We start from the raw sequence: 72,089 nt of genomic DNA on the forward strand, positions 1-72,089 counted from the left end.
GCACCCTGGACAGTGACTATTTACTGACGTCTCCTAGCAACACTCCCGTAATTCCGTGAGCCCCATTGACTTCCTCAGTCTGGCTGTAGACCTAGAAATACATAGGTCCAGCCAGAATGAAGAAATGTCATGTTAAAAAAGCAAGACGCATCCGCAGCACACATAACATGTGCATGACAGCTGCGGACTTCATTGCAGAATTTAGAGTCTCCATTGAAGTCAATGGAGAAATTCCGCCATGAGTCCGCAACCAGTCCGCCACTGCTCCGCAACAGACAGAGCATGCTGCGGACACCAAATTCCGCTTCGCAGCCTATGCTCCGCAGCGGAATTTTACTCAACGTCTAAACGAACACTTCTAAATTAAAGTGGAAGTCAATGGAGAAACGGCTCCGCTGCGGATTAACGCTGCGGAGTGTCCGCAGCGGAATTCAAGTGAAATTCTGCCACGTGTGAACCCAGCCTAAGGCAGCGTACAACTGAATGATCACTATAATTATTATTGTTCAATTGAATAAAAAGAACTCCAGTGATGATCTGGGCTTCAGCACACCATTGCTTCAAGCGTTTTCTTGTTTGTCGGCTGATTGCTGCCCTGTATACACAAGGCAATGATCAGGAACAAGCTTTCATACTAGTGCTCGTTCGTCCGATCATTGGCCGGTATGAAAGGGCCTTAAAGGCTATGTACACCTTTGAAATTGTTGTTGTTTTTTTTCCAAATAAAAAATGTTGTGATTAGTGCAACTTTGTAATTAGATTTTATTAAAAAATATTTTTACTTTTTGAGATACAGCTGCTTTGTATTCTGCATACAGGACAGCTGTATCTAGCGTTGAGACCAGTATCTGTCGGTTCAGTGACAGTGCGTCCTGTGTGTCTCTGAGCTGTTGATAACTTAGATGTGATCGATTACAGGTGGATCCCGACACACAGGACCCGCTGTCACTGAACCTGTCAGACCCGCGGACCAGACGGATACAGGTTTCAGAGCAAGATACAGCTGCAGGATACCAAAAAGCTGTAACTCAAAAGGTTAAAATAGTTTTTAATAAAAAGGGATTACAAAGTTGCACCAACTTTTTTCAAAGGTGTACATAGCCTTTAAAGCAGCAATTGTGTTCCAGTGGGAGAGATTTATTATAACTAGTACAAGGGATTCCACCTCTCATTTTTCAGAGGTCTTTCGAAGCAGCAACCCGACTGGTTTTCTTTGGGCAGCTGCTAAACTTTTCATGTATATAATTTTTTTTTAAATATCCCCCACTATATTTCATTTCCCTACATTGCATCCCTATTCAGACAAAAAACTGGGTCATGTTTCAGATTCATTATCAAAAAACAACAATAAAAAAGAGCTGATATTGTCATTGATACAACTCATCAAGCTGAGATGCTGCGTTATCTGTAGTTTTACATTGGACTGCAGGTAATTCAATGATTCTAAACACATTTCTAGTTAGGTTGTGTGGTACAGTAAATGCAGCCATGGCTACATATTAACACAATTCATTCAAATTCATTTAATTCAGTCAAATATCAGCTTTATTTGTATAAAAATATAAAGACACTCAAAAACAGCAATAATACAAAACATATCCATATCCAGCACTGTGACTATGAGAGCAGAATAATCTAGATTTAGTAAGAGGGTTTCCAGCTTTGGTGACCTAGAGCCATTTATTCATCAGATTGGCCACCATGTAATATTAAAATGCCGCTGCAGGGGAAACGTTTCGCTGGTTACGGTTTCTGTAAAATCAGCAGTTCGGCTGGGGTGCCGCCGGTAGCCGGATCACAGGGACCTTGCTAATAATAAGGGATTGTCTAAAGAGAACAGGTCTATTAAAGTGCATTTCTTTATCTTTAAACCATATTCATTTAAAGAGTTTGTATAAGATTAGAAAAACATGGCTGCTTTCTTCCAAAAACAGTAACTCTTTCTACGGGCTGTATCTAATATTTTCGTTTTGTCCCATTTAAGTCAATGTACAGGAGTGGTGCTGTTGCTGGAAGAAAGCAGCCATTTTTCTCTGATCTTATACAACCCTTTAAGTGGTTCCATAAACTGCACTACAGACATCGGGGCTACTCAGAGTCTAAAGATCCTCGCTGATACAGTGTATATAGAACACAACAAAATGTTTGTTTTTAGAAGCACATGGGGAAGTTTAATGAATGAGATCCCATTATTATAATAGGTATGGGACCACATTCATGCCCGAAGAGCACCCGTGTCTGACTTGACAATAAGGGGCAGAGGCCAATTTTGAAAGTCATCATAAAATTCTGAATCCCTTAGGGGTCATTCAGACGAGCGTATTTTACGTCCGTGTGAGGTCAGTTAAATAACAGACAGCACACTGACCAATGCAATTCAATGAAGCTATTCAACATCTGTGTTTTTTCACGGAGCATGTATCCGTTGCGTGGTCCCTTTTTGGGGACCACGTCGACCCATGGAAGTCTATGGGTGAGTGAAAAACACGGACAGCACACGGACGACATCCGTGTGCTGTCCGTGTGTCACGCATCAGTGGCTAAAGTAATGCTGGGAAAAAAGATAATACCAGGAAGTGTTTTGCCGGGCAGAAACACGGATGTGAAAAACTGATGCCACAAGGAAAGCACACCGACGCCACACAGACGTGAAATGCATGAAATACGGTCCGTTTTTTTGAGGACGCAAAATGGACACACTTGTCTGTATGAGGCCTTAGAAGCAAATTGACATTTTTAACACAGTAAAGCCTTAAAAATTCTCAGTCCACAGCTGATAGACACAAAGTTAAAGTTATTGAATACTCAGAAATTACCCTTTTTCTGATTAGAATATATAGAAAGAATAGAGTGCATACAGATTATAAACCATTTCATATATTAACATACGAAGATCAAATATTATATATCAAATATAATTTATAACAAAATATAATATATTAATACACCATTGTATAAAAGAAGGAAATATTATATACTGCAGCAAATTATTTCTTTGATTTCCTCTCCACTGAATCTGAAATTGTGATATAAAGTACATTATTTTGCTACTTTACTTGTTTGATTCTGGCTAATAGAAGTTGAAATGAATCTCGTTGTTCAGTAATATTACTTTTTCTATTCCTGGGGGGAGGAGGGGTAAATATTATTATTTATGATATCATTTACAGTAAATTTGATTAAACTGCATAATATAACTTTTATTATTTACTATTACTTATTATTCTGCCTCTAGTGCTTTGTATCTGCTGCTCCTACCTCTTGCTATACTTTCCTGATACTGCATTTTAGGAGATTGAAGCTGCTGCCCCCTAAGGACCAGCTCACACAGAGATTTTTGACGCTTATTTTGATGCGGAAACTATGCCAGAATCAGAGAGTAAAAAAAATATCTGAAACCGCCTCCCATTGAGTTTTTAGCAACTCACGGTAAAAAAAACGTTATGCTCTTTCTTGCTGCGGTTACGCTTCTGACCTCCAATTGAAATCAATGAGAGGCAGAGAAAGCGTTTTTTGACCGCGGCATTCAATGGCCACAGGGAAAAGACGCCACAAAGATTTTTGCGCCAAGAATTTGCAGGCAGGTCAAATTCCTGAAGTAATTTAGAAGCAGATTTTTCTGCCTGCAAAGAAACTCAGTGTGAACAGGGCTTAAGATTGATAGGCACCTGAGACAAATAAAGTAGGCCACACCTTAAGGCTGGATTCACATATGCACGTTTACTCACGTTTTCTGTGATTTTTTTCATGGCGTTTATTTCCATCTTTTTTTTTTTTTTTTGCCCAATAACGTTGTGGACAGATGTTGATTGGAAAATATGAGAAAGCCGACAAACACAGTGTTTTCGTTTGTGGCGTTTTATGTATCATTTATAGGGTCAGTGCTGTTTTTTCAAAACGCAGCATGGGCTAGGTATGGTGTTTTTTTATGGCGTTTTTTTCTATAGGCTTAAAAATAGTCCGGAAATACGTATGTGAAAAATTACACTAAATGAAAGAAGGCAACAAAAGCACATGTAAAAAAAGCAATTAAAAAGCTTGACACGCGGAGCGTTTTTTACAAACGTTTTAAAATACTAAAATTAAAATGAAATCTGCATGAAGGAGACCTAAGGCTGGAATACAAAAAAAGGATTGGATATAGAATAGAGGAGAAGTATCAGTCTTTTCTTTAAACTTTTTCTTCTTTTTGGATCCACTCCTTGCTGCGGCACAAAAAACGTAATCACAAACTAACACGAAAACTCCATGTGTGATTTCAGACTAAGGCCAGGATCACACACAAAGTTTTGATGCAGTTTTTGTGGCAGATTTTGGATCCGTTTTTGTTATCTGAAGCCATAAATGGATCCAAAAGGAGGAAAAGTATAAATAAAATACTGATGCATCTCTTTTCTTTTGTGTCCACTTATGTGTTTGGCTAAGAAAAACGGAGCCAAAAACTGCTACAAAAACGGCAAAACTGCGTGTGTGTGATCCTGGCCTGCAGAGGATTTCTGGTTTTCTGTAAATAAAGCTTTATCACTACGTAAATGAGCATTGCCTGGACTGGTTACAGTTGTATCCTCTTCTTATCTGGGAGCAGGACAGAATATGTACGGTTTGCGGTCTGTGAATGCGAACAACAGTGTTCTCATTCACTGACAGCAAAGAAATTGTGAGGAATTGAAAGACAAAGTACTGTATATTAGAAAGTTGTTGTACTTTTCATTTTTACAGTGATTAATCTTTATTTACATAAACTGGTAACCCCTTTAAGTCATGTATGACTTAAAATGTTCTAGCACATTCTGCAGCCTTTCCTTCTTGGTGTCCTCCTTCCACATACATAACATACATTTCAGTGCATTTATGAGTACAGTATATGATCCCCTTAGCAGGCGACCTTCCCTCAGGGCTTCCTAGAGGCACAGGCCTACTATGAGAGACACCGAGAGCGAGAGCTTAAAGCCAGGAACACACACATTTTTTATGCAGTTTTGGGCTCCGTTTTTTTAGCCAAACACAGGAGTGGACACAAAAGAAAAAAGATACATTAGTCTTTTCTTTATACCCTTAGGCCCCATGCACACGAACGTGCTTTTGTGGCCGCAATTTCCCCGAAAATCCACTGGAGAATTGCGGCCCCATTCATTTCTATGGGCCCATGCACACGGCCGTGGTTTCCACTGTCTGTGCATGGCCTAGGAGCTTGGACCGCAGAAAGAATGGACATGTCTTTTAACGGCCGTGTTCTGTGGTCCAGGCTCATAGAATATAATGGACGCGGCCATGTGCACGGCCCGTGATTTGCGGGCGGCTCGCAGGTGACACTCCGCGGCTGGCCGACCCGAAAATCACGGCCATGCAAATGGCTACGGTTGTGTGCATGAGGCCTTACTTCCTTTTCGATCTACTTCTGGCTTTGGTTAAAAAAAACTGAGCCAAAAACTGCCACAAAAACTGCATCAAAACTACATGTGTGATCCTGGCCTAACCAAAGTAGCAATACACACATACTCTATCGTCAACTTCAGATTTGGTTGTCTGTTGCAGGTCTTCCTGGCACAGTAGTGATTTTCAGTAGTTAAAGAGGACATGTCACCAAAAAGGCTAAATTGCAGCAATGTGTGGATCCCTACCTTTTCCCCTGATTCCAGCACCATTTTTTTTAAACACTCAATGGGCCTCCGGTCCTCCACAATCAGAACCGGAACAGTAATCAGAGACATGTCCTCTTTAAGATTGTTTTAGGTTTATGCGGCAATATGTTGTTGCTTTGTAGAATATTAATAACCACACAAATAGGCCATACTTACTGATACAGTAACATGTAGCAGTGTGGCTTGTCTGCATCCTGCTGAGAACTGGTGTTTAAACTTGCCCTTGTATCAGTCAGTATGGCCCTTTTCTGTGATTTTAAGTCAATTTAATTCCATTTTCAGTGATTTGCATAGAAATATTGCACAAGAGAACCAAATTATGCATTGTGAGTTCACATTGCTACAGATTTGAAACTTTGATGGTCTTCTATGTTACCAGCCCTTTGCACTTGCGGAGCTCCAGATACTGGTTCCATGCGAGCCTGTGGATTCGGTACTTTGACGCAAAGCAGGCTGAGGTTTCTTTAGACTGTGGTCCACGTTATCAGTGATTTCTTCCAACGATGAAAATTCAGAGTCACTGTCATCCCATGACTAGAAGATACATCAACACAATGTCATTTGCCAATCAATTAAAGACGCAATGTAAGATTATCAATAGTAAAGTAGCAGCTCAGAATCCAGCGGTATTGTGAATGCAGCTCTAAACTATAATACAGGCTGTAACTCAGAATCAGCACAATATAAGTAATGTAATGATTTACAAATATATTTAACTTGTTATGTAGACTTTAAATTCTATAAACTGGTATTCACATGTAAACCCCTAATCATATGCAATGCAATTCTCTAAATTCAACATCTTAGGGGCTGTTCACATCCGCGTTAGAGTCTCTGTCAGAGGCCTCCGTCAAAGATCTGGCAGGAATTACTGAAAACAATAGCACAGCAGCCTGCTCTATTGTTTGCGGTAAAACAACAGACACCCCGACGGAAAGATGACAGAACCCATTAAAGTCAATGGGTGGTTTCCGTGTTGCAACAGAAACGTTGCGTCAAGCATTCCCTTGTTCTGCTCCTCTGATGGAGCAGAACAACGGAATGCCCAGACGCAGATGTGAACAGGGCCTAGAGGGATCTGTTGCTAGTGGGCAGGTCGGACTTCACCACACACCTGATATAATGCAATTGTCCAGCAATGTAACAAAACAGATTAAAATGACATATATAGCATAAACCTAGGCTACAGCAGAAATCTTAAAAAGCTAATTGTTCCATTGTTTTACCTGAGATTTTCTTATTTCAGATGCATTTGTGGACTTTAAAGTAGAGGGGATAGTTTCTATTCCACCAAAGGGTTTCTCCCGTTTCTTTGATAGCTGCCTCTCTAGACTTCCAGCCATAGACTGGACCTGTGATCCTAAATGTGAATGGCAGAATATGCATCTAATAACAGTAGACCAAACTTGTTTACAACACGTCATAGTAGAAACCACATAATGAACACATTTTCATGTGCAACAAGCAGTGGCATATATAAAAGAGGGTAAGGGGCATAGAGAAAAGCCCCCCCATAAAGACCTGGTGTTTGATTCCGCCTCCATGCTCTTTTCCTAACCTTTAGGCCAATTCCTCAATGCAGTTTCCTTGAAGTAGGGAATCCTGCACAGGTGTTTGCCACCCAATAGAGAAGTGCACGGGACCAAACAGGGCTGGGCCCTATCTCAACACGTGCCCATAGTAGCTGTAGGTGCTGACTTTATGGTACGTACGTTAATGCACATGTTCAGTAAAACAATGATAGAGAGCCTACATATAAGACAGCTATTGGATGAATGTTCGCTTAGCACACAGCTATTTATACGAAACCCCCCCCCCCATAAACATGCATGCTATGATCGGACAAGTGCGTATGTTTATTTCAGTAGAAAGAGGGAGATAAGCCACTAACAGATACCTATGGAGAACCAAAGGATATTGAAATCCAGCTAAAATAATCCTTCTTTCCCCTGACAGCAGAGGACAATCGGACTGTCCCCATACACGTTAGATCATTAGCCAACAACAAATGTTTTTTTGCAATTATAATTTATTAAAATTATTTTGTAAAACCAATACTATTTATAAGCCGTGCATTTTGCAAGATTCTCTAACCTTGGTTTGCTGTGGCTTTTGTAAAGCTGACAACTCTGGGGCTAGGTTTTCCAGGTGAGATATCTGAATCATCTGACCAGTCATCATCACTAATATCTTCAACTTCCTTCTGCACCATTGAAGTGGTCTTAGAGTTTGGATTGGTCCTGGGTGTAGGAATAGGGAAGGGTGAACGGTCCAACATTGATGTGTCTTCTTCTGAGGTGAATGGAGGTGTCCTGGTGGGAAAGAAATAAAGGACTTTTCAAAAACAGTTGGCTCAAGTCTCATTGTTCACAGTATTGAAATCATCAAAAGTGGGGTATTGCTGACATACTGTTTTTGTTAGAACACAGTCATGTTAAACTAATTCATAATTGGCGTCTGTGGGATTTGGTACAAAACTAGACGTACAAACATTTAAATAAATCTCTTAGTCTTTAAAACTTAGCAAGTTGTTCTCAACATTAAATTGAAATTCCTTCTTGTTAAAAAGATTATCTCAAGGCGACCCACTGCTGGGGCCCCCAGCAATTAGTTGTAACCTGTGGGGGGAGTCTCACAGAAAGTGTTCAATTCCCCTGCGGCGCCTCCACAGGAGATATTAAGCATTACACAGTTTCCATTCAAATCAATAGGCTGCCTGTGTATTGCATGGAAGTGGCAGGTCCTCTAAAGCATGGTCTCCCAAACTGTGGGTCGCAAGCCACTGACCGATGTCCTGGTTCCAACTGTATCTGCATCCTCCAGATGCAGATACAGTTGAAATCAATGCTGGAGCAAGGAGACGGCGGCTCCTTGCTCCAGCATTCACTTTGCCGTGAGCCCTGAGCCGTAAGCGGCTCAGAGCACACAGGCACAATGTAATGACGTAATCACGCCTTTCTGCGCTGGGCAACACACTGCACAGATTGAAAGAGAGGAAGGATCTCCACCACCCGTCGTAGGAATGGGCATACGTGAATATGTATTTATATATATTTTTTAAGGCGCTATTGGGGCTGTGTGGAACCGGCTATGGGGGCATTATAATGCGTGGGGGCAGCTGTAGGGAATTACACTGTGAGGTGGCAGCTATGGAGGACATTATACTGCGTGGGTCCAGCTGTGTGGCATTATACTGTGAAGTGGCTACTATGGGGGCATTATACTGCATGGGGCAGCTGTGGGGCATTATACTGTGAGGTGGCAGTTATGGGGATATTATACTGTGTAGGAACAGCTATGGGGCATTTTACTGCTTGGGGCAGCTATGGGGTCATTATACTTTAGGGAGGGCAGCTATAGGAGCATTATACTTTGTGGAGACAGCTATAGGGACATTATACTGTGTGGGAGGCAGCTATGGGGTCAATATACGGTGTAGAGGGCACTAATGGGTCATTATACTGTGTGGGGGCAACTATAGGGGCATTATACTGTCTTGGGGCAGCTATATGGGGCATTATAATGTGTGGAGGCAGCTATAGGGCATTATACTGTGTGAGGGGCAGCTATAGGGGCATTATCCTATGGGGCAGCTATATAGCATTAAACTACGTGTGTGGAAGCTATAGGGGTATTATCCTGAGGGGGCATTATACAGTGTGGGGGCAGCTATAGGGCCATTATACTGTGTGAGGGCAGCTATAGGAGTATTATACTATGTGGGGCAGCTATAGGGGCATTATCCTGTGGGGGCAGCTATGGGGCATTATATTGTGTGGGTGCAGATATATGGTGTGGTTGCAGCTATGGGGTCAATATACTGTGTAGAGGGCACTAATGGGTCATTATACTGTGTGGGGGCAACTTTAGGGGCATTATAATGTGTGGAGGCAGCTATAGGGGCATTATACTGTGTGTGTGGCAGCTATAGGGGTATTATCCTGAGGGGGCAGCTATGGGGGCATTATACTGTGTGGGGGGGCACTAAGGGATCATTATACTGTGTGGGGGCAGCCATAGGGACATTATACAGTGTGGGGCAGCTATAGGGCCATTATACTGTGTGAGGGCAGCTATAGGAGTATTATACTGTGTGGGGCAGCTATGGGGGCATTATCCTGTGGGGCAGCTATTGAGCATTATATTGTGTGGGTGCAGCTATAGGGGCATTATCCTGTGGGGGTCACCTAAAGGACATTAAACTGTGTGTAGGTCAGCTATAGGGGCAGTATCTTGTGAGGGCAGCTATGGGGCCATTATATTGTGTGGGGGGCACTAAGGGGTCAATATACTGTGTGTGGGTAGCTATAGGAACATTATACTGTGTGGGGCCGCTATAGGGGTATTATATCATGTGGGGGTAGCTATAGCGGCATTATACTGTGTGGGGTCAGTTTTGGGAGCATTATACTGTGTGGGGCAGATATGGAGGACATTATACTGCTTGGGGGCAGTTGTGGGGAATTATACTGTGAAGTGGCTGCTATGGGGGCATTATACTGCATGGGGCAGCTGTGGTGCATTATACTGTGAGGTGGTAGTTATGGGGATATTATACTGTGTAGGGACAGCTATGGGGCATTTTACTGTTTGGGGGCAGCTATGGGGCATTATACTGTGTGGGGGCATTATCCTGTGGGAGGCAGCTATGGGATCAATATACTGCGTGGGGGCAGCATAAGAGCATTATACTGTGTTGGGGCAGCTATAGGGGCATTATCTTATGGGGCAGTTATATGGCATTAAACTGTGTGTGGGGCAGCTATAGGGGTATTATCCTGAGGGGGCAGCTATAGGGGCATTATACTGTGTGGGGGGCACTAAGGGGTCATTATACTGTGTGGGGGCAGCCATAGGGGCATTATACAGTGTGGGGGCAGCTATAGGGCAATTATACTGTGTGAGGGCAGCTATGTGAGTATTATACTGTGTGAGGGCAGCTATAGGGGAATTATCCTGTTGTGGCAGCTATGGGGCATTATACTGTGTCGGTGGCGATATAGGGGTGAATATCCTGTGGGGGCACCTATAGGGCATTAAATTGTGTGTGGGTCAGCTATAGGGGTATTATCCGGAGGGGGCAGCTATGGGGGCATTATACTGTGTGGGGGCACTAAGCGGTCATTATACTGCGTGGGGGCACTAAGGGGTCATTATACTGTGTGGGGGCAGCTATAGGGGCATTATACTGTGTGAGGGCAGCAATAGGGGCATTATACTTTGTGTGGACAGCCATAGGGGCATTATACTGTGTGGGGGCAGCTATGGAAGTATTATACTGTGTGGAGGCAGCTATAGGGGCATTATACTGTGTGGAGGGCAGCTATAGGGGCATTATCCTGTGGGGGCACTAAGGTGTTATACTGTGTGGTGGCAGCTTTACGGGCATTATACTGTGTAGTGATGCACTATAGGGGCATTATACTGTGTGGGGTCAGTTATAAGGGAATTATACTGTGTGGGACACTAAGGGTTCATTATAGTGTGTGGGGACAGCTATGGGGGCATTATACTGTGTAGGGAGGCACTATATGGGGTATTATCCTGTGTGGTGAGGCACTATAGGACATTATGTGTGGGCATCTATAGGGGCATTCTACCGTGTGGGGAAAACTAAGGAGTCATTATACTGTGTGGAAGGCCCACCCAGATGTGTTTCACCCCCCTGTTTTAAACCCCTAGCTGCGCCTCTGTTGGCCACTAATGGATGCTTCGGGTCACATGACCCACCATCAACAGCCATAGTCGGGCCTCAGAATGCACGGCAGCAGGATACCTTGGCCCGCCCCATCCCACGCCCACACAATTGTCAATGTTTTCAATGTTACAGGGACTTATTTTTCGAATGGAGCGAAGTACCGGCATCTAACTACGAATGATGTTGACATACATCAAGCGAAATGGGGCTAAATACTGTAGTGGGGGTCCCAAACAAAAGTCTCGGACAAACGTGGGTCCCGGCCTCAGAAAGTTTGGCAACTACTGCTCTAAAGTGAAAAAAAGAAGATGAGGCAGCACTACCAAATATTTGGATAGAGATCCTTTTATTCCACGTGTGTGCAACGTTTCAGCTCAGTGTGAGCCTTTCTCAAGCATGCAAATATTTGGTAGTGTTGCTTCATCTTCTTTTTGTCCTGATTGAGGGGTCACTCTTGGACTGTGCACCCGCTTTAGAAAAATTATCCTGTGCTGCTGATTTGCATCCATCTACTGCTCTAAAGTGAAAGATGCTCTTTGTAGCTTTGCTCTGCTCTGGCTAATAGATGAGAAACCTAAACAGAGAATAAAAGAATGCTAGGAAGAGAACTCAAGTGAATGAGGGAGGAAGTAGCTATCTTCTCTTCCTATTTCGACATAATAAAAATGAATTTAGCTGGCAGCTTGGGACATGAGTTTATGAAAAAAAAAACGGAGAGATCCATATATACTGTATCTACATTTGTCAATAGGCACATTTAAAATATAAGGACGTGTCCTGCAAACACGTTGGCTTCTTCAGGGAAAATGGGACACTGTCTACTACTAGAGTGCTGGGTCTATTTGAGACTTTTGAGTGTGACCTCATCTGAATATGCATTTTCTCATTGGTTTACCATGTGAATTGAGGCATTTCCTAGGGACATGAAAGCGTCAAAGACGTTTCCAGTGAGCATGCTCCTACACCTAATTTTTCCAGGGCATCTCAGCTTAAGAGGTGTGTGACTATCACATACTATATGTGGATGTGCATACTCAAGAACTGAACAGTTCTTGTAACTAGGGTAAGTATAGTATGATATAAATGATTGAATAACATATAAAGTTATCCTATTATAAAGTCCCTAGGGTAGAAATGGGAAGAAAAGAAGGTAAAGTGGTGAATGAGAGGAGTTTTGTGCATTTTGGCAATTGTAAATATATATGGTAGTCAATACCAACCCCATTCTTCTTATAAAGTAATAAAGTAACTAGTATAGAAAAACCGTTACACGGGTTTGCTAGCAAAAGGAATGCAGTGGTTTGTTAATATATATACAAATGCTCCCCATAGCTGCCCCACACCGTATAATGCCCCCCATAGCTGCCCCCCTCATTGTATAATGCCCCCCATAGCTTCCCCCACACAGTATAATGCCCCCCCATATCAGCTCCTCCCAAAGTATAATGCCCCTCATAGCTGCCCCTACAGTATAATGCACCTCATAGCTGCCCCCAAAGTATAATGCCCCTCATAGCTGTTCCACACAGTATAATGGCCCCCATAGCTTCCCCACACAGTGTAATGCCCCCCATAGCATCCCCCACAGTATAATGCCCTCCATAGCTGCCCCCACACAGCATAATGCTCCCCATAGCTGCCCTCACACAGCATAATGCCCCCTCTGTCCCATACACAGTATAATGCCCCCCATACACAGTATAATGCCCCCCGATACACAGTATAATGCCCTCCAATACACAGTATAATGCCCTCCCATAAACAGTATAATGCCCTCCCATACACAGTATAATGCCCCCTCCCTCCCATACACAGTATAATGCCCCTCCTCCCTCCCATACACAGTATAATGCTCCTCCTCCCTCCTATACACCGTATAATGCCCCCATATGTACGGACCAAATAGAAAAAAAATAACATACATACTTACCTATCCCCATTCCCATGACGAGTGGAGGATCCTTTGCCCCCTCTGCTCTGTGCTCAGTGTGCTGTGAGCGGCTCGGTGAAGCCAGGCGCGATGTAGTGACGTCATCACGCCTGTCTGCACCAAGTCACTCACCTCGCACAGACTGGAGGAGGAAAAGGATCCTCCACACGGCGGGGGAACGGGGATAGGTAAGTATGTATGTTATGGGAGGGAGGGGGGCATTATACTGTGTATGTGGGGGGGGGCATTATAGCTATGCCACTAATCACTCACATCTCCTTCCTCAGTCTTGTGGTTGTGGGTGGAGCTAACTGGAGGTTTGGGCTGTGGGAGGACCTCTATGTGGGCAGAGCTGTATGTGAGCTTCGGACACGTCCTTCTCGGTTATATAATAGATGTGTCATATAGAAGAATGGAGAGATAGGATTTTTAAGATTGTATGATACAACCTTTGACACCAACCCAGAACAGTTCTTGTTCAAATCATGTGTACAGTATGGTATGAGTAATGTCCATTGTAGCAGAAAATACAATCCCACTGTCTCTGAAAGTTTGGATATAATAAATGGAGGTATAGCAGACTCAGCTCACCTTGCCTGTGGGGTAACATTGATCGCCTTGCGTATATTCTGGCCAGCTGTACCTTTTGGGAGAGGTTTTGAGGATTCAACGATTCTCACATTGCTAACTTGTTCAGTGGACCCAGAAGATGTGGCAAAACGTGGACTCCTTGGGCTCTGAACTAACAACACAAAAGGACAATGGGATAATAAATTAGCATGCAATATATATGAATACTGTATGGACAAATGAGAAGTATTCGTGGCATTAAATGGTCTCCTTTTAATAACAATCCCTTTATATACTAAAAAGTGTAAGAGCCCCATTGTATTTCACATAGCCCCTCTCCTTAGTATATAAAAAACACCAGTACACATAAGACCTGAGTTATATAATGATATTGACCCTTATGATATTTTTTTAGATTTAAAAATAAAAAAATAAAAAAAATAAAAGGACCTTGAGTTATATAATAATTAAAATTCCTAAGTATGTCGATTTCCCACTGACTACAGACTGCAGAACAACTGTAATACTGTATGTAGTGAACTACGAAGCCAGATTCAACAGACTGCCATAAAATTGCTAATGTCTACCGCCAGAGAGGGTGTGCAGCCACTTGTTTAGATACAACTGCTGAAACATAGGATATATACTAATACAAGTATATTAAGAAACTTCTATTAAACAAATGTCCTAAAATTTAGCAGAGCAAAATAAAAATTCTTTCATTAAACATGTAAATAATCACATAAAGAATTAACTATTTCAATGTTTTCGGTATCATACATAGTAAGTTAGAAAATTTTAAAAAAGCACAAGTCCGTCCAGTTTAACCTATTATCCCAGTGTAAGGCCTCATGCACGCGGCCGTGCCCGTAACCGCGGCCCGCGATTACGGGCACGGCCGAAGCACGCATTTTCGGCCCGTTCTCCCAAACAAAGTATGGGAGCACGGCCCGTAAAATGCAAAAGATAGGACATGGATACGGAAAGGTGTCTGCAATTACGGAGAATTGTTACGGTCGTGTGCATGGGGCCTAAATCCAAATTAAGATAAAAACAAAAAAACAACCCTGTAAAGCAGTGGCCATTACACTAATGTCTTCGTGTCACTATCTATGGGTAACAGTTGCTATTTCTTTACTTCAGCATTGGCGGCTTAACACTACTGAATTAAATCACAGCTATGACCAGTGACTGCAGCTTATCTGCATGGTCTAATGGCTGTCTAATATGGTCTGTAATCCATCTGTCTCATCAGCATCTTTGCGTCCACGACAAAATTACCAGTAAGCAGATTATGGTGAGCTGATATCCACGACAACAAGAAAATAATTATTATAAACTACAAGTAGACTTTCCCTAGTCTCCCAAGTCTGCTGGGAACCTTCAGTTCCTCCTTGTCCTTTGTACCACACATTTAAGCCCTAACTACCTCCTGCTGCCTCTACCTTCAAAACATTTCTCGAATCTGCTCTTTTTTTAACTTCAAGCCAACAACTGCTTGTACATGACCTCATCATATCCAGCCTTGACTACTGCAACTTCCTCCTCTTTACAGGGCCGCCATAAGGGCATTAATGGCGGTACTGCCGTCAGGGGCCAGGACATACATTTTTTAAAAAGGGGCCCGCTCTCTGCCGTGGCCTACTGCCTCCCTGCCATTCAGCGCCTTTTAATGACGCTAATGACACAAGGGGCGCGAAGATGTCATCGGCGCCGCTTGCGTCCTTCAACCCCAGCAGACCTGCTCAGAAGAGAGCAGGCCTGCATTGCAAGAGGACTGCATGGAACGGGATCAGGTGAGTATGTAAAGTTGTTTTTTTTTCCTGTTAAAAGTGTGATTGGCTCCATCTACAGGGGGGGGGGGGGTTATATGTGGGGCAGTATCTACAGGGGGGCTATATGTAAGGTACTATCTGCAGGGGGGCTATATGTGGGACACTATCTACAGGGGGCTATATGTGGGACACTATCTACAGGGGGAGCTATATGTGGGGTACTATCTACAGGGGAATCTATGCGGGCCACTATCTATAGGGGATCTATGTAGGGCACTATTTACAGGGGGCCATATGTGGGACACTATATACAGGGGGAGCTATATGTGGGGTACTATCTACAGGGGAATCTATGTGGGCCACTATAGGAGATCTATGTAGGGTGCTGTTTACAGGGGGCTCTATGGGGGCATTATCTACAGGGGGCTCTATGGGGACACTATCTTCAGGGGGCTCTAAGGGGGCACTATCTATAGGGGCTCTATGGGGGCACTATCTATAGGGGCTCTATGGGGGCACTGTGTGTGGGACATAGTTTATGGTGCTATTATAATCAGGGACACAGTGTATGGTGCTATTATAATTAGGGACACAGTGTATGGTGCTATTATAATCAGGGCCACAGAGTATGGCACTATTATAATTAAAGGTGCAGTGTATAGTGCTATTATATTTAGAGGCGTAGTGTGAGGCACCATGAGAATTTTCTCTTCGTTTATAGGTGCAGAAATGTGTGAAAAATGAGAAAATTAGGACATCGTAGCGGCTAACCGCAGAAATTAGTTGTGGCCGGGAGAAGTCCTTATAGAGGTCTGAACGAGATGGAGAAGAAAAGAACAACTAGAATCTCAGAAGACGTCACCTGTGAGTCACTTAATGTAAACGTCTATTCTGCCTCCAATCAGTACTGTAGTTACTCTATAATCTGCAGAGAGATGATGGGTGGTATGCTTTTTTTTGTGAAATCGCAACTCCCAGCATATCCTTACCATTGTTTGGGTCATGCTTGGAGATGTAGTTATACGCCCTAGAAACCTATACGGCAGGGGTTGCACTAAATTGAAATGTATTTGTGCTGGTGCTGTATTTATGTACTGAGTTTTGTTTTGGTGCTGTATATATGTAGTGAGCTTTGTTCTGGTACTGTATAAATGTAGTGAGCTTTGTTCTGGTACTGTATATATGTACTGAGCTTGGTTATGGTGCTGTATTTATATACTGAGCTTTGTTCTGGTGCTGTATATATGTACTGAGCTTTGTTCTGGTGCTGTATATATGTACTGAGCTTGGTTGTGGTGCTGTATTTATGTACTGAGATTTGTTCTGGTGCTGTATATATGTAGAAAGCTTTGTTCTGGTGCTGTATTTATGTAGAGAGCTTTGTTCCAGTACTGTATATATGTACTGAGCTTTGTTCTGGTGCTGTATATATGCACTGAGCTTTGTGCTGGTACTGTATATATATATATCAGAGCTTAGTTCTGGATCTGTAATTATATAGGATATGTTTATAATACCAAAATTGCAGGGCAGATGGAATTGTTTTTAATCCATTGTATATGTAATAAGAACCTGTCAGGTAGTTTCAACCCCTTGAACCGCCACCATGCGGTAATACATGACCTGACAATATGTCCAAACATTCCCCTGTATGTTTTTTTCAGATGAAGTAAAATCTATAAAATCAACTTTTAAAACGGCGCACAGTATATCTACTCAATAAAGGGTCAAGGGGCGGTGTCGCTATCCTGAAGAGTCACATAGTCCTGCCTCCAAAGCCACCTTTCTATGCTTGATTGACATCTCCTGGCTGTTATACATCACTACCAGTCTCCTCCAACTTTCTTGGAGGCGCCATTGCCTTGTACTACTTGGGAATGCACCGTGCAGCGAGGTGTACTCTGCCGGGCTTCATCGCTGCACCGCGCATGCCAAGGGAGTACAAGGCAACAGTGTATCCGCAAGAGGGAGGAGGCTGTTAGTGATGTAGAACAGTCAGGGGATGTCAATCAAGATCTGTGAGGCGCCATTTCAATTTTCGCCTCAAGCAGCAGAAAAGCTAGAATGTGCCCTGTTCCTTTGCTCACAGCAGTGGGGGCCCTTATGATTTCACTTTGGTGAAAAGATCAGGTCCCATCATGGAGCCGCGGCCCGTTCTTTACACCAAAGACAAACCACAAGGGCCCGCTGTAGAGAAAGTTGTTTACATAATGCCCGCTCATCCTCCTCTACAGTGGAAGCGTGTGGGGAGGAGACAAGGAGGAGAGACTTCATTAAAAGTGCGGCAGTTGGAGTTTTGAGACCGGAACACTCGGAAAAGTGAAGCAAGAGTAGCAGTCTTCTGACACAGTGAGTGATTCTCTGTGTCAGGCTGCTGCTGCCCGGAGACTCCTCAAATAATCTCCTCCTGCCCTCATAGAAAGCAAATATCTTACCTATGTCTGTATCAGTTATTCTTAACACTGCAGCACAGCACTGTATCACTAGCAGCTCTTACTGACGGCTCTTATCTCCTGTGCTGTGTAACGTGACAAGAAACCTGTCTTCTCCCTCTGGTTACATAGGTGGCCATCTTCAAGGGGGGTGTGGCACTGGCTATATGGGTGCTGTGTGTGGCACTGGCACTAGGGGCAGCTAAGGGGGCATTATACTGTATGAGGGCAGCTAAGGCAGTATTATACTGTATGGGCCAGCTAAGGGGGCATTATACTGTATGGTGGCAGCTAAAGGGGCATTATACTGTATGGGGGAAGTTATAGGGGCATTATACTATATGGGTCAGCTAACAGGCATTATACTGTATGGGGCCATTATACTGCAAGGGGGCAGGTGTGGGCTTTATACTGCATGGGGGCATCTGTGTTGGCTTTATACTGTATGGTGCATGTATGGGGCATTATACTTTATGTGGCAGTTAGAGGGCATTATACTGTGTGGGGGCAGCTATTTGGTATTATACTGTGTGGGACGTACTATGGGAGCATGATACTGTGTGGGCTGAATCGGGTGTGTATAGGCGGGTATTATGCGGGATTAGAGGCATGGCTTAAAAGGGGAAAAAAATTGCCGCGCTACGTGCACCGCATTGGTTTACCCTCTTTGCATACCTCTCAACTTTCAAATATCGCAAAGCCCCTGCCACGGTGTCTCCTCACAGCCCTCTCACCTACAGTGTGCCCCCATGCTCATGCCACCTAGTGTCTACTCCTAGTGTCTACACTGTTTCCATTTTTGCCCCCCCCCCACAGAGCCGCTGTCTCTTCCCTGTCACTCCACAGAGCCATGTCAGATTGCGTCTCCCCCCTGGCCTCTCTCCCACCACTGCCACTTTCAGTTCTCCTAGGCCTCTCCTTTCCTTCCCCCACCAAGCCCTGGCTCGCGAGTCTTAGTCTCTCCCCTTTGCCCTCTGATACTCACCTCCTTTCTCTGCCCTGCCCCTCCAAAGAGACCCTGCTAATTTGCTTTTCACTGTGCCCTATGTGGCCCAGAAATTCCTGATGGCGGCCCTGCCTCTGTGGCATCCACTCTAACATTCTTGCACCCCTCCAATTCATCCTCAACTCTGCTGCCTATCTCCTCATTCCTCTACCATATTTCTTCTCTGCCAGTATCTAAACTCGCTACACCAACACATCAGACTCTCTTCCACCAACTTCAGAAAAGCTTACAAGCAGCAATAACAACTGTATAAGCAGCTTCTACCCTTACCTACTGTCTACTTGCCCTTTACCTCGTAGACTGGAAGTCCTAGTGGGCAGGCCTCTCTCCCCTTATGTACCAGTCTGTTATCTATTTAAACCCCTCGATATTTAAGCACAGAGTTATGGAAGATAATGAGGCAGATTCACTACTCTGTCTGGGTCTAGAAAGTTAAATTTTTGTTGCAATTTTGATGTTTGCACCTATCTACACACATTTTAAAAGTGTTTTGAAAAGGGAGTGTGGTTTGCCAAAAAGGGGAGTGGCTTCAGATGTGCCATTGTGCATAAAAAATGGGCCAAAAACTGGCACAAAATTCTGGCGCAAAATGAAAAGTGGTATAAGGAAGAGACAAGTGTCTAACAGGTCATGCAAGATGCGCCAAAATTATCCCACAGCATGGACCATTGTGATAAATGTGGATAATTTTGTGCCTGCCTAGTCTTAGTTTAGTATGTGGGCGGAATGTCACTATAAAATAAATAATTTTTCACTATATAAATAAATATTGGAGCGGATTTATTTTTACTATCTTACATTTACACAGCTTAAAAGTATACAAGGCTAGCAGAAAATGTGCCAAATATATCACATTGGTTCATGCTGTATGATAAATCTTGTGCATCTTGCTACACCAGTTAGACACTTTTGTTTGGTAAACTCTAGACCAGGGGTCTTAAACACGCATGCAACCCCTGGGGCTGTCATCTGCGGCCCGCGGGACACAGCCGTTTGTACAGACTCTGCTCTGGGACTCTGGAATTCCCTGACTTCACTGTCCACATATGAACAGCGATGTCTAAGGACAGTGTGTCAGGGTCTTTCCAGAGCGGAGTCCCGCGCTAGTATCGGCTCTGCTCCTGGACTCTGTGGAATTCCCTGACATCAGTGTCCATGTTTGGACACACAATGTCTGGGGCTTCCCCAGAGCTGGAGTCCCGGGCAGAGTGCTAGTATAGGCTCTGCTCCGGAACTTTGTGGAATCTTCTGACATCGCTGCCCACATATGGACAGTGTTGTCAGGTTCTTCCCCAAAGCGGAGTCCCGGGCAGAGCGCTATTATAGGCTCTACTCTGGGGAAGCCTCTGACATCGCAGTCCATACATTGACAGTGATGTCAGGGGCTTCCCCAGAGCAGGAGTCCCAGTGATGTCAGGAGCACAGCTGGAGTCCCAGGAAGAGCCTACTAGCGCTCTGCTCGGGACTCCAGCTCTGGGGTTGCCCCTGACATCCATGTCCAGATATGGACAGTGGTGTCAGGAGCAGAGCTGGAATCCCAGGCAGAGTGCTAGAAGCGGCTCTGCTCCGGGACTCCAGCTCTGGGCAAGCCCCTGACATCACTGTCCATATATGGACACTGATGTTAATGGCTTCCCCAGAGTTCCGGTGCAGAGCCTATACTAGTGCTCTGCTCCAGGACTCCGGCTCTGGGGTTGCCCCTGATATCACATTCCGGTCCAGGAGGATCCCCTGACGTCACTGTATATGGACAGTGACGTCAGGGGCTCCAACAGTAGAGGAATCCCCAGCCAAAGCGTCGCCAACGCTCTGGCTGGGGATTCCACTCCTAGAGTGAGCCCCAATGTAATGGCAAGGGGGTAGGGGAACAGACAGTGAGCCCTAATGTACCCACCACTCAGTCCCTGCCTACTTGCAATGACCCGCCCTAGGCGACGGGGTACAACTGGGCGACGGTCCCTACGCTCAGTAGGTGCATGACAGACAAACAGACAAGGGGACACAAGCAAATGGAAATGGGGCAGTTGCCCACGGCAACACCGTGAGCAACAAGAGAGGTGAACGAGCCGAGTCAAAACAGGAATGTACGAGGTACCAAACGCAGAGCAGGAGAGTAGTCAGTAAGTCGGGGTCAGTATGAAGCAAGGTCAAATAGCTAGGAGCTGCAGCAAGGCCAGGAAACCACACAAGAAGAATCACAAGCAAAGGAGGAACAGGAAAGGCAGGTATAAATAGACAGAGGGCGGGAGCTAGCTCCGTCTAGCCAGGCTGCGATAGGCTCTCCCACTCCTAAGCCTGCCATCCTGAGTGGTGGAAGATGGAGTCAGTCTCAGAGACATAGAACCAGGTGCAGACTGATTACCCATGGGCGTATACACAGAAGTTGTGCTTGGCAGATCCTTTACACCCAATGGAGCTATCTACTTGGGGTGAGTGTGGCATTATCTGCAGAGGGAACTGTGGCAGCATCTGCAGAGGGCACTGTGGCAGCATCTGCGGAGGGCACTGTGGCAGCATCTGCGGAGGGCTGTGGCAGCATCTACGGAGGGCACTGTGGCAACATCTACAGAGGGCACTGTGGCAACATCTACAGAGGGCACTGTGGCAGTATGTACAGAGGGCACTGTGGCATTACCTAGGGGTGTGTTGCATTATCTACAGAGGGCACTGTGGCATTATCTACAGAGGGCACTGTGGCATTATGTACAGAGGGCACTGTGGCATTATCTACAGAGGGCACTGTGACAGCATCTGCATAGAGCACTGTGGCAGCATCTGCATAGGGCACTGTGGCAGCATCTACAGAGGGCACTGTGGCAGCATCTACAGAGGGCACTGTGGCAGCATCCACAGACGGCACTGTGGCAGTATCCACAGAGGGCACTGTGGCACTATCTAAAAAGGGTCTGCCCAATGTTGACATGTGGGTCTGCCAAACACTGCTAACTGAGCCGCTGGACTGCATTTAGCGACACTTAAACTGGAAAACTGGATTGTTGAAATAAGCACGTGGAGAAGTATCTCAAATTTTAAACCTAGCGGTATTATTATAGTAATGTATTATTATTATTATTATTATAGTAATATAGTGTTATAGTAGTTCAAATAACTAATTGATTAACAATAATTTTGTATTGTATCAAATTTGAAAGTAATGCGGCCTGTCCACTTCCCATTTTTTCTATATGTGGCCCACTTACCCGGCCGAGTTTGAGACCCCTGCCTCTAGACCATTTTTTTGCGCTAAAACGTTGGTGGAACATGTCACATTTTTAAGCCAGGCCCCTTTTCTTTAAGTCACACTTCCGTTTCCTCTGAACCATGCTCACTTGTCTAGTGAGGTACAAAAAGTGTCTAAAACACTTCATAAGGTGGCGTACACTGGCGTAGCTATAGGGGTCGCAGCGGTCGCAATTGCGACCGGGCCCCGAAGCCAGGGGGGCCCACGGCCCCCTGCACCACATCAATAAAAAGTTACTATAGTAACTCGGGCCGCGGGCCCCTGTTACTATAGTAACATACTTTACTTACCTTCCTGGTTCCGGATGGCAGCGGAGGTCCTGACGTCAAGCGCTGTGCGCAGCGCATGACGTCACAGCGCTATGCGCCACGCACAGCATCGAGACGACAGAACTCCCGCCGTGGCCGAAGAGGAAGGTAAGGTTAGCCCTGACTGGCGGGGTCCGACTCCCGGGACCCGCCAATCAGCTGTTTTGAAGGGGCCGCAGCACTCGTACGAGAGCTGCTCCCCTTCATTCCTGTCACTTCATTCCGGTCACACTGTGAATCCGTGTCGGCGATTCACAGTGTGAGCGAGTAGTGAAATGAAGGGGCCGCAGCTCTCGTACGAGTGCTGGGCCCCTTCAAAACAGCTGATTTGCGGGTCCTGAGAGACACATGCGTGATCCTGTCTGCTGGGCCCTGTATCTAAGCCAATCACATGGTAGGCTTAGATACATGGCCCATGCGTGATCCTGTCTGCTGGGCCCTGTATCTAAGCCAATCACATGGTAGGCTTAGATACATGGCCCATGTGTGATCCTGTCTGCTGGGCCCTGTATATAAGCCTACCACACTGTAGGTTTAGATACAGGGCCCCAGCACACAGTAATATTATACTGTATAAGATTACTGTCTGCTGGACCCTGTATCTAAGCCTACGTTGTGGTAGGCTTAGATACAGGGTCCCACAGACAGTATCACACATGGGCCCTGTATCTAAGCCTAACACACGTGTTACTAATCATTTTTTCTGTGTTTTCTTACACGTTCGGTCGTTGGACTACGGCGGATTCCAGGACTACTTCGATGACGGCTTTTTTTTATTATCAATAAAATGGTTAATGAGGGCTGTGTGGGTTTTTTTTTATTTCAATAAAATATTTTTTCTATGTCTTTGTGTTTTTTTTTAAACTATATTACTACCGCCTTAGTAATGGCCGCCGGCTGATTGACAGCATCCATTGCTAAGGCGGGGCTTAGTGTTAGCCGATGCAGAGGCTAACACTAACCCCCTTTATTACCCCGGTACCCACCGCCACCAGGGGTGCTGGGAAGAGTCGGGTACGATCCAGTACCTGACCATCTGTAGTGATGGTCGGCCACTGGGGTGGCCGCAGGCTGGTATTATCAGGAGTGGAAAGGCCAGATACAGTGGTCTTTCCCATCCTGGTAATACTAGGCTGCTGCTGCTTTATTGTAGCTGGCTGGTTATGAAAAATGGGGGGGACCCCACGTCATTTAAAAAAAAAAATATAAAAAAAAAAATGGAAAGAACGATGTGGGGTCCCCCACAATTTTCATAACCAGCCAGATACAACACAGCAGCAGCAGGCAGCATTACAAGGGTGGGAAGGGCCACTGTTTTTGGCCTTCCCCAGCCTAATACTACCAGCCTGCGGCCATCCCGGTGCCTGCCCGTCACTACAGATGGTCGGGTACTGGTTTGTACCCGGCTCTTCCCAGTACTCCTGGTGACGGTGGGTACCGGGGTAATAATGGGGGTTAGTGTAGCCTCTGCACCGGCTAACATTAAGCCCCGCCTTAGTAATGGAGGTTGTCAATCAGCCAGCGGCCATTACTAAGGCGGTGATAATAAAGTTTAAAAAGATACAAGCACATAGAAAAAATATTTTATTGAAATAAAAAAACACAACCCTCATTAACCATTTTATTGAGAATAAAAAAAACGCCGTCATTGAAGTCCTCGAATCCGAAGTCCAACAACCGAACCTGTAAAAAAAAACACAAACACAAAAATAATCAGTAACACAAAGAAGCAAAATTATTATTCTTACCTATCCTGGGTCACGCGCTGGAGACCCAATGACAGCGAGCTGGGCCCTGTATCTAATCCAATCATGTGTGATATTGTCTGCTGAGCTGTGTATCTAATCCAATCATGTGTGATATTGTCTGCTGAGCTGTGTATCTAATCCAATCATGTGTGATACTGTCTGCTGGGCCCTATATCTAATCCTATCATGTGTGATACTGTCTGCTGGGCCCTATATCTAATCCGATCATGTGTGATACTGTCTGCTGAGCCACTGTATCTAATCCTATCATGTGTGATACTGCCTTCTGAGCCACTGTATCTAATCCTATCATGTGTGGTACTGTCTGCTGAGCCACTGTATCTAATCCTATCATGTGTGGTACTGTCTGCTGAGGCACTGTATCTAATCCTATCATGTGTGATACTGTCTGCTGGGCCACTGTATCTAATCCTATCATGTGTGATACTGCCTTCTGAGCCACTGTATCTAATCCTATCATGTGTGATACTGTCTGCTGAGCCACTGTATCTAATCCTATCCATAGTTTATAGGGTCGTAGTGCTATAGATATGCTATGCTGTCTCATATACACACTTTTTTTGGGGCGGACACATATGTATTGGGGCTATTTCCCCTGACATTTTAAGCCCTGAGGGTATGTTCACACGGCAGCGTCTCTTACGGCTGAAATTACGGTGCTGTTTTCAGGAGAAAACAGCACCGTAATTTCAGCCGTAATGGCATGTGCAGGCGTCTTTCGCTGCATCCATTACGAACGTAATTGGAGCTGTTTTTCTATGGAGTCTATGGAAAACGGCTCCATTTACGTCTGAAGAAGTGACAGGCACTTCCTTGACGTGGGCGTCTTTTTTACGCGCCGCCTTTTGACAGCGGCGCGTAAAAAAAATGACCGTCGGCACAGAACATCGTAGGACCCATTCAAATGAATGGGCAGATGTTTGCCAACGCTTTTGAGCCGCATTTTCGGACGTAATTCAATGCTAAAACACCCGAATTACGTCCGTAAATAGGGTGTGTGAACCCAGCCTTAGTGACGCCGCGGCTGCTAGTACTGCATTGTTGGGTCACTTAGGAGACCCAGCGATGCAGCTGAAAGCTGCGGACCGTCGGCCATGAGAAGTTTGCGGGGGGGGGGGGGGGGGCCCAGTAAGAATTTTTGCATCAGGGCCCATGAGCCTTTAGCTACGCCCCTGGTGGCGTACATCATGTACAGTACACATTTTTTTTTGGCTCAATTTTAGCCAGTATTCTGTCGCACTATGAATAGTATATCTGCCCCATCCTCTCCTAATGAACTAGGTGATATAAGCTGATAGAACATATAAGTCTTGTGAAATAATTCACATGTACAGTTCCTTACTCGAAAGCTGTGAAGTTGTGGACATCAACATTTCTTTTTCCAAATTTGTATTTTGTTTTTTCACTTTTTTGTTAAGAAGTTTTTCCATTCTTTCTCTTTCAGTCTCGATTCCTGGCCATTTCTTCACTTTTTGTTGGTACTGTTTAGCTAACATAGATTTCAACTCCTTGTAGATAGATGACGAAATTCCTTTAGAACCCTTTAAGTGACAAAAATAATAGGCTTTGCTAAAGATGTATTTGACATATTAGACAATTTTGGGCTTCATTTTTTGAAATGCCCCACATATAATGGATGTATATTACTGAAAACATGCATTCTCCTTAAAGAGGCTCTGTCCCCACATTATAAGTGGCCTTTATTGTACATGATGTGACCGGCGCTGTAATGTAGATTACATCAGAGTTTTTTTATTTAGAAGAACGATCATTTTTGACGGAGTTATGACCTATATTAGCTTTATGCTAATGAGTTTCTCAATGGATAACTGGGCGTGTTCTGATAATGAATATACATTACCTCCAGCCAGGACGTGATGTGTATTCAGAATCCTGACCACTTCTCTGTGAGTTTCACTGTAGGAGGCGCAGTCTCGTGAGATTACGCTGTAAACTGTCATTTACAGCGAGATCTTGCTGTGCTGTGCTGTAGTCTCACAGAGATGCTACAGAAGTGGTCAGGATTCTGAATACACATCACGTCCTGGCTGGAGGTAATGTGTATTAATTGTCAGGACACATGAGTAGCGTTATAGTGTGTTTATGTGGCTGCATATAGCGATATAGCTATATCGCTATCTGCAGTGTAAATGAATGGAGAGAAGTGTATGACGCTGATTGGTCACTGATTGGTCAGCCTCATACACTTTTCTCCACACCGCCCACTTGGTCAAAAAGTAAAACACGCCCAGTTGTCCATTGAAAAACTCATTAGCATAAAGCTAATATAGGTCATAACTCCGTCAAAAATGATCGTTTTTCTAAATAAAAAACACTGCTGTAATCTACATTACAGCGCCGATCAGATCATGTACAAGATAGGCAATTTATAATCTGGTGACAGAGCCTCTTTAACTTGAAAAAATGGCTCCCACTCTCAATTAAAGGCATAGCTCCATGTTACAAATTAATATAAAGTTGGGGAACTTTGCAATTACTTTGTTTTATTTATCTTGAGTTAAAGCATTTGTTCTACTTACATTCAAAATTCTCTAGTTAACATTTAGAATCTGTCAGCACTCTGCTGACAGACTCACCCCTTCTAACTAAGCTGAAATGCTGTAATGCACATCATTCAAGGTGTATTGAGGTGTATAAGATTTGTAACATAATGTAGTCTAAGAAATGGTAAAAAAAAACCAGCAGAATTCTAAATGCAGATTTGCATGTAAATGAAAAAGTGGAATTATGCCATAAACATTTAGCTTTACATGCAATATGTTCTTAAATCGAACATGTCCGCACTGTTATGCTACCTAATGTGCAGTATAGATAGAGGAGAAGACATAAGTATTGTGATGCATTTGTAATGCAACAATTGCAATATTTAAATGAAAATAAATGCAATAATATTTTGGAGCACTAATATTGTTACATTATTAACATATGTTCTGGGACCAATGCTAGTGATTCCATTCCTGTGTAATTTCTAGTAATTTTCGTGTAACCTGTCTTGGGTTGGGTAAGGGCAGGGGGCTTTATTGGGGGGGGCTGGGTGTCAAGGGTTGTGGTAAAAGCTTTAAAAGTCATTTTGTATTATAAAGCGTATATTGTACTACTACTAATAATAATAATAATAATAATAGGTTTTAAAAGTGATTCTATTCGTGTAAAAATGTCACATTGTGTTGAATAAAAAAAAATTTAATGTCAAAAATAAAAAATAAAAAAAAAGTTAAGAATATTGTTACATACACAATATCGGAAAACTACAAGCCGAGTGTTCCACAGGGTCTTTGGGCATATCATTGACCGCCATTAAAGTAATGCTTCACTACTAAGTAAAAATGGCTATGTAGTCAATAAATATAAAATATGGCATCTTTTTTTCTTTACTTATTTTCCAGTTTGTGCAGAGTAGAAAAAAAAAAATCCATTGCTAAATGAAAACCATCAACAAGCTGGTGATGACAGATCTGCTATTGTTAATTTGTGACTCTATTTCATATATTAAGTTTATTATTGAGTAATTCAACACATGCAACTGTTGTAAAACATCTGTGTGTCCAGTTGACTTATTAACACATTAATACCCACTTCAGCATTGCTAATGAACACATATATACACAATGCATGTCATAGGAATTCCCATGTCAATCGAATAATGTGCATAATGTGTTAATGACATCAAATATCAATGTGTTAACAAGCTAGGGTGTCACACAAACCATACATAAAATAAAAATAACGCCATAATAAGATCCAATTGAACATGCTTTTTGATGGTTTTCACACAACACGATTTCGATACACTACAGCCAAACAAAACAATAGATGAAAATAGCATAAAGATATATTACAAAGACACTAGATAAAAAATTTCTGACTATATAGCCAATGTTTTCCAAAGGTTTAGATTTACCCTAGCATCCTTCATTGATAAGTGTGGGATGACTGATGCCGTACTCACAGCTAGATGTTATATAAACAGAATAATCCGTCTCTCTACATGGAATAGCACTGGCATCACAGATAGCAGGGGCCATCATTTATATTATTTTAGCTGAAAGTTGGTGGAAAATATATATGGATAACCTGTCATGCAGATCCAGCTAAGACGTAATTTACACTACCTTTTTTACACCCATACTTTCTAGTTTCTCCATTAGCGTCTGCTTCAAGATGGGACGAAACTGCTTGGCAAAATTAGGGTCCTTTCTCAAAGTCTCAATCTTTTTCATTCTCTGATGCGGAGATTCATCTGAAATTGCACATCAATAAAAAAAATACATATTAAAAATGGCATAAAAAGCTATTTTAAGGCATAGAGATGCTTTAGAGACCACACCCCACCTCTATTTCATGATACCTCTCTAGGCTAAAACTAATTTAGGCAATACCCACCCGCTGGATAATGTATGATATAGGGCCGCAGCGTCCATGAGACGAGATGAGCATCTCGCCTCAGGCGGCAGCCTGCTGCCTCTCTGAGGGGGCGACGGCGCCACTGAAACCAGCCGCTGCTACCCCCTCCTGCACTAATTGTACCTGCGTCTATAGAACGCAGGTACAATTACATGCAAAAGAGCTAAATGGACGACCACGTTCTGTGCCCGACCATTCAGCGCCTTACAGTGACGCTGATTGGCCGGACAGAATGACTTGGCCTGCAAATCAGCGCCTTTCGACAACGTGCGCCGCTTCCGTTGTTGAAAGGTGGTGATTGGCGGGGCAAGTCATTCTGCCCTGCCAATCAGCGCCTTTCAAGAATGCTAGCAGCACAAGGACATCATTGCGCCACTACCGTTAATGGAAGGTGCTGATTGGCGGGGCAAGTAATTCGGCACTGCCAATCAGCGCTTTTCAACGATGCAAGCAGCGCGATGACGTCATCGTGTCACTTGCATCGTTCAGCCCCAGCAGACCTGCTCAGAAGAGAGCAGGCCTGCATTGACACAGGACGGCGCGGGAACGGGATCAAGGTAAGTATGTAAAGTTGTTTTTTTCTTTAAAAAGTGTGTGTCACATTTTCTACAGGAGGGAAGGGCTATATGTTGGGCACAATCTATAGAGAGGGCTCTATGTAGGGAACTATCTGAAGTGGGAGGCTATATGTAGGGAACTAAATACAGGGGGGCTATGTGAGGCACTATATACAGGGGGCTATATGTGGGGCACTATTTTCAAGGGGTTATATGTGGGCCACTATCTACGGGGGGGGGGCTATATGTGGTGCACTATATACAAGGGGGCTATATGTAGGGCACTATCTACGGGGAGCTATATGTAGGGCACTATATTCAGGGGGGCTATATGTGGGGCATTATATACAGGGGGCTATATGTGGGGCATTATATTCAGAGGGCTATATGTGAGGAACAATATACAGGGGAGCAATATGTGAGGCACTATAAACAGGGGGCTATATGTGGGGCACTATCTACAGGGGGGGCTATCTGTGGGGCACTATATACAAGGGGCAATATGTAGAGCACTATCTACAGGCGGCTATATGTAGGGCACTATCAACAGGGGGCTATATGTGGGGCACTATATACAGGGGGGGCTATATGTGGGGCACTATCTACAGGGGGGGCTATATGTACGACACTATCTACAGGGAGAGCTATATGTGGGGCACTATCTAAAGGGGATCTATGTAGGGAACTATCTACAGGGGGATTTATGTAGGGCACTATCTATGGGGAGAACTGTCTACAGGGGGATCTATGAGGGCACTATCTACAGGGGGCTCTATGGGGGAACTATCTACAGGGAGAACTGTGTGTGTGGGATACAGTGTATGGTGCTATTATAATCAGTGACAGTGTATGGTGCTATTATAATTAGATGTGCAGTGTATGGCACTATTATATTTAGGGTGTAGTGTGTGGCATCATGAAAATGTCATCTTCGTTTATAGGTGCAGAGATGTTTGAAAAGGGAGAAGCTGAAGACATCTGAGCGGAAAACTGCAGAAATGGGCTGTGGCCAGGAGAAGTCGCCATAGAGGTCTGGACCGGATAGAGAAGAAAAGAGAAAAAGGACAACTAGAATCTTAGATAGTCACCGGTGCGTCACTTAATGTAAATGTTTATTCTGCCTCTAATCAATAATGTAGTCACTGTACGATCTGAAGCGAGATGATAGTTAGTATGATTTTTCTTTTTTTTGTAATGTTAAATACTTTTGTGTCAAAAAAGACAAAAGTATAGTAGGTGTGATACCTTTATTAGCTAACCATAAAAATTATAAATGCAGGCTTTCAGAGCACACAGGCCCCTTCTTCAGGCAAGTTTACAAATTAATGACTTAGAAAAAAGCACAACATTTAAGATGTTACACAAAAACAATTTTTGTGAAACAGCAACTCCCAGCATATCCTTACCATTGTTCGAACCATGCTGTGAGCTGTAGTTATACGCCGTACAAACCTATATGGCAGGGGTTGCACTAAATTGAGCTGTATTTGTGTTGGTGCTGTATTTATGCACTGAGCTTGGTTCTGATGCTGTATATATGTACTGAGCTTGGTTCTGGTGCTGTATTTATATACTTAGCTTGGTTCTGGTGTTGTATTTATGTACTGAGCTTTGTTCTGGTGCTGTATTTATGTACTGAGCTTTGTTCTGGCGCTGCATTTATGTACTGAGCTTGGTACTGGTGCTGTATATATGTACTGAGCTTGTTCTGGTGCTGTATTTATGTATTAAGCTTTGTTCTGGTGCTGTATATATATATACTGAGGTTGGTTCTGGTGTTGTATATACTTATTGCCTAAGGCAAATAAGGTCCGTTTTTTCCCCAACTAACAACATAATAATATGAATCTAGTTATAGTAAATATTAATCTTTATTATTTAAACCAAAAGACAGACCACATAAAGATTAAGATTACAATGCAGACAAACAGAGAAATCCTCATACGTGTAGCTGAGTAACAGTGTACTGCTGGCTATAGGAGGAACATAGACAGGTAAGCATCCGCTAAAAATGGCAGGATGTAGGTGAAAACTAAGGTATGATATCTGTCCATGTCTAAGGCTGCATTGCGCTAAAAATTAGAAGAGCCGCCCCCTTCTCTTCTGATTTTTAGCGCAATGCAGCCTTAGACAGGGGCAAGGGACTGCATTGTAATCTTAAACTTTATGTGGTCTGTCTTTTGGTTTAAAGGGAACCTGTCACCAGCATGTCACCTATTAAACCAGCAATACCTGGTGGTAGCGGGTGAAAAATCATTTTTATATAACCTATAATTGTCTTCTTAGTTGGCTTTGTAGCTTTAGTATTCAGTTTTTTAGTGTTCCCGCACTGTATGCTAATGAGCATAAAAGAGTCAGATCTTCGTTTGAAAAGAGTCATATCTTCATTCTTCAAGTCTTTCCGAGTTTACCCCGCCTCCTTACTTTTGATGGACAGCTCCTCGCCTTCCCCCAGCACACTAAATCCTGCGTTTGTACATTGATGTCCTCTTCTGGTGTGTGCGCACAAAGGGACACTGGATTATTACGGTAAAAAGCGTGAAATGTTTGCAGACCGTTATTTACAGTCGGAGGAGGAGTTTAGGAGAGGGGATAACGGTAATGAACTTTTGATAGCAGCGGCCAGTGAGGGATGAGTAAAGTTCAATAGGTGAAATGCTGGTGACAGGTTCCCTTTAAATAATAAAGATTAATATTTACTATAACTAGAAGCATATTATATTGTTGTTAGTTGGGGAAAAATAAAGGGGCCTTATTTGCCTTAGGCAATTTTTGTGAAATAAAATAATTTAAAATTTGCTCGCCAACTAAGTGGGTCTTTCAGTGTGTTTGTATATATTTATTGAGCTTGGTTCTGGAGCCGTATATGTCAGAGCTTGGTTCTGGAGCTGTAACTATATAGAATATATATATATATAATAACAAAATTGCAGGGCAGATGGAGTTGTTTTCAGTTCATTGTATATTTAATGGGAATTTGTCAGGTAGTTTTAACACCTTGAACCGCCACCATGTGGTAATACAGGACCTGACAATATTTCCAAACATTCCCTCGTATTTTTTTTTTCAGGTGCAGCAAAATCTATAAAATCCACTTTTAAAACGGCGCACACTATATGCCAATTACTCATTAGAGGGTCATGGAGCGGTGCCGCTATCCTGAAGTGTCACATAGTCCTGCCTCCAAACCCACCTTTTCATGTTTGATTGACATCCCCCTGACTGTTATACATCACTAACAGCCTCCTCCAACTTTCTCAGATGCGCCGTTGCCTTGTACTACTTGGGCATGCACCGTACAGCGAGGTACATTCAGCCAGGCTGCCCCGCGCATGTCAGTACAAGTCAACGGCGCATACGCAAAAGTTGGAGGAGGCTGCTAGTGACGTAGAACAGCCAGGGGGATGTCAATCAAAATCTGGGGGGCACCATTTCAATTTTCACCTCAGGCAGCAGAAAAGCAAGAATCGGCCCAGGCTCAACAGGGTTATGTTGCAGGCATGTGAAACAAAGAAGGCATTTTTCTGTCTACTATTTTCAATTTAAAGTATGTATCATCTCCCATGTTCTGCTGTTTAAGGGGTGCTTTACTAGAGGTCATAGCACAGATTCCCCAGCTCCCACTTTTTGCTTAGGGATCTGCTAAAAATTGCAAAACATTTTCTCTGACATTAATGAACATGGATACAAAACAATATGGTCATAAATTGTAGATAATATGTGAGATGATGTACTGCAACTAAGGCCAACCTAGGCCAACCCCTGAAAAACAACCCCATAGCATTATCTCTCCTGCACCAAACTTTACAGTTGGCACAATGCAGTCAGACAGGTAACGTTCTCCTTGTATTCACCAAACCCAGACTTGTCCATTAGACTGCCACACCTGACAGAATGACAACATAGTTCAGCGGCACCAGGAGCTGAAGTGGATCCAGGAGCGAGGAGGGAAAGTACATGATCTGATCTGGGATTTGATTTTTTTGTCTGATCTAAGGTCTGAGTAATTTAGGGATCTTGGTGTGGGGGGGGGGGGGGGGGGTCTTATTTAATTTAGGGGTCTGGTCTGGAGCTTGATTAATTTAGGGGTCTGGTCTGGATATTGATTAATTTAGGGGTCTGGTCTCTGATTGATTTAGGGGCCTGGGATCTCATTAATTTAGGGGTTTGGAATCTGATTAATTTAGGGGGACTGGTCCGGTCTGAGGTTTGAATTAATTTTGAAGTGTACAACAATGCTCCCCGGTGTCAACCGACACCATTTGCCCCGTTGCCATCTAGAATGCCCCACAGTGTCAGCCCCACAACCGCAATAATTACTACCCACACATTTCTTCATTGCTGTGATCCTCCACTCCCGCTTATCCACATTGTGAAAAGGTTTGATGTGACGCTATATACATATGCCATAATTTGAGGAAGAATTCTGCATTTAGTCGGACAGTTCATATGTATACTCTACCTACCATCATTACTTGACTCTTCACTCAACTCTTGTTTTGCTTCTCCCACTGGTAAAACCACATGTGCAACCTGAGGCACTGCAATAATAAGAACGTGGAAAGTAAGATTATCTACCATTTTATTAAATATGCAGATGTTTACTTTTCTGTAACTAACTCCTTAATGTTAGAAATGATACAATTATCAGCAGTAAAGCAGTAATGCTATTTCACAGAGTTTCAATACTAGTAAAACCTCCATTAGTCTCCCCTCTCGATAGTCAAATACAGTTATGCAGGAGACTAGCTTGTATAGTATATAGCGCCTGTACAGACCTTTACTTCTCAGCCGTGGTGTACCTGCCATACAAACAGGGTAAGTGACTGCTATGGGGCCGTGGTGAGAGAGGGCCAGGCATTGTGCTGCTTTCACTGCATGGCGTGACACGGTCATGGCAGTACCTGCAGCTGACACTAGGGAAAACTCACTGACCAAATAACTACAGTTCCCATTAAGTTGAATACTAGTTGTATAAATCCATGTGCATTTAGCTCTCCCTAGTGGTGGCTACATGCAGCCAGAATTATATAATTTATCAAGACAGAAAAAAAGAAACAGATAAGTTATATTATTCAGCACAAAATTTTAGACCTAGAAATTAAATTGTGGAAATTAAGCACAGTACAATTGGCTCTGATCTCAATTTGGAGTGGGGCCCATTCTGCGTTTTGCTATGGGGACCTAAGATCTCACTTTTTCTTTTCAATAATGTAGGTAGAGATCTGTTTGTCAGCGTGATTGGCAATGCTTTCTTTCGAATGTTGTAGCGGTTTTAGAAAAAAGAGTGGTCAGTCGTCAATGCACATCCCAGCATCCCCGGCACTGCTCAGTATAGAGGGTATGGAGAGTAGAACAATCAGACAATGATCACCCCTCCCGCTAACCCTCGCTGAAAATGGAATAAACATACTGATACCAGAACAAAAAAAATAAGTATATGAAACGTCTATGATTTTACTTACCCTCTTTGAATTCTCTGCTTGTGTTCAGTTCTTTTATCTTTTGAAAAAAATACGACAGATATTTATCTCATTGACCTCACTGACACCAGAAGAAATATTAAAGACTACAGATGATATTACTAACAAATGAATGGATTGTTTAAAGAGGAACTCCCCCTTTAATTATCAAATGATATGTCATGCCTTAGGTCACATGCACAGGGCCGTTTCCCAGATCCATTCAACCTGCATGAAGCCGAAATACAGTGCCCAAACAAGTGGGCATTTACCATATCTCTATATTCCTATAATTTCATATCGAGGCATACAGAGGATTTTGTCTGTCTGAATCTGTTCGAATCCAAAATATTTTTTTTTTTGAAAAAGTTCAGTATATATGTCACCAAATGGAGAAATGTATGGTAGCACATGGAGGATGTTTGGCCCTGTACTAGAGAGCCGTATAGCTTCTGTGTGCGGCAGTACAGACTCTGTGCACATGGCTTTGACGTTCTGGACATGAGGTGAGACCTGCACCTATCAGATATTATTGGCCTATCCGGTGGATATGACATAAATGTCTATGATGGGAATATCCCACTAAGTACACCCGGCCACGTACAGCTGTAGTGTCCCCCAAAACACTACTTGTCAGACAATATGTTGTAAATGTATTTTATGATGTTATGGAAGATGGCATGTTCCTGGAAGTTTCCAGAAGGTGGGAGGAGTTTAGTTTATATATAGTGGACCCTCCCCCCGTCAGAGTGGCAGTTGACAGTTGGAGTCGGTTGTGGTCAGTTCTGCTGGAGGATCAGCACGTGGCAGTTGAGCCCCTGAAGACAGACTAGAGCAGCTCACTGAGGAGATAGAGCAGGAAAGAGAGAGATCACATTACAAGGGCCGTGACTACAGGATCTGTGAAGCTTCGTGATCCCAGAGATTGGGAACAGAGCCAGGGACCCTGACAGGATAAAGAGGTACTGATTTGGGTTAGAGAAGCCCTATACGGTATATAGTCTATTATAATGTGGAAAACGCGATCCTGGAAGCTCTCTGTGTAGTAGATTGACATTACCACAGGACCTTGTATCTCCATTTTGTGTGGACTCGTACCTGACATTTTGCAACGGCGTAAAGTCTGCTGCAAGCTGAGTCTGTTTAATGCCACCGCAGCCACCTGTCTTCTTATGTGCACCTAACATCAAGGACACCCCAAAACATCATCAGGACAGGAGCAGACGCAGGGAGTGTCCCGGGGATTTAGAGACTGACATCCTCATTAACCCGTGCAAACCCCATCATCACTAGCTGTGAGCAAGCCCTGAGAGAGTGGGAAGGTCTTTTAGCCACCGTGATCCACAATGAGAGCCCGGCCGACTGCTATTTTGTGGGCCTACGCCTTTCCTATCTGGTCTCTGGTCTCCCGCTAGCACGCTATTTAGTCTTTGGGATAGTCGGATTGAATGTTGTAGTGTATGTGGTGATAACAATTACATCTGTTTATTGCAAGCACTTTCTTTTACAATGCCACCAATGCATGCTGAGCTGGCACAATCCCACTGGAGGTCCGTAGGTGGTCCAGATGACTCATTCATTAGATACTTATTTTTAAAGCCAATTATAAGCTTGTCTCAATAATACACTTGCTCAAAAAACACAATTTTGAGTATATTAGGAAGTTGCACAACTTTTCTTTTAGACAATGAAGCTTTGAACCCACCAGCTCCACCGACCATCATGTGAGTGTTACTAAGTTGTAGTGATATTGAGCCAAATAATGAGTAAAATACTGCACATACTTTCTCCTCCTGGGACTTGATGACTTTTTCCCGACTCCTAATTGTAGATTGCAGCGTCTGTATAGCTGATTCAAACTGCTCATCTCTGGCCTTTTGGTCACTGGACAATGAAGCTCTCAGACGTTTATTCTCACTTATAAGCTGATGAGTTAATACAAATAAGTTGTTAGTACATAAAAAAAATTCCATGGCCATAATTACAGGGGTACAGAGGTTGCGGCAGCACCCTGATGGGGGACAAAAGATCCCTCAACCCCATATGAGGAGACCAGTACTACAGATGAATAGTGATAGTTGGGGAGCCCTGTTACTATCCCTAACCCTAATCATAAACCTAAGTTACTAACGCTAACCCTTCGCTAACCGTAGCACTTCAATGACAGATGTCTCACTCATTTATTCCTTCAGACTCATTTTATCCTAATTCAGATATGTTTTTTAGGTTTTCTTACTTCTTCTGTTTCTACATCGTGACTTGTCTTCATTTCTTTTATCTTCCTCTTCCATTCTTTCCGCTGAAAGAACATGTATTTGGGGTTTTAGGTAAAAAAAAAGCATATATACAGATATTTTTATTGATATATATATATATATACATACATATACACAGTATATGAGAAGCCGGTTTTCTTTGTCATGCGTTAGCAATAATCAGGAGGAAAAAAAAATATTCTCCTATTTACCTGTCTCTCTAAATCTTCCTTCATGTTCAGAAGATCTTTCTGGATCCTTTGCCTCTCCTGACGGTCCTCATCATCGAGGAGATCACCAAGATTGGAGGTCACTGACATTTTATTCTCCATGTCCTGGAATCTCTAAGGAATGAATTATATAATGTATAAAAACAATGTGACACATAAGTTAATTCTATTTTATGTGTTCATGACCTCATTGTAATGGTTTTAATAATCTTGCCTGTGAGATTTTGTTTCCTGTTATGCAAGAGTCCGGCGCTGAGTGAGTGGCACCAAGGTTTGTAATATTATTGAGTTGTGCTTACCGGGTGATCCTTGCCTGCCTGATACAGTTAGGCTCTGTTCACATCTGCGTTGGAGGCTCCGTTAGGATTCTTGGTTGCGTATTTCGTTGTTTTAGCTGGAAAAACAGTGCATCATGCTGTGCTATTTTGTCTAGCAAAACGAGGGACACCATGACCAAAATCCTACGGAACCCATTAAAATGAGTTGGTTCCGTCAGACACCATTGATATTCTTCATGCAATGAATCTGACGCTTCCGGTACTTTGGTTGTTCTGCTCCTATGTCAGAGCCGGACAACGGAAACCCTGAAGCAGATGTGAACACAGCCATAGCTCATATTAAAAGGCAACTGTAATTTTGTAAAACGTTGTGTAATGTTGAAAAGTCTTGAGTTGTATAAGACTTTTCCTTTATCTTGTGAGAAACTAAAGGATGTTGTTGACTGTTACTATCTATGTGTTTAAACTGGAGGCAGATACTCGTTCAGAAGATGGTCTAATGTAATAATATACAGTGGGGAGATTTCTTAAGCAAAATTTGCCAAAAAACTGCCATACATGTAGTGCGCCAAATGTATTATGTGTAGTTATTGCACCTTACTAGTTTTGAAAGGTGTCTAGTAAGAGGGGCGTTGATAAGAGGAGTTATAAAATGCACCAAATTTAATAATGGTGCGCACCAAAAAATATTAATGTAAAGTATGCCAGCCATGAAGTGGCAGTGTCTAGCATGCCTAGCAAGATGCGCCAAATTTATGATACAGCTTGGGCCACTCTGGTAAATTTGGAGCAGTTTCTACCTGTCTGGACTAGATTTATCTTGTCTACCATTAAGATAATATTAATAAACAATACAATAAAAAAAAAATTGAAATAAAATGTGAGTACATGATGAGATGTTTGTACTGTTGAAAAAAGACACATGTCCATCAAGTTCAACCAAGGGATGGGAAAGGGGAAGTCGGATGGGAAAGGGGAAGTAAAAAATTTCTACACATAGGAGCTGATATTTTTTTGTTCTAGGAAATTATCTAAGTCTTTTTTAAAGCCATCTACCTTCCCTGCTGTGACGGCTCCTGCGGTCGGCTATTCCATAGATTCACCGTTCTCACAGTAAAGAAGGTTTGTCGCCTCTGCAGGTTGAACCTTTATTTTTCCAGACGGAGGGAGTACCATTGAAAATATTGCTACTTTGTGTTTTATTGACGCCAGTTTAGTTACACATCCAGATTATCGGGATTGCTTCATATTACTAATAGCATAGCTTATTGTAATCTCAAAAGCAGCAAATTGTAGTGACACAATCAATCTATATCCGTTAATTTACAACATATCTGTCATCATAATATTCAGCCCATATTATAATAACAGGTCGCTGTACTGTTAGACCAAATAGTGCAAAAAAAAAATCTTCGTTTTTAGCAGCTTAGACAGAAAGCAGAGGATCCCGCCGCTTCTATCTGCCCCTCACTAATGACTGACAGTCCACGTGTAGCTGCCCGTATGGTGCGAGTCCTGGTTTGTCTTTAGCCTATCTCGAATGGCTCCACAAAGAAAACATAAAATAGTGCCTGCTTACTTACAGCCGTATTTTTGAGGGTAATGTCTTCAAATTGGGAAATGAGCTGTTTTCTCAGCGACTGCATCTCATTTTGCAGCTTCACTCTCTCTTCTTCTTTCCATCTTTCAAAATCTCTCATCATGTTTTCCTCCTTTCGCCGCGCTTCCTCTAGCTCCTGGTGCATACACAAGCAGATGTGGTATCAGATGGAATATAACCAAGCAAGCAATGGGTGACTAGAGCCATCATGGTCATTACATGATAACAAGAATCTTACTAAATATTGTTCAGGTATGGTCGGGATTCTGGAAAAAAAATAATATAACCGAGTACTAGTCTAATATACTAACTACTGAAATTATGATCCCAAGGATGGAATGGCTGTATGTAACATACTTTCAGCTTATGGAGGATACAACTGACATTGACCCCACACACCATAATCAGATTGGTGAAATTCAGCATGTATGGTGCTTTATTTAAGGGCTTTTGATATATTTTCAGAGAATCCCCTTTAAAGAGGTTTTCTTACAATAAACATTTATAAAAAATATCCACAGGACATGGCACAACTGTCTGATGGGTAGGGGTACGACCTGTGAGACGCCCAACTATCGGCCCGTGTAAATGCTCAGTTTCCGTAACTCCCATTGACTTACATGAATACCGCCAAACATATGCCATGCCTGGGTGCAGAATGGAGGTCAGAGGACCCCCTTTCTCCTGATAGATGGGGGTCCGAAATGCTATAAATGTCTATGGCAGAAAAACCCCTTTTAGCCTACAAAATGTTCGCAATACAGTCACTGTTATTAGATGAAAGGGGTTACCCAGGGACCAAAAATGATTAGCAGTGCACTCACTGCAGTATATGAGTACACTCGCTAATATACATTCCGGTCACCCGTCGCGCTGATTCTGAGATTTTCATAGATTTTTTTTATAGCGCTGATGGGGGACCGGAAGTCTAGTTGCACAGTCATCTTTGATGAGGATACAACTCTTCCTCATTTGACCGGCCCCGCTGTACTAATGTTACTGCTTGTACATAGAGTACAGCAGGGTCGGTCACATGACGAAGAGTTGTATTGTCATCAAAGAAGGCTGTGGAACTAGACTTCCGGTTTCCTGGCAGCGCTATAAAAAAAAATAAAAAAAATCGATGGAAATCTCAGAATCAACGCGACGGGGGACCAGAATATATATTAGCAGTGTACTCACATACTGTTGTGAGTGCACTGCTAATAATTTTTGGTCCCCACATAACCCCTTTAAGATTAATTTAGTATATTTCCTCAAAGTATAAAAAATCATGGCTACCAATTTAGTAGAAATACGTAAAAGCTGCTCTACCTGCATCCTGCGCTGATGTTCCAGCTCCCGTTCTGTCTCTAACTGCGACTGTGTCTTCACCAGGGTGCTCTTCAGCTCTTGGATACCTTCTTGTATATCATCCACCTGCCTCTTCTTTTGTTTCTCTGCAACAAGCAAATTAATAAAGATTTCACAAATGCAGTAAAAAAACACACCAGAAGTTGTAGTTATAATAATGTCAGCATTGTATAAAAAAAGTGAGACGGTTCTTTAGGGCATGTTCAGATGTGGCAGGAATTTTACGCTGCAGATTTTGCCACTAATTTGCGGCAATTACGCAATGTATCTGCAGCAAAATTGGCATATTTGACAGTTAATTCAGATGTGGCGGATATCATAGTGGACTTGCCTGCAAAGGCTGAAATCTGAAGTGAAAATCCGCTGCTTCTCCGCAACAGACTGTGCATGCTGCGGAGTGTAAATTCTGCATCGCAGCCTAGGGTAACTAAGTTAACCTAAAAAGTTAAAGAAACCATAGGAAAAAAAGATTTCGGATTTCCACTGCAGCCTGTCCGCAGTGGAATTCCGCCACGTCTGAACATGTCCTTAGGGCTTAAATAGGTTTTCCTGTTTTATATAAATAAAGCTTAATCACTGTATAAATGTTATACAACTTTCTAATATACTTTTTGTTTCACCTCTTTACCATTTTCAAGATATTTTGTTGCTGTCAGTGAATAAGAACATTCTTGTTCACATTCACAGACTGCAAATCTGTACACAGCTAGTCCTGCTCTCAGTGGAAAGTAAGAAAAGTAGATACAATTGTATCCAGTCTAGGCAATGCTCTGTGAGCTAAACCGTCTGTTCTTCAGACTGATACATTGTAGCAAACTACCAGAGAGACCTATGAAGTTATTGCTGATGTATTTAGCTCACAGAGCCTTGCGTTATTTTGGACATTGGGCATATTATGTGAGGACACAATTTTGCAACGCACAACAAACGCACAAGGAGTGGATGAGCACCAAGATGTATGGATAATATCATAGATAACATTAACAGGGTTTTTCCATATGAGATATCGAATTGATATGCCATGTTTGATTCATGAGTTGACCTACCACCGTGACCTGCACACGTCCAGAGGGTTGGTCCCTGATTTCTGATAGAGAGATGGCCACATGTACAGTTATTCTCAATATAATCTATCGGAGTCACGCTTAGGCTGCGTTCACATCTGCATCAGAGCACCGTTCCGACAGCTTTCCGTCCGAACGCAGCCCTGACTGACACGAACGGAAAACAGAGGTTTCCGTGTCCATCACCATTGATTTCAATGGTGACGGATACAGTGCAAATGATTTCCGTTTGTCTCCATTGTGCAAGGGTTCCGTCGTTTTGACGGAATCAATAGCGTAGTCGACTATGGTATTAATTTCCGCCAAAACGACGGGACCCCTGCACAATGGAGACAAACGGAAACCATTTGCACCAGATCCGTCACCATTGAAATCAATGGTGGTGGAAACGAAAACCTCTGGCTTCTGTTTGTGTCAGTCAGGGCTCCGTTCTGACGGAAAATTTCGACGGAAGGTCGGAACGGAGCCCTGACGCAGATGTGATCACAGCCTAACTTGGTTGTTATCTCATCTCCCATACACTATAATGGAAAGTGACAGTACATGAGGGAATTATATTTATGTGTTTTTTAGGAGTAATAATTAAAAAAAAATTATGGGTTAAAAAAATGGCATGGAGCCTTTTGCAGTTTTCCATTATGATCTACCATATAGTTCACTAACCTAGAATTCTATCTAAATACCATGGCGAAGGCAGAGAAGCTTGTTGGTGCCCAAAACCTAGGGTGCATACCCTACCAGCCCACTAAGGGAATAATCTTAATTATCTGTTATGGCCATAAGTAGGTTAACAAAGCTCATGTTAATGTATAGACTACTAGTCTTATCCGTAGACAGGTAGCATTGTGGATGAGTATTGGAAAAGAGACCAAAATTTGTTTGTTTTTTCTAGGTTGGCATTTTATCAGCCTGGTTCTGAAATAAGGGTATCTAGTCCATGTGCAATTTAAATCTTTCATCCTTTCTTAAAATGTTTTGCTGTTTTCAAATAGTGTCATGTTTGAGGTGTTTTTCCTTATGCATAACATTTCTCACTGAGCTGAGTTACATCATACATAAGGCTCCTCGGGGGAGGATCTAAATAACTCTTACTGCAATCCCTAGAGAAAATCGTGATTGCAATTATCCTTGTATATTTTCTGATTCATAGGATGACCTGTCAATGTAAAGATGGTTAGACATATCTCTACTTTTGTATTCGACATTTTAGAAAATGTGAAGAAAAATTCAGTATCAATGTATTGGACCCAATTGTACATATTAACATACAACACAACATAAAATACACATAGTCAATATTGAATTTACCAAGCTCTGAGGCCTCAGGGTGTCTACGTTTATGATGCTCCAGGAGATGGTAGTAGGTCATAAAGGCTTTATCACATAACTGGCACTGTGAACGAGGGAGGGTGAAGTACACAAAATCAATGAAAGAAAAACACTTAATGCTCCACAATGTCGTATCCATTCACATTTCCTATAATTTACCATCTTTACCTTATGATAATTGTTTGCGTCAGACTTGAACATGGTTTGTTGAGCTTCAAACAGCTTCTTCCTTATCTTGTTCTCCTCCTTAACCTTCCTTAACTCCTCGCCCTGCTTGATCATGTCATTCTTAGTTGTCTGATGTTCACCAATAGCTTTCTGGACCTGCTCTTCTAGCTGCGCCACATTGTTGCAGAGAAATTCTTGACACTGAAGAAGGTATTCAATTGTCAGTTGTGCCAGCTTGAGGACTTTAAGTAACACAGGATCCACAGGCTGCTGGCAATATGGACATTTTTCATTATCCAGGTTACAGAACGTCACGGTGCTGACGGTCTCTTGCAATGTAGATATGTCTAATTCATAGGCCACTCTGTCCACATCAATGGCACTGAAACGCCTCCAGTCTATTAGATCTTTACGTGGACGAAACCTAAAACTCTGAAGGAGACTGCCATTTTGAGACAGTGCTAGAAGAGGCGTAGATGGGTATTGATGAGAGTTTGGGACATATCCTGGCATCTTTGGTGAACGTGGGCTGGATGTAAGAGATGACAGAGGATAGTATATATTTCCGAAGAAAGACTGTGAATGAAATACAAATAAGGATTTATACCAACAAAATCCATACCTATGGTACGTTAGATATATCAAAGTTGCATATTTATATAAGCACATTTCATAAGTTGTGTTCTTGTGTCAACCAAATATGTGAATATGCCTGTTTTATGCGCACACATATGACTGTCACAAGCATACTGACGGTCATCCAAACAAAAAAGGACAAGTTGAAAACCTAAAGTACTGCACCAGAATATTGAATAAAATATCCGCTAGGTGGCAGTATTGTCTTTGTAATGACCACTGTCAGCTTCACCTGCTATGATGCGTTTCATAAATGACTTGTAAATTATATTTTTGTTCTATTTTCATCAAGGCAGGAACATGAAGTTTTAAGTCCTTGGGTATATGTGAATAAAGAAAGTTTAATTTACCCAACATCCACTTCTAATAAAAAAATAAAGAGATGCAGGCTTAGCAGGGTATTATTCTAGTAATGCTGGAGAGATGTTTTTGTCGGGTTTGGAAAAAAGGGGTAGAAATAATAAAAAAGCCATTACTCACAATAAAAGACTCCCAGCCACTCCGGTGCTCCCTGACACTTTTTGTTGAGGGTGCAGTAGTGGTGACGTGTCCGTATAACCACGTGATCGCTGCAGCCAATCACTGGCCTCCTCAGTCTTGTGCTGTACAACAACTTTGAGGCCAGTCATTAAACCCCTTAAAGCTTTGTTTTTACAGACAACAAGGCTTCTGTTTTTAAGGATGGATTCACACACAGCATTTACTCTTGTTTTCGGTAGCTTTTTTCATGTTTTTTTTTGCAGGTTTTTCCCCCAAATAAACGCTGCAGCCAAATGTTACTTTAAAGTCTTTGGTAAAATATGACAAAAGCCTACATACACAGCATTTTAGTTTGTGGTGTATCTGTAGCACTTTGTGGGTCTGTGGCATTTTTTTCAAAATGCAGCACGCTCTAGGTATGGAGTTTTTCTGATACTTTTCCACTAGGCTTCTCTATAGGAATTCAAAAATGTTATGGAAAACGCATGTACAGTACAAAACGACACAAAATAAAAAACACAACCAAAATCGTATGTAAAAGCCTCATTAAAGCGTGTTACATTTAAAAGTGCTGCAATTTTTACATACATTATTACCTGCAGTTTAAGACGCCAGACACAAACCCTGTGTGAAGGAGGCCTAACGGATCGAAACAGAAGTGCAATACTTTAAAGGGGTTTTCCCATAATCGATATTTAGCACCTTTCCACAGACTAGGTGATAAATATCTGATCGTTGGGGGTCTGACTGACCCCGACAATGTGCTTACCTGGCCCCTGTATATGTATGAAGCGGTGGTCGAGCATGTACACTACCACTCCATTCATATAAGGTGCACAGGAACGGCCAGGTAAGAACGTTCTGAAGATCGGTAGGGGTCCCATTGGTTGGACCCCCACCGATCAGATATTTATCACCTATTCTGTGGATAGGAGATAACTGTTAATTACGGGTAAACCCCTTTAAAAAGATCCAGCAAGTTTCCATAGCGTTTTACTGGGAAGAATAATATAGCAGACCACTGTTTCAAATGTATACTTTGCTCAAATAAAAGGAAATCTGATGAAAAGAAGGCTAATGATGGATTTTTCATAGAAAAATTCCATTGCAATAAATTCCCGTTTCCCGACATTAATGAAAAGGTTTCTCTCTATTTTTCTATTAAAAGGGGCTGTACAGAATAATGTAGAGAAAAGTGTCATTAGTCATAATGGAAACATTGGGAATACAGAGCAGGCTCTACAGTTGACTTCCAGTAGGGGGCATCAGTTTAATTTGTCACATATTATTTGCTAGATAATCACAGCATTGTATATGGAAAGTTATAAAATGGCGTGGCAGCCATAGAAGTCTATATCTCTGTATGGTGTTTATTACATACAGAGTTGGATTCATATATAAATCGGGGCACACTGCATTGGAAGGATTGCTTCTAGGGGAGAATATATCCGTAGTAAAGTATCATGGCACCGTACATGATTTTGAGAGAGAAATGAGAGGACAGTAATATGTGAATCACATGGGGATGTAATAGAGAGGAAATACAGACAGGTAAATAGGAACAGATGTAGAAGAGCTTTCATTCGGGAAGTTTGTGCATTGAGATAACTCACATCTGTGGGAAGAAGGATACAAGAATGGGAATTATTCGCGATGACTCTCTTATATATGTATGTATTATTATAAAAGTATAAGAATGAATTAGAATAAAAGTAGTTGGAACCTCCTCTATCTGCAAATGACTAGCAGAGGAATCTGAGGGGTGAAAGCGAGAAGGTTTCCGATATATAAATTGTATAGTGTCTGTACATACCATGTCTTCTTCTACTTAGCTGCATCACGTTTTGTTTTCGATTTTGGTATCTAGGTGTGTTCATCAGTAACATGACGCCACACGTCTCTCTACACTGTATTATACGGCACCTACTGTATACCTGCACTTACTGTATAATGAGCGCCACCTAGAGGTATTCATTTAATAAGTAACTAATAGATGTTTACCAATAGAACCAGATTGCAACAATGTGCATGTAAGGAGTAATGGCCCCTAATATACGGTACATTGTGTGTAGCATTTGACAGTAAGTGTTGCTGAGTAGATAAAAAACATTAAATTAAAGAGTTTAAAGGGGTTTTTTGAGAAAAAATGTTCCTGCTGATATTGAGTTTAGCTTGGAGGCAAGATCAACTTTGTAATTTACTTACTGTTAGAATAGTGCCCCCGTTTCTAAATGCGGCCGCGCGTCTCGTGACCTGTGACATAATCTAAGGTTCTTGCCCTAGTGACATCCCGTATACCTATCCTATGGTGAAGGAGTCGCTAGTCCCTCACCAGTATACGAGACGTCACTTGTGACGTGACATACAGGGGCCGGCCAATTTAGCAGCAGGGAACACGCTTGCGCGGCCCCCATTGTACTCTGTACAGAACAGCGCCTTATATCGGTGTCTGGTGGAGATGCAGCCCCGCGATGTAAACAAACAGTGTGCGATGGGGATGCAGATAGCGGCTGAAAAGTGATTAGAATTCTAGGGTAGGAACATGTTTTTTTATCACGTACAAACGTCATTTCTGTGTTTTATGTTTTTTTTCATGAACTCGGAAAACCCCTTTAAGGTTAAGTTTAAATATCTTAATATAGGAGCTTGTGCACATAGTAATGTCGCGTGAATGGACCCTGTACGGTGACACATGAAGTCCATATGGCTCTGTAATACGCTGTTCTATGCACCACATCTGTTTTAGACACTTTTTGCGCCTTGCTCTTCGAGGGGACGTGGCCTAAATTGAAAGGAGATGTGGTATGGTTAAAAGGGGCATGACTTAAAATGTGCTGACGTGCACCAAAATTGCACCAGAATATTTGGGGGAAAATATTTGGACTGGAATTTTAAACTGATTTATGTATGTAGCCATCTTTATCTTGACTGATAACTTGCTGCAGCGTGATATCACACAACAAAAGCCATCGAAAAAGTCAAGATAAAGTTGCTTGACACTGTGTGTTTAACCCCTTCCCGCCGCAGGCATTTTTCAGATTTTAATTTTGTTTTTTTCCTCCCCACCTTCCAAAAGCCATAACTTTTTTATTTAGTCCTATGAGGGCTTGATTTTTGCAGGACGAGTTGTAGTTTTTCGTACCGTTTACTGTGCTATATAATGTACTAGGAAACAGGAAAAAAAGTTATTTGTGGGGTAGAAAATGAAAAAAAACTGCGTTTTTCATTGTTTTTTGCGCTTCGTTTTTACGGAATTCACTGTGCAATTAAAACAACATGTTAACTTTATTTTGTGGGTCAATACGATTACGGTGATACCAAATATATGTAGTTTTTTTCTATATTTTACTACTTTTACAAATAAAAACCTATGGGTATGTTCACACGCAAACGTATGTTTTCAGGCAAAAACAGCTCCTGAATTTTAGACGTTTTTGCAAGTGCACGCGTTTTTCGCGGCCTCCATTATGGACGTAATTGGAGCTGTTTTTCAATGGAGTCAATGAAAAACGGCTCCAATTACGTCCCAAGAAGTGACATGCACTTCTTTGAGGCGGCCGTCTTTTTACGCGCCGTCTTTTGACAGCGGCGCGTAAAAAAAAAGCCCGTCTGCACAGAACACTGTAAGATCCATTGAATTCAATGGGCAGATGTTTGCCGACGGTTTGGAGCCATTTTTTCGGCCGTAATTCCAGGCGAAAAACGCCTGAATTACGTCCGTAAATAGGGCGTGTAAAAAAGAACATTTCGAGAGCCATAACTTTTTTATTTTTCCGTCGATTAAGTGGTATGAGGGCTTATTTTTTCTGGGATAAGCTGTAGCTTTTAATAATACCATTTTGGTGTACATGCAACAATTTGATCACTTTTTATTTAATTTTTTGTGGGAGATGAGGTGACCAAAAATTAGAGATTCTGGCGTCTAAATTATTTTTTTTTTTACGGCGTTCACCGTGCGGGTTAAATAATGATATATTGTAATAATTCAGACTTTTACAGATGCGGCGATACCAATTATGTTTATTTATTATTTTTTTTTACTATGCTCTAGGGGAAAAATGTGAAAAGGGGGGTTTTTTTGAGCTTTTAATATTTTATTTTATTTTTTAAATTAAAAAAAAACATTATTTTACTAATTTTTTTTTTTTTTTATTATTCTCCCTAGGGGCTTCAACCAGCAATTGTTAGATTGCTTGCACGATATACTGCAATACTAATGTATTGAAGTATATCGTGATTTTGGCAGGCTGCTATTAAGCCCTGCCGGAGGCAGTGCTTAATAGTAGCACAAAGATGGCGGACCTGGGGGCCTTCATTAGGCCCCCAGGCAGCCATAGCAACCATCGCCACCACGCGATTGCATTGCAGGGGGCGCGATGAGCTGTTAGAGGGGGTCGCCCCCTCTTTCTAACGATTTAAATGCCGCGGTCGCTATTGACCGTGGAATTTAACGAGTTAAACTTCGTTACTCTCAAGTGTCGGCTGTAACATACAGTCGACACCCTCATCGTATGGAGCGGATTCACTCCGTGAGCCCGTTCCATATTTCCCCTACCCGACTTTAGTGTATGGATATATCAAATGTCGGGAAGGGGTTAATGCGGTAAAAGTCAGATAAAGATGGCTACATCTGTATGTCGGTGGTAAATGCGCCAAATAAATGAAAAGGTGCACACCTCTTAATATATTTGGCGCACTTTTGGCTATCCGTGTAACAGAAATTAATATCTACCTCTAATATAAGCAGGTGTAGATCTGCACCATAACTTATGACTAGGGTTGTCACAATAACAGAATTTGGACTTCGATATCAATACTTTGTGTAGTATTGCGATTGCCAAAAATAATTTAAAAAAAAACATTCTTCCATTTTCTGATGTGAGGCACGTGGTGTGATGAATTTTGAACCTCCTTGTGCCTCACATTAATAGTAATTAACCCCATCATGGTCCTGGACAACATTGGGTTAATGTGTGACGTATATGATGGGGTTAATTGCTATTAATGAGGCACATGGAGGTGCTAAATTCATAATACCTCGTACATTAAAAAGTGGAAGAAAGCAGTTTTTAGTTTGAATTTTTTACAACGTACACATCATAAATGACACTGTAAATTTGTTGAGCAGGCTATTACGGTCGCAACAATATCGAATGTGTGTATATTTTATGTATTGAGACTTTTATTTTGATGTAAAAAAAAATAATAATTTAACATTACTTTATTTTTTTAACTTTTTTATTTTTTAGCTTTAATGTACTGGCATATATCTCTACTGTATGTGAGTACATTAGCCTGTGTACGGATAGTACACAGGCAGTTGTTAGGACATACCCAAGTATGCCCTAACAGGAAATATGATCAGACAGTCCTGGGGTCCTTCAATGGACCCTGGGATGCCTGCCCATATATGGTATGTCCCTTGATCATGTCATAGGAATTCCCTGCATCCCCCTTGTCATTTTACCCCTGAAAGCTGCAGTCAGCTTTGATCGCAGCTTTCAAGGGAATAGCGACGGAGATCAGACGTTAAAGTAGGGCTGTGTAATACAGCCATTGCCTCACTCCTGACAACGAGTGTGGGCGCGCAGTCAGCATAAGGCGATGCGGCCAGCGCTGCACTAATGAGCATCAGCGCCGGCACTGAAGAGAGAACTTGGGGGTGTTTTGCAGTGCGCCCACCATATTTTCTGTCTTCAGTGCCGGAGCTCATTAGTGTAGCGCCGGCCGAAACACCTAATGCTGACCGCGCGTGCACACTTGTTGTCAGGAGCGGGGCAATGTATTACACAGCCGTAGACCCGCTCTGACTAAATTCATGTGTTCCTATACTTAGCTATGTGGCCACATAGCTTAGTATTGAAATACATGAATTAACGGTATTGAACCGTTTGAGGGTGTACGACATTTAAATAGTATCGATATTTCGATGCATCGTGCAACTCTACATATGACAGTCGCAAATTTTAGCGTAAATACAGCGTGTTTTACACCACAAAACTGGCTTAAACATCGTGATATATATTCACCTCCATGTTACGGGCGATAAAACAACAGTCGCCACACGGACTTATGTAATTCGATGGGGATATTTAAGAATGCGTTGTTTTTCACGAAGTGTGTGTCCGCTGCATGAAACTTACCGCAGGTCCTATTTTTGTGCGTTTTTGCGCACCACGCAGCCCATTGAAGTCAATGGATGCGTGAAAATAACAGACAGCACATGGACATCCATGTGTTGTCCGTTATTTACGCACCAGATGCTAAAAAAATGATGCAGAAAAGAAAAACACTGTACACCGTACACAGATGCCCCATGGAACAGCAACACAGCAAAAATGCTGCGTTTTTTGCGGACGCAAAATGGAAACTCTCGTGTGAATCTGGACTAAGGAAGAGTAAGTGTCTAAAATGTTTAGCAAAATGCACAAAATTTATCATACAGTGATCATCACTTTGATAAATTTGGCGCATTTTCTGACTGCTTTGTCTAACTTTACACTATCTAAAACTTAAACAGTATTAGTAAATCTGCCCCAATGACTTTAATAGGTCCTGTCGGGTTTCCGTAATTTTACCAGGTGAAATAGCGCAGCATGCTGCGCTATTTCTTCTGGCATTTTTCGCTGCAACAAAGACGGAGGCCCATAATGAAGCCTCCGACGCAGATGTGAACAAAGCCTTAGGGCAAAGCCCCACGTGGCGGAATTGCTCTGGAATTCCGCTGCGGACACTCTGCAGCGTTAATCCGCAGCGGACCCGTTTCTCCATTGCCTTCCACTTCTTTTTAGTAGGGTTCGTTTAGACGATGCGGACAATTCCGCTGCGGAGCATAGGCTGCGGTGCGGAAATTGGTGTCCGCAGCATACAATGGCTGTTGCGGACCTGTGGCGGACTGGTTGCGGACTCATCGCGGAAGTTCTCCATTGACTTCAATGGAGATTCAAAATTCCGCAATGAAGTCCGCAGATGTAATGTACATGGTTATGTGTGCTGCGGAGCGTATTGGTTTTTTAACATGACATTTCTTCATTCTGGCTGGACCTATGTATTTCTAGGTCTACAGCCAGACTGAGGAAGTCAATGGGGCTCCCATAATTACGGGTGACTACGTGTGTGCACCCGTAATTACGGGAGCGTTGCAAGGCGACGTCAGTAAATAGTCACTGTCCAGGGTGCTGAAAGAGTTAAGCGATCGGCAGTAATTGTTTCAGCACCCTGGACAGTGACTACCGATCGCAATATACATCAACCTGTAAAAAAAATAGAAGTTCATACTTACCGAGAACTCCCTGCTTCTTCCTCCAGTCCGGCTTCTCAGGATGACGTTTCAGTCTAAGTGACGGCTGCAGCCAATCACAGGCTGCAGCGGTCACATGGACAGCCGCATCATCCAGGGAGGTCGGGCTGGATGCCGAAAGAGGGACGCGTCACCAAGACAACGGCCGGTAAGTATGAAATTCTTTTACTTTCACTAGGGAAAGTGCTGTCCCTTCTCTCTATCCTGCACTGATAGAGAGAAGGGAAATACTTCCACCTCAATACGCTACGGCCAGTCCGCATCAATTTACTGCACATTTTGGGCAGATCCGCAACAGAATCTGCAACGCAGATTCTGTGCGGCATTGATGCGGAAGAAATACGCCACGTGGGGCCATGCCCTAATACTAGAGAACATCCAGAAAAATAGTAAAACTAAAATACTCATACAAAATATGCCCTATCACTATGTTTTTTAATCAGATCTGGTCTCTATGCTCAGTTTTCTGCTTCTGGTCAATATTGAAAAATTAGTCTGCTGGATTATCAGATGTCTGGTTTATTTAAAATTCACAATACAATTTATAAACGTAAATGTATGTATGTGTAATGTTTACTAATACAGATATAAAATAATGTATCACTATAAGGGTATGTTCACACAACCTATTTTCAGCCGTGTTTCGGGCCGTAAACGCCCCGAAAAACGGCTAAAAATGCGGGGGGGCTGAACGCCTCCAAACATCTGCCCATAGATTTCAATGGGAAAAACTGCGTTCCGTTCTCACAGGGCATTTTTTACGTGTCCGTTTTTAAAAACGGCCTCGTAAGAAGAAGTGCATGTCACTTCTTGAGCCGTTTTTGGGGCCGCTTTTATTGACTCAATAGAAAAACAGCTTAAAACACGGCCGTAAAAAACACCGCAAAAAAACGCAAGTTGCTTAAAAATTGGCTGAAAATCAGGAGCGGTTTACCCTTAAAAACAGCTCCGTATTTTCAGCCATTTTTTGTTAAGCGTGTGAACATATCCTAATACATATGCGATCCGTATTACACAGACACTAGGCCACTCACAGAACAGGTGAGTTGTACCCAGCAGCTTGACTGCAGCCAATGGTTAAGGGTATGTTCACACGGCTTATTTACGGACGTAATTCGGGCATTTTACGGCTCGATTTACGTCCGAAAATGCGGCTCGATAGCGTTAGCAAACATCTGCCCATTCATTAGAATGGGTCTTACGATGTTCTGTGCACACGGTCATTTTTTTACGCCCCGCTGTCAAAAGACAGGGCGTAAAAAAGACGCCCGCGTCAAAGAAGTGCCTGTCACTTCTTCAGACGTAAATGGAGCCGTTTTCCATGGACTCCATGGAAAACCAGCTCCGTTTAATGTCCGTAATGGACGCAGCAAAAAGCGCCTCAACATGCCATTACGGCTGAAATTACGGAGCTGTTTTCTCCTGAAAACAGCCCCGTAATTTCAGCCGTTACGGACGCTGCCGTGTGAACATACCCTAACTTTGAGCCCCCAAAACAGGATGATTACTAAAATCTAGAAGCAACCTCCGTCACAGATATTGCCTCCTCGCCCCACACCCGGCAGGAAGACGCCTTGGTAACCAGGGAAGCAGAGGAGGATGAATATCAGGAGATTAGACTTTATTATCCAACATACACCTGTCTGCTTACACTGCACCCTCTGACTGGAAATCCTTGATCCCACAGATAATCGCTATGTTAACGTGAGCAAAGTGTCTATTAGATCCACTGCCTGCTGGAAAATCTTACAATCTGTATCCTACTAGGTGGGTTTCCCTACCGGACCTCCATCAGCCTCCAATATCATACATAGACATACAGAGGGTTAGACAAAGAGCCACACAAAAGAAAAAACACACATAAAGACGGCAATCACAGTAAAAACGCATTTATCTACAAGTTGTTTTTCCGCGATGCGGTAATGGTGAGACTACGCTAAATCATGGCTTTTTGGATAAGTATTTATTTTGTGCAGTTTATAAAGGGGGCAGTAGAGAGGTGCACCACTGTAAAATGCATTGGAAATGTGGCAGGAGAGCTTATATTGTTGGACAGGCAATGAGAATTAATATTTAACTCCCTCCCAACTTTCAATTATTCTTGTTTTTTAGGGTCGTAAATATGAGGCCTCCCAAAGAGAATGGAAATCAGTAACCGGATAGATAGATAGATAGATTCTGGGGCACCTGCCTACAGGGTATACCACAGTGGCATGGACTATGGTCTCCAGTGCCCTATGAACAGTCCTCGGTTTTCTTGTATGGTTTGCAGCTCTAACAACGGTTGATGAAATCTGACTCCTTCCTGTGCTGTGTGCATCACCCCGTGCATATTAAAGCCGGCCGCATTCCTTGGTTAATATATTAATGTTGCTCAGTAACAAGATCCAGCCTCTTATTCCACTCACCTGTCGTGTCACCAGTCTCCATTGTCAGATACACCTGCTGCACACAGTAATGCGACTGAGACACAAACATACACAACAGAACATGAAATGAGGAGAATTGGTTGTTGTCTCTTTAAAGTCTAATTCCAGTCATACTGTAGTTATAGACATGTCACAAGTTGTCATCGGTGAAGGGGAAAGGTACAGAGGGAACATAGACTGAAAGGCAAGTCCATGACCCACATGCTCCCCTCCTGAATTAAAGGCAAATGAGAACCCAAGGGGCACGGCACAGCCTTCATCAGCAGGAGCCCCACTGTCTCTATGACTGGAGACATTGACTGATGATGTCAGACTATGTAGGTACACGCATCGTTGACAAGGGGAATGGTAACAACCAGTTGTCAATTTATTCAAACATTTCCAGGAGGAATAAGAGAGGAACAGACCAAGTCAGAGCTCTAAGTTCTTCTTCAGTATTATTATATGATGGGGAAAATGTATTTATTAAAACAGACGTGTCAGGAGAACTGACAGTGCCCCTTTAAATCCATTATTTCCTTGCAATGTAATAGTTTGTTGAGGTGGTTTGCGCATTGTTTCCGTGAACTGCCGTATTATTGCTGTGCAGTATTGGTTGGGACACAGAAGCTGTGGGGGCACAGAAGCTGTGGGGGCACAGAAGCTGTGGGGACACAGTAGCTGTGTCGGCACCATCACTTGCAAGTATATTATGCAGCTAACATCCCGATCTTACGGTCGGGATCAGATATAACTTCATTTTCGGCCGTGTGATGCTGCAGCACCAAAGGAGTTTGACAAAGGCAGGGGGCTCCCTCTGTCAGCTCCTTGACTGCCCCCAATGGGTTTGCATGGCAGCTGGGCCCTATTAAAGGCCCCTGGGTCTGCCATTGGTAGATGTATTAGGCCCTGCTAAAGGCCACTTTCAAACGGCAGTATTTTGGTCAAATTATGCATGAGTATTTGTAAGCCAAAACTAGGAGTGAGTCCAAAACACAGAAGAGGTGCTAATCTTTCCATTATACTTTTTTCTCTGAGTAGATTCTACTCCTGGCTTAAGCTTACAAATACAGAAGCAAAATACAGTTGTGTGAAAAAGACCAGAGACTAATAAAAAAAGAAAAAATAAATACATTGTAAAAAAAAAAAAAAAGAATTGGCCAAAATAGTAAACCATAAAAAAAAAATATACTTAAAGATACCACAGGAATTGTAACAGCCCATAGAATAAAGATATACCATTTTATGCACGGCAAATGTTGTAATACAAAATCCCCAAAAAGTGGTACATTTACTATTTTTTCGTATTCACACAAAAATATATATCCTTTTTTTTAAATTATATATATATATATATATATGAAATGGTGTCAATAAAAACTACAACTCATCCAGCAAAAAACAAGCCCTTGTTAAAGGGTTGTATCTAAATAAAAAATGATCACCTATCCCAATGTCTTTGAGACGGAAACGGCCGAGCGATGTAAGAAGAAAAGGGGTTCGCAATCGCGATTGATGGGGGTTCCATTGGTGGGGCCCCAAGCGATCGGCAAATTATCACCTATCCTTTCCAAAATGTAAATGAGCCCTAATACACCACAAACACTTCACTTTTTACAGACCTTCTATAATAACAAAGGATTCCGGGTTATTTGAAAATAGACATTAGCAAATCATTCAGAACCTTCCATTCCATTTCTCATCTGTACGGAACGCTGGAACATCCAACAGACAGTTCAGGAATGTTCTTATCTAAATCCAACAACGCTCTGTACACAACAGAGACACAGGCTTCTTTGTATTTTGGTGTAGAGGACCATGTCACCAGCATATAAATACCCTTTTATTAGGAAGGACCTTTACTGTTCAAAACACAACACGACAATGATAAGCGGTGCCAACCCTAGAAATAAATGACAGCACTGGGAACTATATGACCACACATTATTTTGGACATTGGAATTTAAAGGGACATTATTTTTCGGTATACAGCAGGAGGGAACAACTTTTTTGGTTCATTGTATACAATGTCAGATTGCACTACATCGGCAAATAGGTGATTCGTAAGGGACATGATGGGACATGATGGGACACTGTGTCTCTGCATTAATACCCCATGGTATCATGTGCAACAATAGGATGCGCCTGTGCTTTGGCCCTGCCTTTGCCTTTCTGCTGTCCATGTCTAATATTAAAGGCTAGAAACACCTTTGAAATAGTTTTTTATGTTTTTTTCTTAAATAACAGAAAAGTGTGATTGGTGCAACATTTAAAATATGTTTTATTAAAAATTATTTTTACTTTTTGCAATACAGCAGCTTTGCATTTTGTATACAGAGCAGCTGTGTCTAGCGCTGAGACCTGAATCCGTCAGGTCAGTGGGACTGACAGGTTCAGTGTCAGCGGGTCCTGCGTGTCTCTGACATGCAGGATCCACCTGTAATCCATCACATGTGATCGATAATAGCTCGATCTGACCGCTGTCACTGAACCAGTCAGTCCCGCTGACCTGACAGATACAGCGCAAAATACAGCTGCTCTGTAGGATAAAAGCAGCTGTATCTCAAAAAGTAAAAATATTTTTTAATAAAACGTATTTTGAAAGCAATCACAATGAACAGCAATCACACTGGAAAAAAAAAAGGTGTACATGGCCTTTAAGTTTACGACTCACGGCGCCACACGAGAATTACTGCAACTCACACTATGACCTTACAACCTTTATCAAAAATATCTGACTATGTCGCCATGGGACACTAGTCTTAGGGTATGTTCACACGCAAACTCAAAAACGTCTGAAAATACGGAGCTGTTTTCAAGGGAAAACATCACCTGATTTTCAAAAGTTTTTTGAGCAACTCACGTTTTTCGCCGCGTTTTTCGTGGCGTTTTTGGAGCTGTTTTCAATAGAGTCTATGAGAAAATGGATCCAAAAACGTCCCAAGAAGTGTCCTGCGCTTCTTTTGACGAGCCGTCATTTTACGCGTCGTATTTTGACAGCGACGCGTAAAATGACAGCTCGTCTGCACAGAACATCGTAAGACCCATTGCAAGCAATGGGCAGATGTTTGCCGGCGTAATGTAGCCGTATTTTCAGGCGTAAATCGAGGCATAATACGCCTCGTTTACGCCTGAAAATAGGTCATGTGAACCCAGCCTTAGGGTATGTTCACACGGCTTATTTACGGACGTGACTCGGGTGTTTTTGCCCCGAATTACGTCCGAAATAGCGGCTCAATAGCGTCGGCAAACATCTGCCCATTCATTAGAATGGGGCTTACGATGTTCTGTGCAGACGGTAATTTTTTTTACGCCCCGCTGTCAAAAGGCGGGGCGCAAAAAAGACGCCCGCGTCAAAGGAGTGCCTGTCACTTCTTCAGACGTAAATGGAGCCGTTTTCCATGGACTCCATGGAAAACCAGCTCCATTTAACGTCCGTAATGGACGCAGCAAAAAGCGCCTCTACATGCCATTACGGCTGAAATTACGTTGCTGTTTTTTCCTGAAAACAGCCTCGTAATTTCAGCCGTTACGGACGCTGCCGTGTGAACATACCCTTAAAGACAATACAGGACAAACACATGACCCATTCTGACACACATTATGCATGACTGCTACACAGTATCTGCTTGGAACATCTCTTGAAAGTAGATACAGAATATGTCAAAGCTGGAAAAAACTCATTATACACTGCATAAGGGTATGTTCACACGAGGGCGTCCGTTACGGCTGAAATTACGGGGATGTTTCAGCCTGAAAACATCCCCGTAATTTCAGCCGTACCGGCATGTGCAGGCGCTTGAACGCCGCCTCCATTACGGCCGTAATTAGCGCTGCTATTCATTGGAGTCAATGAATAACGGCTCCAATTACGGCCAAAGAAGTGACAGGTCACTTCTTTGACGCGGGCGTCTATTTATGCGCCGTCATTTGACAGCGGCGCGTAAATATACGCCTCGTGTGAACAGACAAACGTCTGCCCATTGCTTTCAATGGGCAGATGTTTGTCAGCGCTATTGAGGCGCTATTTTCGGACGTAATTCGGGGCAAATTCCGTAAATAGGCCGTGTGAACATACCCTAATAGTAACATGTCGTTTTCTATTTGTATCCTAGAGTGACAGCTTGCTGCACCCTCTGCGGTCCCATTGAGTTTCATGTGTAGCCATGGAATAATGTCCTGGCCACATGATATCTCCTGCTGCAGGACCGTGATCTTCATCTGTTATGAGATCATTGCAAAATATTATGGCCCCATATCAACGCTGTCATGATATGGGACGATGGGCAAGTTGTAGTAGTCGACAGCAGCAAGATGTCACAGCCAGAACAAATCAACTGGCGGCTACTGCTGGTATGACAGATTATCCTGCCGCCACTGGTAGAGCGCCAATCCTGCCCCTGTATGACAGTCACCAGGGAGCTGCCATTTAGCATGGGCCTATACAGTACGGTATATAATACAACACACAGTACAGTTACTATACAACAAGGTTCATGGCACAACATGACGTAATATTCACTGGGTCTGATTTATAACTTCCTACCTCCAATTCTTCTCCCACATCAGATCTGGACATTAGTCCTATGTCTGAACTAATGCAATTAATTGGGGGCAAGAAGAGGTCTAATCTATTAGGGGTCCCCGCTAGTCTGGCTGCACAAAGTTTAGCAAAAGGGTCCCCGCATTTGGTTATAGTGGTTTTTCTTTGTTGTTTTTTTTTTTAAATGACCGGATATAGAGACAAAACCTATCAATATAGTAACATTTTTGGTTCCATTTCTGGTCTCCACAGTTGCCACCCCCCCCCCCGCCACTCCGATGTTTACAAACCTGCGTTATAATGTGTCAGCCACAGATACACACGTCACATGATCATAAACGATACAGAACCACTACCCTAGCCCTCCAGCTGCTGTGGAACAACAACTCCCAGCATGTGGCTGTCAAGGTACACTGGGAGTAGCAGTTTTAGAATTTCTGAAAAGTCACAGGTTGCAGACCACCACCGGACTATAATACAAAGAGCGTATCTACCGGTCCGAAAAGTAAAACTCTACATGTGTAGGGGTTGTCAAGTTTTATGTTATATCATCAAAAGTCCTGCAGCTTTCAGATATATTATCTATTTGAATTCATTATACATATAATATGTTTTTAAAGATCTTTGCTTGTATTTACAGGCACAGCATAGAATATTACAATTTCTCACACCTGAGATTTTCTTTTGAGCAAAATGATAAATTTACCAGCAATTCTGGAATACAAATGATTTGTGCACAGAGAATCAGCTCAGTTACCCTCTAACTAACTCAGCTCTGCTACACCTGTACACAGTTCCTGCAGTTGATGATATAAACTCTGGAAGCTACAAGGATACAAGATCAGCAGACTGTGACTATCAGCAGACACAGGGACCACACTCTGCATATGGCTCTCTCACACACCATGTAAGCATTGCATCCTGTAATACATCAGACATGTCTCCACACTGACCTCTCAGCTCATGGACTCCTGTGCTCCGTGTTCCTGCTTCTCCCTCGACTGTATGAAACTCATTAGAAGCCAAGCTGTTACCTCAGCAACAACGGTTTCAGGCTTTTTGTTATTCTGTAACGTCGCTCTTGTCCACTAGGGGGCAGCCGTGTACCGAACTGATGAAGTTTATGCGCTCAGGAAAGCTGAGAAAACTTTTTTCTGCTGTTCATCTTCTGATGTGTAAAATAGATTGTTCATTTTCTTCCCAACCTCCTGCTTTATAGAGGTATCTTGTGGTTTGTTTTTAAAGACTTTTGGATGCATAGAGTTATTGAATTGCAGACATTGTAATACATATAATTTGTTAATGTGCCTAGATAGATAGATAGATAGATAGATAGATAGATAGATAGATAGATAGTTATGCGATATATAGATATATAGATAGATAGATAGATAGAAATATAGATGTGAGATAGTTATGTGATAGATGGAACGGAAACCAACTGCAACGGAAGAATTATCATTGAAATCAATAGTAATGTAAATGGAAGCTTCGGTTTCCATTTGGCTTTCCGTTCATCTGTTCCTCCGACGGAAAGATCGCTGATGTGAACCCAGCCTAACAATTATTTTTCTTAATGGGAGCAAAGAACGGTTTGCAGCCCTGTCCCTGTGTCTAAATACCGTAGCCAATTCAGTGTTTTATAGGCGCTCCTCCACGTACCCAACACCCTGGGCACATGCCCCGCCGGACCCCTAGCTACTCTCCTGATCTTATAAATGCCTTTATTTTAAAGCACAACTTGAAATGGTGGTGCATGATTAGTGTTAGGCCATGTTCACACAGCATGGATTTGCCATAAGCAAATCGGCTTCCTATTTTTTAGATCTGCGGCAGAATTCAGTGGCTGAAAGTCGAATTCATGCTGCGTATTTGCCAGCGCGATCCTTGTGCGGATTATTCTGATTCGATGGAGCTGATTTGCATCTGGCTATGTAGAGACACACCTGGTTTGTTGGATTTCAATAGGTGTATTTAGTACCATTTACTTTAAATATTATTCCGGTTCACAATATCCCTAATACACATTATCTCACTATAAAGCCTTGTACTTCTGCATTTTGCTGTGACATAATTTTGATGAAGTCTCAATAATTACAACAACAGAAGACCCTGGAGACGAGGACGGCTTCTAATGATCCCCCGATGCCCCTGCATCACACACAACACTCCCCAGTGATCTGCTGGTTCAGCGGCTCATGTGCAGCGTTCTCTAATTGGCAGCAGCTTATAATGATGTATGGGAAAAGCAATGTTATCCATGAAGTATGTGACAGTCCTCGGTTTCCTTAACTTGTGCTCAATGGCATCACTCCAAATCTCTAGTTATTGGTGCCAAATAATATGAAGACTTATCAGAGACTCAGCAGACTAGTGCCTGTCGTGCTATCAATCCCCAAACACAAGTACGTCGATTAAACTTCATTTTAGGGCATTGAGCAGAGCCAAGTGTAAGCTGGCCTTAGGCTTGTCAGTGGGGCAACATCATTGTCAAGCAAACCTGGTCAATGCCAGGGCCCACTGGCCTTGGATTGCCCAGGCCAATATGAGTAAACATGCTTAATGTTTATCAAGGATTTTTTGAGATGGGGGGGGGGGGGTTGCCAACTGTGTCTATATATACCAGGAGCCTACCTATAAGGCCACTTTCACCCGGCAGTATTGTGGTCAGTATTCTGCATCAGTATTTTGATGCCAAAACCAGGAGCGGAACCAAAACACGGAAGAGGTGCAAATGTTTCCATTATAACATTTCACTTTTCATGTTTCACTCCTGGTTTTGGCTACCAAATACTGATGCAAAATATTGATCAAATACTGCTGTGTGAAAGTGTCCTCCTGGTGGTGATACAGGGGTGATACAGGGGTGACTAGGGCAGCGGGTCACAACAAAACAGGACGTGTCCTTTTCTAGGTTTTGGCTTATATAATATGTGACTAAATATATTCAGTTCTTCCATATATATATATACATCATACCCCAGACCACATCCTGTAAATATATTCAGCCCCCCTATATTCATATTATACTCAGACTAGGCCCCTACTGTGTATTAATACCAGACCCGAAACCAGACCCCCTAAATATATTCAGACCCCCTATATTAATAACAGACCCTAGCCCAGACCCCTAAATTTCAGACCCCTGACCTCCTAAATATATTCAGAACTGCTGTATTAGTATTAGACTCCGTTCCAGACCCCTATATTAATATCAGTCCCACTAACCAGACCAGACCCCCTCACCTCAGGCGCCGCTTCAATGGGTCCTGATTCTGTCCAGTGTCAGGACATTGTGTCCGCTACCAGACGGCGTCAGGACCCAGTGCAGCGACGCCTGGAGCTGAACAAGAGACAGGAGCGAGAAGGGTAAGTATACAGGATTAATCTATTAGATAATGGACGATTCTTTGATGGATGCGGCCTACCTCCCAGCAAATGAGTGAAAACGATATATCACCAGGTAAGGGAGGCTAAAAATAGGGTGACTCCTGGTAAAACCGGTAGAGTTGAAAAGTCCGCTGTTAGCCCACATCAGTTTAAGATATAAAAACTATTAAAAGTGGCCCTCAAGTGTTTTGGGCTGGGTTCACACTTCCATTTTTTATGCAGTATGTTATTTTGACTTTATAGTGGAGCCCCATTGCGGCACCCCCGCCGATCAGCTGTATTGAAGTCACCGCGCTGCTCTTGCGAGCGCTGCTTCCCCTTCATTCATTATCTGCTCGTACTGTAAATCGATGACACACTTGTATCGTCGTTTCACAGCATTACAGCCTTCTCCAATTCAAGAGAATGGGAGAAGACTGTATAACTGGGAACCGCCGCTACAAGTGTGTCAAGGATTCACAGTACGAGCCCCTTCAAAATAGCTGATCGATGGGGTGCCGTGGCGGTAGTCTGACCCCCAGTGGACCACAGGGGCTTACAGCAAAAAAATACCCACAATCAGCTGCTACCAGGTTCTCCCAAGATTTTTGCACCTCATTTAATAGGTATCTATACTTAGATCAAGCCAAAATAGAAAAAGCTATTGAAATAGGTGTTAAAGAAGCAACTAGCTCTATTGGTAGTATAGATAATTGGTAAATATTTATAATCAGCAGTTACAAAATTAAAGTCTGTGTTCAAATCTTCTAGTCTGATTTAACAATAAAATACGAAATATTTATTTTAAATATTCGTTTAAAAAGCCATAACTTTCTGTATTGTGTATTCCATGACTAATGCCTGCAATCTAGTGGTCAAAGCATGAACTGCTAGGCGAGCTTGGAACGTAGCAGCCTCTTTTCAGGTCCAGCAGTATTTCCATGAAAGTTGTAATGTCTCTTTTCCCACTCATTATGGTAGATCATACATGTCCAAAGTGAAAAAAAGAAGTAAAATACGGATTCATATTATTTTACTTCCCTACTGAAGAGAGACTGTGATAATATTAAATACTATGCCTTAGATTGAATGATTTTAACAAATTTCCCCAGCCAATTTACTCGGCAGAACAGGGGAATTTTCAAAAAAAAATGTAATGCATATATCTAATATGGATCTGCTCCTATATAAGGTAAACATGAAAATCTATTGGAAATTTGGTTAAAAATATATTTATGCCATTGCGATATTTATAAAATACTTGGTTTGCAGAGTTGTAAAATGAAGGTCAATATGTAAATTTAGTACATTCTCAACATACACCGCCATACAGTGACAAATAATGCTACCATACCATGCCCCTTTAATGGAATCATACAGTACACACCAATGACTATTAGGCCATGTTCAGACGTGGCAGAATTTTTTCACTGAAAATGTTTGCTGCAGATTCGTTGCGAATTTGCAGCAACATTTTCATATTTGACAGGTAATTCAGACGTTGTGGATATCACAGCAGACTTGCAATGCAAATGCTGAAATTCCACTGCTTCTCCGCAACATAAGTTTCCTAAATGTAATGTAAATGTATAGAAACAAATGTAAAAAACAGCTGCTGCACAATTCCACTGCGGAATGTCCATAGCGGAATTCAACAGCAATTCTGCCATGTCTGAATGTGCCCTTTGGCTATGTTCACACGCAGTTTTTTTGCAGGCAGAAAAATCTGCCTCTAAATTCCTTCAGGAATGCTGAAACACCTGATCTCAATAATTAGGAGGGTTTTGTTCACATACTTTTGCCCATGTAGTGTATATGATCGCTCAGTTAGACAGGACATAAAAGTATGATAGGTTGGGTACGCCTCGCTGTTTGCACTTGGGTTTGTACCTGATATTGCTTGTATCTTACTGCTTGAAAACCGCCCTGCAATAGGCCGAAACTATGGAGTGACATGGATGAAAGAAACTGGAGTACTTTGGAGTGCTGCGATTTCTTCACTGTTTGATTAAAACCCGGGATCGAGGTCAAGTTCGCAGGAACGCTTTTGCAATTTATTTCATAGTGCTGCTTTTCTTCCTTTACAGCGTTGTGGAAAAATATGGAGCTATGTAGAAACACATGTGGGTGCTAACCACTACCAAAAAATAATTCTCAAAAAGACAGGTATGTCACACTACTTTTCTCACACTGTGCAGGATTTCTGATGTTGCCAGTACCCTGACCAGTGGCGTAACTACCACTGTAGCAGCCAAAGTGGCTGCTACGGGGCCCGCGGCACTGGCCCCCTCCCATGGCCGGAGGCTCTGCTAGTAGCCGCTATGGCTGCTACAGCGGTAGCGATGCCACTGAACACTATGGCAGAGCAGGGAGGTATGTCCCCGCTCTGCCATTAAAGGGGTTGTCCCACTATCTACAGGGAGGGGGCTGTATGGCACTATCTACAGGGATGGTGCTATCTACAGGGGGGCTGTATGGTGCTATCTACAGGGGGACTGTATGGTGCTATCTACAGGGGGACTGTATGGTGCTATCTACAGGGGGGCTGTATGACACTATCTACAGGGGGGCTGTATGGTGCTATCTACAGGGGGGTTTGTATGACACTATCTACAGGGGGGCTGTATGGTGCTATCTACAGGGTGGTCTGTATGGTGCTATCTACAGGGGTCTGTATGGTGCTATCTACAGGGGGACTGTATGGTGCTATCTACAGGGGGGCTGTATGACACTATCTACAGAGGGATTGTATGGTGCCATCTACAGGGGGGCTGTATGGTGCCATCTACAGGGGGGCTGTATGGTACCATCTACAGGGGGACTGTGTGGCGCTATCTACAGGGAAGGGGGCTGTATGGCGTTATCTACAGGGAGGTGGCTGTATGGCGCTATCTACAGTGGGGCTGTATGGCGCTATCTACAGGGAGGGGGCTGTATGGTGCTATCTACATGGGGGCTATATGGTGCTATCTACAGGGGGGGGCTGTATTGCGCTATCTACAGGGGGGCTGTATGGCACTATCTACAGGGGGCTGTGTGTGGTGCTATCTACAGGGGGGCTGTATAGCGCTATCTACAGGGGGGCTGTATGGCGCTATCTACAGGGGGGCTGTATGGCGCTATCTACTGGGGGCTGTATGGCGCTATCTACAGGGGGCGCTGTGTGGCAGAATCTACAGGGGGGTTGTCCAAAAAAAGAGAACATGAAGCAGCACTTAAAAAAAGGAAATTTATTCATCCAACATAAGACCGCAAAGTTTCACCTCCTCTATGAAGGCATTTTCAAGCCTGTTCTTTTTGTCTACAAGGGGGGTTGTGTACACCCAGGGGAGGGGGGCTCTGTTAAAAGTTTGCTATGGGGCCCAGTCTTTCCTAGTTACGCCACAGACCATACACCACCAGGGGTATAATGCCCTAATGCTGAATCTGCTACCTCTGCATCCCTTATACTGTAGTTACGCCACCTGCTCCCCATCAATGAAACCACCACCCACAATGACCCGGGGGAGCACATAAACAGGACACATGAAGGGGGCTGACAACCAAAGCAGATAAGAGCGGGAGCGGGAGACGGATTGGACCCTTACATACATATTATGCCGTTCTATGCTGTAGGCCCTGATAGAGAAATAACTTATAGTAACAGTTCGGGTATCCATGAAATCCTGTCCTGTTTCATTTCTATTTACTGTGGTCAATCAGAACTTACCAGAGAGCATTATTTGCTTACAGTCTCTTAAAGTGTAGCTAAACTTTCAGAAAACTTCTGACATGTCATAGTGACATGTCAGAAGTTTTGACTGGTGAGGGCCCGAGCACTGAGACCACCACAAATCGCTAAAATGAAGTGGCAGAAGCGCTCGTGTGAGCGCTGAGCTTCTTAGTTTCTGATCGGCTTTTCTCGGAAAGTCTATGTAACAGTGTACGGGCCCATGGACTTTCTATTGAGTCCGTACATGATACATTGGCTTTCCGAGAAAAGCCGATCAGAAACAAAGCGGCTCAGCGCTCACCTGAGCGCTTCTGTTGCTTCGTTTTAGCGAATCGGTGGGGGTCTCAGTGCTTGGACCCCACTGATCAAAACTTCTGACATGTCACTATGACATATCAGAAGTTTTCTGAAAGTTTAGTTACCCTTTAAGGACTACATCTCATTCAGTTTTGAATTTTGCTTTTCAAAATGGTAAAGGACCGCCATCCGGGCGGAACCGGTGGCACTGCTGTCAGGACCCCAGACTACTGATTTCAAAAGAATCCAGAGTCCCTGCATATGACCCACACAGTTATACTTTCATTAAAAAGGCAATAATGTGCAAACTTGGGGCCAGTTAAATTCATGTCCCAGGTAATCTTCATTTGCCTTCCTGAGGGATCCACCAAATATATGGTAAAGTCCTTTAAGGGTGCATAATAGCTTCCATTCCCATTAGAGGAGCCCACAGATTACAAAATTTGTTATTCCCCAACCAAACACCTTCTTTCAAAACCTCACCAAATCTATATAATGGGGTACCAGCTCAGGGGGCTTTGTCCTTTGAAAGTATAAGGTCCATATATTTCAAAAGTTTGCCCTGTGTGGAGGTGCAGTGTGGGTGAGACTTCCAGCTTATTTATCAATGTATTTAGAAAGAATTATATTTTAGGGGCTGTTCACATTGGTGTTGTAGGCTCTGTTAGGGACTTCCCACACAGATTCCATTGTCTTTGCCGGACAAATTAGCGCAGTATGCCGGGAACCCGATGAACCCAATAAAAAGTCAATGGGTTCCATCAGGCGCCAATGGTTTCAATTATGCAACTCATCCAAGATATGGTATTTTCATTGTTCTGCTCCTATGATGGAGCAAAGAAACGGAAGCCAGAATGCAGCTGTAACCTGGCCTTACAAAACATGAGCGTATGTCACAGTTAGGACAGAGCTTGTGCCTTTTTTTAGAGCACATTAGAATACAAATTGCAGGCAGATTTTGCCCTGATCTAACCCAAACAAAAGACTCCAATGCTGCAAGGAAACAGTGCTGACCTCTAAACCTTCTTGTCATCTTGAACATAAGTATCAATATCTCAGTATGTATGACCTCATAAGTTTTTTCCATAACTGTTTAAATTGTGTAAAAAGGAACTATTTTGCTACAAGAGTGTAGTTTTCAAACCTACCACTAGACGGCAGCATTGTTCTGATAATATGCCCAGATCACTGCTTTTCAAGGTAAATGCATTTCAACAGTTAAGAAGGGGTTGTCTGGGCATAGTGCTGTTTTTCATACTGATGACCTGTCCACAAGATAGGTCATCAGTATATGATTGCAGGGACTCCTAGCATCGTACATAACTATGATGCTAGGAGCCCGGCTCCCTGCACTGTGTTCGGTCCGGGTCTTCCGGCCGAAATACGTTCCGTACATTACGGACGTAACATGGTCGTGTGAACCCAGCTTTAGGCCTCATGCTCACTTCAGTTATTTTCTTCAGGGTGCTATCCGTTTTTTTAACGGACAGCACACTGACACATTCATTTCTATGGGGCCATGCACACTTCCATTATTTTAACAGTTCCATGCGTCCGTTCCGTCAAAAATAGAAGATGTCCATAATTTTACATAAAGACCCCAAGTTAGCTCTCCTACACTTCGAACCCCCTGAACTAACGCATGCACAATTTCAATTGTTCTCTTACATCCTTTTGGCCGCTAAAATTACTATTGCCCAATCCTGGAAAAAGCAATCTGTAATTTTTGCAGGTGTCAAAACCAGAATGGACCAAATATTTGTGAATGAAAAACTCACAAGTATTTTACTAGATAGGATTGCCAGATTCGAGTTGCTTTGGCTGCCCTGGATCAATTACGCCTACTCTCACTTACCTGGTGCTATGATCACCGCCTTTAATAACTTTCTTTTTTTCTAGATCTCTGACCGACCCCTCCTTTACCTTTCCCCGTCTTTCTGTTCCCCTTTCTCCATTCCCTCTTTCCACTTCCTAATTTTGTTTTTGTATCCCCTTTTTTTACGTTCTTTTATCATTATTGCCTTGACTGTTTGACATATTGTGTAGTTCATTGCTGTATCAGTTGTTGTATATTATATATTATACACCTCTTTTCTTTGTGTTCATGCAATATATTTCCTTACTTTGTTGTAAAACTCAATAAAATTTGTTGAAAAGTAAAAATAGAAGATGTCCTACTTCTGTCCATTGTTCCATATCCATCTCGCCCATTGAAGCCTATGGGTCCATCAAAACAACGGACGGTACACGGCTGGTGGTTGGCTGAGGTTGGTATATATATATATATATATATATATATATATACATATCCTTTAAATACTTCTGCAGCTATATTATCCCTTACTCTGATATATACCCTTTTTAGCTATGTAATTGTTTTACAACTATATACCTGTTATCAGTGGGGCTATTTAGCATCTGAACACTTTGGAAAAAGATTCCATTTTCCTTTTTTTGAGTTTGTCTACCTTACCTATATACTACCTCAGCCCGCCACCTTCTCTTTATGGCTCTCTCTTCTCCCTTTTTATCAAGTTTATATAACTTTTATTGATATATATGTACAATAAAGAAAGTTCATTAATTTTCATATACAATTTTGGTCTGTTTATTTAACAGTTCTCTATATGTTTTCATCACATGGGACATGAATATAATTGACACCAATATGCCTATCTTTCTATAGGTTTTCTCTTGTTCATATAGGAAAAAATATTTGTCTTGGACACTGTCCTGCAAACGCAGGGTCGGCAGTTTTTTTTTTAAAATCAGCTTTTACCTACTGGATTGATCCAATAAGTAACATCCAACATTAGTTACTCATCTCTCCTAGCTCTAGATGAATCCCTAAATTCAAACCCCAAAATTCAGATCCCAATATGCTGAGCCCAGCCAGCGTCAGAATATAATGTGCCGTGGCACCCAGATTGACCTGCAAAAAAACAAGCCCTTACACAGGTATATCGGCGTAAAAATAATAAAATTATGGCTTTCAAAATTTGGCAACAGAAAACATATTGATCCACGGAATAAAGTTAACATGTCCTTTTTCCCTAACAGTGAACGCCGTAAAAACAAAACCCAAAAAAGCAAGGATCACAGTTTTTTTCCCATTCTAACCCACAAAGAGTTTTTATTCAGTTTCCTAGTACATCATATAGTAAATGAAAGGTTGTCATTAAAAACTACAACTCGTCCCGTGGCTTCTGGAATGGAGGAGGAAAAAAAAAGGAAAAGTGGCTGCGACGCCAAGGGGTTAAAATATTTTAGGCAAGCCCACATCCGGCCTGCATATCTCAATTGTGGTACTTACCTTTATTTCCTCTGCCCATCTCTGACCAGCAGCCAGGGTAGTGAGTGACTTTCCTATTCAAAGGAGCATGAACATGTAGTATGGTCATCCACTGGCTGCACCGATGTCGCCTGACCCCTGTCCATCCTGGTGAGAATGAATGGAGAGGTTTCCACCCGTCTACGCAGCTTTCTCTAACCGCCATGCAAGTGTTTCTAAGATGGGAATAACCAAGCATTTTTGGACCCTGTCTAACAAACCGAGCCCAACTAAAAATGGTTCATTATAGATTCTGGACAACTTCTTTATAAATAAGTACAATGGAGATTTATTACTGGGCCAGACAGGCAGAAACTGCAAAATTGTTCACAACGGTGCACGCTGTATGATAAATCTTGCTAGACATTTTAGAGACTTTTCTCTCCCTTATGCCAATATTTTGTGCCCAAAGAATACGCCATTAATATATCTGGTGCATTTGACGACTACTTTTATCCATGCCCATCTTACTAGACACTTGTCGGGTGAGGTGTAAAAAGTGTCTTTAAAGTATGACAGTTTTTGAAGGGCAATTTCAGGCAGAATTCCGGCACATGTTGCTTCGTAAATCTTCCCCTTCCTTTTTCCTGGAATTTCCCTTTAAAGTATAGCTAAACGTTTGACAAACTTCTGACATGTCATAGTGACATGTCAGAAGTTTGGATTGGTGGGGGTCCGAGCACTGAGACCCCCACCAATCGCTAGAATGAAGCAGCTGTAACGCTCGTGTGAGCGATCAGCCGCTTCGTGTCTGTTTGTCTTTTTCCGGAAAGCCGATGTATCAGAGTACGGGCTCATAGACTTACACAGATACATTTGTTTCCGGAAAAAGCCGACCAGACATGAAGCGGCTGATCGCTCACATGAGGGCTTCAGCTGCTTCGTTCTAGCGATTGGTGGGGGTCTCCGTGCTCGGACCCCCACCAATCCAAACTTCTGACATGTCTCTATGACATCTCAGAAGTTTGTCAAACGTTTAGCTACACTTTAAATTAGTTGGTCAAATTAACCCTTACCAAATCCGTACCAAGATAAATAGGATATTTACACAATTTTGTTTTAGTAATGACCATCCTAGTGGAGCTTGATATATGCATTATAAGGATTGAACATACTACAAGATGTCTACGATTAGAAATCTATAAATGCTTTTCCTCTGCATTTGCCGGCAGACTTAATTTGACACGTTTGTTCGCTAATGACTATAGGTAAATGCTCTCATTTCTTTGTATCGCTCCATATGTGGAAGGACAATGCTTTTTGTAGAGATGCTCCACCAATGTATTACTACCAGGAACCATAGTTCTGTGTTCCTTGTGGTTCATGTAGTTCCATAAGTGAACGGCATAAGAGTCATTGAACGTTGGCAATTTGTCCCAAACCTCGTAATATTGTCTCCAAACTCCATACGCAATGGGGTAAAATCGTTGAGGGTTCAAGAAAGAAATGTTTCCACAATTGATATCTTCTAAGTCTTTAAAAACTGGTAAATCACATGATTGTTTTAGAACATGGGTAAAGAGATATGGTCCTTGATGTCCCCATATTTCACCGTTATAATCTTGCACAAAACGTTCCATACACTTCCATGTAAAATTATGTCGGGGAGAAAATCCAAAGACGCCATTACTAGAACTCTGAGGATACTCCGCAGCCACAAAGTTTTGATAAGGAACTGGCCGAATAGAGATGATGTCTGTATCCATATAAATGCCACCAAATTTCCACATAAGAGCCAACCTACAGCTGTCTGCAATATTGTGAATCCAGTACTTTTCTTGCTCTGGAATAATCTACAAATGCAATAAAAAAAAATAATTAAAAAAAAACAGAAATTAAACATTTTTGGAGTCAAATGCAGATAATGGTGGTGGCCCAAGACAACAAGAACAATTTTATAAAGTAATAAATGGGCACCAAGGGCTGCCGTTCAGAATGCAACTTTATAGTAAAATAATGTCATTGAATCTTTTTTTCAAACTGTATAGTGCATTCAAATGATAGGATGTTATAATAAATATGGTCCTTTCCATGGGAGATAAATACAATGAGATAACATATTTATCAATTTATGGAAGTTTGTTGTTGCAATTATTGGGTAATAATTGTTTAAAAAAATTGTTGAAATAAAAATTAAGTGAAATAAACTAAAAACTCAAGGATTACTGTGTTTTATTTGGGCACTTTGGCTGATGGTCCTGTTTACAATACAATGGATTATATTATGAGGTATAATAAGAGGACTTTTACAATTCTAAAATTATTTGTGTGTGTGTGTGTGTGTGTGTGTGTGTGTGTCTGTTTGTGTGTGCTTTAAGGAGGGGGCTTGAGCTTTTGTAGTGTCAATAGTTTTTTTTATTAAAGATTTAAGTATTTCAACAAACATCAGTAAAAGGATGAGAAATTAGCATAAATCAGTCTATCCAATGCTTAAAGAAGGGTTGAGCTTTTTTAAAGTGTGCATGATAAACTTTGAGCTGAGGCCTTTTTTTAGGGATCTAATAGTTTTTGTTTGGTGTTCCACTGTACCATGCAGAGACCTTTCTAGAAACTATGTTCAACCATGAGACAAGATCTATGAATTGGAAATAATGCAACATACATTTGGATTTGTAGAGGGCAAATTGGTATATGACCCTCTGCAACCAACTGCAATGACCTGTTGATTGTCTATAACCATGTCTTATACTTTCAAAGTGGCTTTACTGCCCTGGGGTAATCTCTGTTCTTTATAAGGCTGGGTTCACACGACCATATTAACGTCCGTAATGGACGGACGTATTTCGGCCACTGTAATCATGTTTTCAGTACGGGACAGTAGTTCCACGGGGAGGCAGGGACTCCTAGCATCGTACATAACTATGATGCTAGGAGCCCGGCTCCCTGCACTGTGTTCGGTCCGGGACTTCCGGCCGAAATAT

General features: G+C 42.5%; 2 protein-coding genes across 2 annotated transcripts in view; both read right to left on the reverse strand.

The window, feature by feature from the left end:
* Nucleotides 1–2,916: 2,916 nt before the first annotated feature.
* DZIP1L (DAZ interacting zinc finger protein 1 like) lies at nucleotides 2,917–59,527 on the reverse strand. Its single transcript, XM_075861190.1, has 16 exons — nucleotides 59,413–59,527; nucleotides 43,093–43,668; nucleotides 42,904–42,988; nucleotides 40,493–40,617; nucleotides 39,162–39,314; nucleotides 37,283–37,414; nucleotides 37,052–37,114; nucleotides 36,600–36,740; nucleotides 34,819–34,855; nucleotides 33,820–33,894; nucleotides 28,505–28,632; nucleotides 25,714–25,912; nucleotides 13,862–14,012; nucleotides 7,737–7,954; nucleotides 6,869–7,002; nucleotides 2,917–6,176 (listed from the first exon to the last, which is right to left on the reverse strand). The coding sequence occupies exons 2-16, from the start codon at nucleotides 43,603–43,605 to the stop codon at nucleotides 6,015–6,017; spliced, it is 2,316 nt and encodes a 771-aa protein (XP_075717305.1). The 5' UTR covers nucleotides 43,606–43,668; nucleotides 59,413–59,527; the 3' UTR covers nucleotides 2,917–6,014.
* Nucleotides 59,528–70,370: 10,843 nt separating this feature from the next.
* The window catches only part of LOC142760723 (alpha-1,4-N-acetylglucosaminyltransferase-like), a 2,593-nt gene continuing 874 nt past the window's right edge, over nucleotides 70,371–72,089 (reverse strand). The window contains exon 3 of the mRNA XM_075863915.1: nucleotides 70,371–70,961. Within this exon, the coding sequence (XP_075720030.1) occupies nucleotides 70,371–70,961 (591 nt within the window). The remainder of the gene's footprint in view (nucleotides 70,962–72,089) is intronic.

The sequence above is a fragment of the Rhinoderma darwinii genome, chromosome 4, assembly GCF_050947455.1.
Source record: "Rhinoderma darwinii isolate aRhiDar2 chromosome 4, aRhiDar2.hap1, whole genome shotgun sequence".
NCBI lineage: Eukaryota > Metazoa > Chordata > Amphibia > Anura > Rhinodermatidae > Rhinoderma > Rhinoderma darwinii.

Excerpts from the sequence above, each read along its gene's own strand:
- DZIP1L (XM_075861190.1), bottom strand. The coding sequence starts at position 43,605 with ATGCCAGGATATGTCCCAAACTCTCATCAATACCCATCTACGCCTCTT. Across the intron at positions 25,913-28,504 it reads AAAGTATGGGTGTAAAAAAG|GGTTCTAAAGGAATTTCGTC; the intron begins GTAGTGTAAATT and ends TGTCACTTAAAG. Across the intron at positions 7,003-7,736 it reads AAAAGCCACAGCAAACCAAG|GATCACAGGTCCAGTCTATG; the intron begins GTTAGAGAATCT and ends ATTCACATTTAG.